Here is a 72,089-nt window from a genome sequence, read left to right on the forward strand (position 1 = left end):
AATGGTTGGGTGAAATCAGCATACCCGAGGACTGGAGGCTCTGTGAGTGCATCGACGAGCTGGTTCAATACTTCTTGGTGGACACTGGTCCATTGTATGGACGTGCGTGGTGCCATGTGGCTTTTTTTTCTTCTTGGTCACCTTTTTGAACTTTTCTGCAGGAGCTGTAGTGGTTTTCTTAGGAGCTGGAGGACTGAGCAGGTTGTACAGCGGGCGGGCCACACGAGAGAAGTTGGGTATGAAGGGCCTGTAATAAGAGAGAAAGCCAAGCATTTGACGTACCTCTCCAACAGTTGCTGGTCTCTTTTCTTTTAGGGCCCTCACTGGCGCCATCTCTGCCGGATCCATGGTATAGTTTCTCCTGTCACCAGCTTTCCCAGAAACTTAACACTACTGTTAAAAAGTTCACATTTCTTTGGTGTCAACTTAACACCATGTTCTTTGTATCGCTCAAGGACAAGACGGATGTGCTCAACGTGGTCTTCAAAGCTGCTGCTATGCACAAGGTTGTCGTCCAGATATGGGAGGAAAATAGTGTCTCTGAGGCCAGCCAAGCAATGCTCCATACTTCTCTGGAACTGCGAGTGTGGAGCTCAGGACAAAGGGAATACGCACCCATCCATAAAATCCCCAAGGTGTGATGAAGGCTGTCAGCGGCCGGCTTTTTTTTTTATCAAGGAAACCCTGGTGGTACGCTTTTCCCTGATCAAAAACTGAAAACCAGGAGCTTCCACCCAGCGTATCCAACATGTCTTGAATCCTTGGTATTGAATGACGGTCTAGAACTGACTTGCGATTAAGCTCTCTGAAATCACAGCAGAAACGGAGGCCCCCATCTTTCTTACGAACACACACGACAGGCGAAGAGTAGGGGGACCGTGAGGGTGTGGTCCAACCTTTATTGAGCAGATCTTGCAAGTACTCTTTGACTTCATTATGAAGGGGTTTTGGGACAGACATGTAGGTCTTTTGCACAGGGCTGGTGTCATTTAGGGTGATGTGCATCTTGAGCGATGGTATGCAGCCTACATCGTCGTCGTCAAATGCAAATGCCTCACATTCCTCCCTCAACATTCTCCTTGCCGCTGCTTGTTGATCCTGTGTTAGGTGTTCGAGGCTCACAAGTGGATCCCACGACTTTGGTCTGTGTGTGTGTGTTGATTCTCGGACTGTTTGTGTGGTTTGGCTTGTTTGTCTTAAACTCGTGTTGTTCTTGTCTTCTTTTGTCAGTTTGTTGACTTTCGTTTGAATGTCTGCAGAATAAACTGTCTTCACTGTTTCAAGACGCCCAATAACTTTACGACTTTGCAGGTAGATGTTGTGGTCTGTGGTATTTGTCACTGGGATGGGCATGAACGGCAATGTTCTGTCTGAGATTTTTACCAGTATCTCGTTGTAGACGATGCCCTCTGGTGGCGGATCAGATGTGTCAGGCGAGAACAACATGTCGTGGCCCCTGACTTGTTGACTAACTTGTGCCCGCATGTGAACTATTGTGACCTGTTTAGCTGGAAATTTCACTGCTTTTACACCAATACACACCACTCCAATGTCTGAATCTTTGTTGCTGTTCCGCACTAGCTTGACTATGTTGTGAGCAGTTCTGAAAGTTATCTCAAAAGCTTTACTTACTCTGTGGGCAAGCTGCTTTCTACCCCCTTTAGTTTTGCCTTCATTATTGTTTACAATGGCCTCAATCACATTGTAGCCAATTATGGGGTCACTGGCCACTGCTGGGTCACTGCAAACTAGTATTGGCATTTGCGACTCACTTTTGGGTGAATCACTGTCGAGCCGAAATCTGACTTCAATCCAGTCAGCGTAGAGAATGGGCATGTCATTAGCAGCATAGATAGCCTCTTGTTTTTTATTTCTTGAACTATTTTCACTTCTGTCCTGTTCTGCACTTTCTTGATTTCTTAATTTAACTGCCTCTGCGTATGTAATATTTTTTTCAACTCTGATTTACTGTACTTCTGTTGCCTGTTTCCTTATGATGCAGCGCCCATACGCTGCGGTGTGATTCCTGCCACAGTTACAACACTTGACCTGTTCATGACTTCTACACTGTCCATACTCATGCTCCCCTCCACACCTTCCACATCTCATTTTAGTATGACACACACTAGCTATCTGCCCATAGCTTTGGCACTTGAAACATCGTACTGGGGGTGGCACGTAAGCTCTAACGTAGAAGCTTAAATACCCAATCATTATTCTTTCTGGGAGGACTTCCTCTGCAAACTATACTAGCACAGATTCGCTCTCAGTCTTTTCACCGTTCCTAAATGCCATCATTCTTTTCATCATTGTGACGGTTCCCCTTTTTATTTCTCCTTTCAAATCATCTAAATTTTCACCTCTTGGGATTCCTGTCACGACTCCTCTTGGCCCCTTTCGTTCTCCCACTTCCATTTTTTCCTTTATTATCTTGTTTCACAGCTTTTGCAACCGCATTGCTTTGTTCCTTTGCTCTCCATTTTTGCAATTAATCAAAGGTCGTCCGTCCCTGACCACCTTCGCTATCTCCACCTGTCCAATGTCCTTCTTTAACCCCTTAACCAGTGTCATCAAACTAAGGTCATTCATATATTGACTTGATTTAAATGTATAAATGATCTTGTAATTATCTACCATAACCTTTTTCCTCTTATCTACCTCTTCATTGTCTTCGTGCACTCTTTTAGCACTCGACTTTCCTTCAATCCCTTTTCTCCCCTTCTTTCCTCTCTCCCCTCTAGTCCTATCCATGTCCATACTTTCCTCATACATCCCGTCACTCTCCCCTTCCATCTCGATCCTGTCACAAAACAGTTCATGCACAACCGCCAAAATCATTTTGACACTCTCACTTATAAGCAACCGCTCCTTGGTTTACTTCCGCTTCTGTCAGTCCCCCCTCCAAAAAAAGCGGTCCGCCTTGATGTGCAAAAAAAAAAGCCCTCTGTGTGTCTTTGGGAGAGTAGGCGTGTTTTAGGGGTAGGCTTGGCTCCAGCTCCTTAGCCTGGCACAGCTGATCCCAGCAACCCATACTTGCCAACCCTCCCGGATTTTCCGGGAGACTCCCGAAATTCAGCGCCTCTCCCGAAAACCTCCCCGGGACAAATTTTCTCCTGAAAATCTCCCGAAATTCAGGCGTAGCTGGAGCCCACGCCCCCTCCAGCTCCAAGCGGACCTGAGTGACGTGTCGACAGTCTGTTTTCACGTCCGCTTTCCCACAGTATAAAGAGCGTGTCTGCCCAATGACGTTATAACTGTAGAATGATCGAGGGCGAGTTCTTGGTTTCTTATGTGGGTTTATGTTATAATGTGTGGTGCATTATAAAGACGACAAGAGTCCTGCTGTGGCTCAGTACCGTGTAATCAGGCTGCGTGTAGGAAGTACAACTGAGGTAAACACACGTGACGCAGTGATATGTTATAGGTGTGGGCACCGTGGCTGCCACAGGGTGGCGCAGTATGTCAATACAATCACCCTGTAACATCTCCCTTCCTTTAGTAAAGTATCCACACTGGAACAATGCTGCCTGTTGTATGCTGCAGACCATTTCTCGTCGGTACAGTGTGTCTGTTTTCCGTGGCGGGGTGGTGGCTCTACTAAGCGTGTCACTTATGTACATTTCAGGGCCTGGCTTGTACACCACCGTAAGGCAGTAATTCTGAAGTGTCAGGAGCATGCTCTCTAGGCGCTTGGGAGCGCTGAGGAGGGGCTTACTGAAGATGGACACTTACGGCCGGTGGTCGGTATCTGCTGTCACATCACCCCATCCATATAGGTCAGGGGTAGGGAACCTATGGCTCTAGAGCCAGATGTGGCTCTTTTGATGACTGCATCTGGCTCTTAGATACATCTTAGCTGGCATTGCTTAACACAATAAGTCTGTGTTTTTCAACATTTTTTGAGCCAAGGCACCTTTTTTTCATTGAAAAAATTTTGAGGCACTCCACCAGCGGAAAACATAAAAAAATGAAACTCAGTAGCCGTTATTGACGATAAAAAGTCTTTCTTGCAATAGCTCTTTGTCTCATTGTAGGTGTACTGTCACAACCTGTCACATCACGCCGTGACTTATTTTGATTTTTTTGGGTGTTTTCCTGTGTGTTTTGCGCTTCTTTTTTTGGTGACGTTTCCTCTTTTGTTGGTATTTTCCTGTCGCAGTTTCATGTCTTCCTTGAATGCTATTCATCGCACCTGCTTTTGTTTTTACAATTAAGACTATTTAAGTTGTGCGGACGCACTTCTTTGTGTGGACATTGTTGATTGTCTTGCCATGTACGGGTGTACTTTGTGGACGCCGTCTACTCTGCACGCTTTAAGTCCAGCGTTTTATTTTTGTTTACTTTACAGGTAGTTCAGTTTTAGTTTAATTTTGCTTCAATGCCTTAACTAAGCGGCACTTGCCTTTTGTTTATTGTTGGTTAAATATAAAACATTCTCATACATTCTAATCCATCCACCCGTTTTCTACCGCACCCGTTCAAGAAGTCGCATCAATGGTAAGAACTATTTTATTCATTATTGGTTAGCTTCAGAATAACAATGTTATTAAAAAGAAGAAGATACTTATTATACATGTATGTTGGTTTTACTTAAAAATGCACACATTTAGTTGTGAAGTGAAGTGAATTATATTTATTTAGCGCTTTTCTCTAGTGACTTAAGTGTTTTTACATAGTGAAACCCAATATCTAAGTTACATTTTTAAACCAATGTGTGTGGCACTGGGAGCAGGTGGGTAAAGTGTCTTGCCTAAGGACACAACATCAGTGACTAGGATGGCAAAAGCGGGGATTGAACCTGCAACCCTCAAGTTGCTGACACGGCCGCTCTACCAACCGAGCTATACCACCCAAGTTGTATTCAGTGTTAAAAAATATTATATGGCTCTCACTGAAATACATAGTAAAATATTTGGCTTTCATGGCTCTCTCAGCCAAAAAGGTTCCCGACCCCTGATATAGGTAGTAGTGGAAGCGTTGACAGGCGAACACGATGCTCAGGCACTCCTTTTCTATCCGTGCATAGTTTTGTTCCGTCTGAGTCAGGGCATGGGAAGCAAAAGTGACAGGCTGCCCTTCCTGTAGCAGACAGCCCAGGCCTGTCTGGCTGGAGTCGCTCTATATGGTGACTGGCTTGATGGCGTCATAATAGTGCAAGACCGGTACTGCTGTGACCAGTGTCTTCATTTCCTTCATGGCAGCATCATGTTTTGGCAGCCAGTGCCACGCCACGTCTTTGTCTAGCAGCCTCCTCAATGGTTCACATACCTCTGACAGGCGGGGCATGAATCTGGAAAGATAGTTCACAAAGCCAAAACACCGCTGGACCCCTTTAGCGTCTATGGGGTTCGGCATGTCCAGAACCGCCCTGATCTTGTCAGGGTCAGCCTTGAGGCCCTCGGCAGACAGTATGTGGCCGTGGAAACGGACGTCCTTCACTCGGAACTGCAAATTTTTCAGGCTCAGCCTGAGCTTAACTTCTCTGCATCTGTCCATTAGGGAAATGAGGTTTGTGTCATGGTCGCGGTTGGCCTCCTCGTCCGTATCCCCGCAGCCAACTATGAGGATATCATCGGCTATGGGCTCAATCCCAGTTAATCCAGCTAGGAGCTCATGTTGCTTTCTGTGGTACAGTTCCGGAGCAACTGACACACCAAAGGGGAGCTTCAGCCACCGTTTTCTGCCCCATGGTGTCCAGAATGTTGTCATCAGGCTGCTCTCCTCATCCAGTCGGCACTGCAGGAATGCATCACGTGCATCCACCAGCGTGAATATACGCGCCTTTGGCAGCTTGTACAACACATCATCTAAAGTGGGCATGAGGTAGTGGGACCGTTTCAGGGCTCGGTTGAGTGGCTTTGGGTCAATGCATAGTCTCAATACAATCACCCTGTAACAGTATATTGTTAGGCAGTTTCATTAAAGTCCTCCCAGCCCGGTAATAAAACACAACAATAGCACTCTTCGTCTACCGTAAAGCAGTTGGTGTGCTGTAAGCTCCAATGTTGTGAACCTGTGACACTCTTAAACAGGACAATACTGCCATCTACTGTACATAAAATAGAATAGAATGTACTTTATTGAATTCAGCACCACAGTTCGCTCACAATAAACAATGATAATATTAAATAATAATATATATATATATATAATATAATATATATATATAATATTAATATATTATATATAATATATATAATATATGAATAATATAAATATATTCTACATATACTTTACATTTAAGTGCAGTCAAGGAACATATGCATTTAACAGTCTGATGGCTGTCGGTATGAAGGACCTCCTGTGTCGTTCCGTGTTACATTTTGGGAGTCTGAGTCTTCCACTGAACGTGCTCATTCTCTCCGCAATGTCCGAGTGTAGTGGGTGGGAGGTATTGTCCATAATGCCCAGGCGTTTTGCTAGATTTCTTCTCTGCCAGAGAGTCTAGCTGTGGTTAGAAAAATAGTGACAGAGAATAGAACAAAGATGGACATTTCAACCCTTAACTCAACAATGAGTAGATGAGTGTTATGTGTGTGTATATGTGTAAATAAATGAACACTGAAATCACGGGACATCATTAATGTCAAGCCCTGCAAGTTACATTTTATTGTTTGCATTATTTGTTTCAGCATTGCACTTTGAAGATGGTCCCTCAGCTCTTTGACAGCTTTGGCTCTTTTTCAGATCAGCAGACGGACTCTAAGTCTTTCTAACAGTATACATAAACGTTCCTCACTTCTATTCAGACTTCCATATATATTTAATTGCCTTAACCGACTGAAATAATAATAATAACAAATAATAATTTCTAAGTCTTTGTTAGCCGTTTGTGAAGTTTTGTACTCGTGCGTTACGTTCGTTCACATCCTGTTCATCTCCTGGGGGCTAAGCCCCCCCTGTCCTTAAAAGCTAGTGACGCCCCTGATTTCTAACAGCAGAAACTTCATGCAATCCTGAATATCAAATGGCAAGACATTGTCACAAATGAGTATGTTCTTCTCCGAGCCAACCTCCCTAGCTTAAAGGCAAAGAAAGCACGACACCACCTCCACTGGACAGGACATATCAGAGAAATGCCCACAACACGACTCCCTTGTCAGAGCCTGTTCTCGCAACTTGTATCCCGAACCCCCAAACGAAGATTCCGCGACAAACTGAAGGCCACTCTCCTGCACTGCAACAGTGACCCTTCCACCTGGGAGAGCCTTGCTGAAGACCGCACTGAGTGGAGGGATACTCATTCAAGGAACACACCGCACGGAAGGTGAACGACGTCGTGTGGCCGAGGCCAAGAGTAACGCAGGCCTGGGCAATTATTTTGACTCGGGGGCCACATTTAGAGAAAAAAAATGTGTCTGGGGGCCGGTATATCTATTTTTAGGGACACTAATATAAAACCTCACAATAATGTCTGATTGAATGCTAAAAATGTTATGACAGATCGCCTTAAAAAAGGTAATGGAATTTAAAAAATTTTTATGAACGATAAAATTCTAAAATTCGCTTCATTCTGAGATCATTATCCATGCGTTTGTTACGTCTCGCCTCGATTACTGTAACGTGTTATTTTCGGGTCTCCCCATGTCTAGCATTAAAAGATTACAGTTGGTACAAAATGCGGCTGCTAGACTTTTGACAAGAACAAGAAAGTTTGATCATATTACGCCTATACTGGCTCACCTGCACTGGCTTCCTGTGCACTTAAGATGTGACTTTAAGGTTTTACTACTTGCGTATAAAATACTACACGGTCTAGCTCCATCCTATCTTGCCGATTGTATTGTACCATATGTCCCGGCAAGAAATCTGCATTCAAAGGACTCAGGCTTATCAGTGATTCCCAAAGCCCCCAAAAAATTCTGCAGGCTATAGAGCGTTTTCATTTCGGGCTCCAGTACTCTGGAATGCCCTCCCGGTAACAGTTCGAGATGCTACCTCAGTAGAAGCATTTAAGTCTCACCTTAAAACTCATTTGTATACTCTAGCCTTTGAATAGACTCCCTTTTTAGACCAGTTGATCTGCCATTTCTTTTCTTTTTCTCTTATGTCCCACTCTCCCTTGTGGAGGGGGTCCGGTCCGATCCGGTGGCCATGGATGACGTACTGGCAGTCCAGAGTCGGGACCCAGGATGGACCGCTCGTCCAGAGTCGGGACCCAGGATGGACCGCTTGCCTGTGTGTCGGCTTGGGACGTCCCTGCGCTGCTGATCCGCCTCCGCTTGGGATGGTTTCCTGCTGGCTCCGCTGTGAACGGGACTCTCGCTGCTGTGTTGGATCCGCTTTGGACTGGACTCTCGCGGCTGTGTTGGATCCATTATGGATTGAAATTTCACAGTATCATGTTAGACTCGCCCGACATCCATTGCTTTCGTCCTTTCCAAGTTTCTCATAGTCATCATTGTCACCGACGTCCCACTGGGTGTGAGTTTTCCTTGCCCTTATGTGGGCCTACGGAGGATGTCGTACTGGTTTGTGTTGTGGTTTGTGCAGCCCTTTGAGACACTAGTGATTTAGGGCTATATAAGTAAACATTGATTGATTGATTGATTGATTGATTGATAAAACACAGAATATTGACAAAATATGAATGTCACTCCTTTTCGATCGACATATTTTACGATCAAGTGAAACGCAACAAAAATGCAACAAACAGTGAAATATGAAGTCGAAGGGTACAAAATAAACACACCTACAATCTGATACATCTGATATTTGATGAATTTCCCCCAGGGATCAAAAAAGTACTTTCTATTTTATTATATTCTATATGTCACTAAGCTTTAGAACTTTGTTGTGGAAATCTCCTTTCGCGTCTGTGGAAACACTTCCCGCCCACACTGCTTGGTGCCTCGTCTGAGCTGCTGTGATGTAGATTACCATAGTAACTAATTAGATTACCATAGTAACTAATTAGATTAATTGAATGACTTTGTATTGTTGAAGACTTATGGTCAGTAGAAAACATGACTGCACATCATAATGGCAGCTACACTTTCCATCTTAAAGATCTAAAAAAAATATTTGGGAATGTCCGGCGGGCCATATTGTAAAAGTTCAACGGGCAGCATGTGGCCCCCGGGCCTTAATTTGACCAGATCTGGACTAACGCAAAGAACGGCTTCTTTTTCCCTGCTCTCTACCCACATTTCCCTGTAATAAGTGTGTCCATCTCTCCTGCTCTGCCTTGGGTTTGAGCAGCCACATCCAGCATCATCAGCCCACAAGCAGCAATAATTGAGACTCAAATAATCTGATAAAAGATTATCATTGTTCGGACACGAGCAATTGTTAAACAATACAACTATTTTTTTCATTTGTTGTTGTTTTCTTTAAATAGGCCATTCTGTAATTTGTTCGTTGAATTGGATTCAAAATTAATATTTTGTTTGCATATTCTATGTTGCAATTTTCTTCAACCAACTCTAGTGAGAGGAGAGAGTGCCCTCTAGTGTTACTATCAATTTGCTCTACATGTTAGTCCAGCAGGGCTTCACGGTGGCAGAGGGGTTAGTGCGTCTGCCTCATAATACGAAGGTCCTGCAGTCCTGGGTTCAAATCCAGGCTCGGGATCTTTCTGTGTGGAGTTTGCATGTTCTCCCCGTGACTGCGTGGGTTCCCTCCGGGTACTCCGGCTTCCTCCCACTTCCAAAGACATTCACCTGGGGATAGGTTGATTGGCAACACTACATTGTCCCTAGTGTGTGAATGTTGTCTGTCTATCTGTGTTGGCCCTGCGATGAGGTGGCGACTTGTCCAGGGTGTACCCCGCCTTCCGCCCGATTGTAGCTGAGATAGGCGCCAGCGCCCCCCGCGACCCCAAAAGGGAACAAGCTGTAGAAAATGGATGGATGGATGTTAGTCCAGCCACATTCATCCATCCATTTTCTACTGCTTGTCCCTTTCGGGGTTACAGGGGGTGTGCTGGAGCCTATCTCCGCTGCATTCAAGTCGCCACGTCATTGCAGGGCCAACATAGATAGACAAACAATCCATCCATCTATCTATCCATTTTCTTACGCTTATCCCTTTCAGGGTCGCGAATGGGCTGGAGCCTATCCCAGCTGCACATGGGCAGAAGGCAAAGTAAAGTCTGGACAAGTCACAGTGGTTATCAAACTTTTTTTTTTAACTAACTGCCACCTCAGGATAAAACATGGCTCTCCAAGTACCACCATAATGATCAACATTGAATACAGTTGCGTAGTAGGCCTGAGTATTCTATAAAAGCAAGGCGGAGGTTTTATTTAACAAGCATATCTATTAATTTGGCTACTACAGCAATACATACGTGTAACTAGAGGAAAAGAAAACATTGTGCAGTTAGCTCCACCGTACCACAAGTGGTACACGTACCACAGTTAGAGAATCACTAACTGTGTTATTCTATTTTAATCTCAAAAGGGGGTACTTAAAGACACTCAATGGGGTAATTGAGATTTATATATATATATATATATATATATATATATATATATATATATATATATATATATATATATATATATATATATATATATATATATATATATTCCCAAAAGGGAATAAGAGGATATATATGGATGGATGGATGGATATATATATATATATATATATATGTAGGTGTGGGAAAAAATCACAAGACTACTTCATCATTGCGCTCTACCACGGTATCGAGCACTATTCTCCGGATAATCCAATCAAGACATATATATATATATATATATATATATATATATATATATATATATATATATATATATATATATATATATATGCTGACGCCTATGCTGCCCTCACCTCCCAGGGGGTGATCAAGGGTGATGGGTCATCCATCCATCCATTTTCTACCGCTCATTCCCTTTTGGGGTCGTGGGGGGCGCTGGCACCTATCTCAGCTACAATCGGGCGGAAGGCGGGGTACACCCTGGACAAGTCGCCACCTCATCGCAGGGCCAACACAGATAGACAGACAACATTCACACTCACATTTACACACTAGGGCCAATTTAGTGTTGCCAATCAACCTATCCCCAGGTGCATGTCTTTGGAAGTGGGAGGAAGCCGGAGTACCCGGAGGGAACCCACGCATTCACGGGGAGAACATGCAAACTCCACACAGAAAGATCCCGAGCCTGGATTTGAACCCAGGACTGCAGGACCTTCGTATTGTGAGGCAGACACACTAACCCCTGGGTCAAATGCAGAGAATAACTTTGCCACACCTACTGTGTGTGTGACAATCATGGGTACTTTAACTTCAACTTATTTTTTTATTTTTTTTATTTGTATCCCAATGGAGGGCCAAATGGGACAAAATCAATTAAATAAATACATATTTAAATAATTACTTTGTTATGTCATCAATTAATTATTATCATAATTAAATACATACATGTGTCATGCAAAATGTAATGTATATATTTAATGTAAATCACATTCATTTATGTAATCATTTGATTAATTATTGATTCCATGATTTCAGTAAATATGTAATGGTTTATCATGACACACAATATTTCTTCATTTACTTAATTTGCCCCCCCGGAGACCTCTGCTGATTTTGTGAGTACATCACCTTGCAAAGATATAAACAGTACAGTATAATCCAGAACCAACACCAAGTCCCCCAAATAAATGAAATGTCATCTTTTACTCGAACATTACTTCCTTGCAAACACGACGCACGGACACGGGAAGCAAGTGATGACTGGTCAGGTGACAGTCACGTGATGCAGTCAGCTGACGCTCAGGCTAATGCTCAGCAGCACGCAGGCAGAGAAAGATCTGACGGCCAGACAGGATGCCTTTCTCCGAGCTTTATTTCAACGTTGATAACGGATACCTTGAGGGGCTGGTCAGAGGATTTAAAGCCGGAATCTTGTCTCAGGCAGATTATTTAAACCTTGTGCAATGTGAGACCCTCGAAGGTGAGTTAGATATGGTAACTAGTCGTTACCCTGCAAGCTAACATATGCTAGCTATCATTTTATGACTCCTACCCACTTTTATGATTAATCCCTTTTATTATTTTGAGGCTGGTAATACATTTCTTGAAGGGCGTCAATGCGGTTTGGTATTTAGACGATGCAAGGGTATTGTTTAAATTCAGTTTTCGAAACATTTTTCAACCGTTTCGAAAACTGAATTTAATCGATACCCTTGTATCGAGCTAGCGCGATGCCAGCTTCAGTATGGACAGGTTTCGATGTAAACTGGCTAAAATGTATTGATTTATTGTTGTGTTGGCTTAGCTGGTCGATGAATGAGAAGACGTTTCTCGTTTTCATGTGGTCTATTAAGTGTTAGCCATTTTTAATTTTGTTAGCGTGGATGGACCGGATGTGACGAGAAGTGCTCTTATTGTGAAAACTGGAAGTTGTTGACTGGTTCGAGAGGAGGGCTCTTGTCAGTGGTTGTGTAAATGGGTTATACCGTATTTCCTTGAATAGCCCATCCATCCATCCATTTCTACCGCTTATTCCCTTGTGGGGTCGCGGGGGGCGCTGGCGCCTATCTCAGCTACAATCGGGCGGAAGGCAGGGTACACCCTGGACAAGTCGCCACCTCATCGCAGGGCCAACACAGATTGACAAACAACATTCACACTCACATTCACACACTAGGGCCAATTTAGTGTTGCCAATCAACCTATCCCCAGGTGCATGTCTTTGGAAGTGGGAGGAAGCCGGAGTACCCGGAGGGAACCCACGCATAGCCGCCGGGCGCTAATTAATTTAAAACCTCTTTTCACTCCTGCGCTTATTCAAGGCATGCGGTAAAAGTAAGCAGGCGCTAATAATTTTAAAACTTCTTCTCACCCCTGCGCTTACCAATGGCATGCAGTATAAAATAGTGTTATAAAAAATAATAATAATTAAAAATTCTTCTGCGGCCGCGGCCTGGTGGTTGGGGACCACTGCTTTACAACATGTCATTGCGCCCACCTTTACACCATGCAATTTGCGTGCCGGTAGGATGCATGCATTTCGTTGCTTCTCATATGAGATTGCACTGGTCAACAGCCATACTGTTTACACTGATGGTTGTGATATAAACAACTTTAAAACTCTTACTAATATGCGCCACACTCTGTGAACCCTAACCAAACACATTTCTGGAGAACATTGGCTCTTTAACACATTATAAATGCAACATAAGAATTACCCAGAATTCCAATGCATCCATGACTCTTGGCTATACTATACACGCGCCCCCAACCCCTCCCACCTCAATCGACGCACATAGGGGGGTGCTAGCAGGTGTATGATATAGCCAAGAGTCATGGAGGCATTGGAATTCTGGGTAATTCTTATGTTGCGTTTATAATGTGTTAAAGAGCCGATGTTCTCCAGAAATGTGTTTGTTATTCTTGTTTGGTTAGAGTTCACAGAGTGTGGCGCATATTAGTAAGAGTGTTAAAATTGTTTTATATCACAACCATTGGTGTGATCTGTATGGCTGTGGAACAATACCCCTGGTTTACACAAAGTAAAACAAAAATAAAAACAAAAGAACTTCTCCACCATTTTGAAAATGACGGCAGGGGAAACGACACTTGTGATGTCACGAATTTGATTCGGCGGCAAAAGTAAGCATGTGATAATAAATCTGGGGAGCGAGTTTTACCCGGCAGCAGGCGCATATTACATGCCCGGCAGTTATTACAGTGAAATACGGTACTTGTATAGTGCTTTTCTACCTTCAAGGTACTCAAAGCGCTTTGACACTATTACGACATCCACTTTAGGGCTGGGCGATATGGCCTTTTTTTAATATCAATATTTTTAGGCCTTATCGCGATACATAAGATATTTCTTGATTAGGGCTGGGCGATATACTCAATATATCTGGGGTTTGTCTCTGTGCGATATAAAAAAATGACTATATATCGTGATATTTGAGTATACGTTCTCACACACTTGCCACTTACTCAGTGGCTTAGTGCAGTGGTTCTCACCCTTTTTTCAGTGATGTACCCCCTGTGAACATTTTTTTATTTCAAGTACCCCCTAATCAGAGCAAAGCATTTTTGGTTGAAAAAAAGAGATAAAGAAGTAAAATACAGCACTATTTCATCAGTTTCTGATTTATGAAATTATATAACAGTGCAAAGTATTGCTCATTTGTAGTGGTCTTTCTTGAACTATTTGGAAAAAAAGATTAAAAAAATAAACTAAAAACTAACGTTAGCTCTTGGCAAGAGCGTGTGACGCTACATGCGCGACAGTATGTGACGTATGTAAGAAGGCGGGCTTATTTTACGTCTCTGTGAGAAGGACAGACGAGAAGAGTGAGACGCGCCAGTAATGTAATGCACGCAGCTTAAAGCAACGGTGTGAAAACATATAATCGAATATTACGATGTAGTCATTTTCTATATCGCACAGGGACAAACCTGCTATATATCGATATATCGCCCAGCCCTAATTTGCAGTAATGCTACTTTTTGTAGCAAAGCTTTTTCCCCACACTTGACAGATTACGGTTGTCTGTGTGATATATTCCCTCTTGAACCCAAACCACCGCCAGACGATGGACCCCGTGCTGTTTTTCTTGGAAATTAATTCTTCCTTCATTTGTTACCAGATTCGCACCTTCTTTCTTTTGTATTACCACTAACACCACAGCTAACGTTACCCATGCTGCTACCTCTCTGCTCCGCAAGTGCGTATACGTTTGTGACGTATGTAAGAAGGTGCGCTTGCTGTCTGTGAGAATGAGATACAAGAAAGAGTGGGAATAGGCTGTAGTGTAATGCCAGCAGCTAAGAGCAACTGCGTGAGAACGTACTGTATACTTGAATATCACGATATTGTCATTTTCTATATCGCACAGAAACCAACCCGCGATATATCGAGTGTATCGATATATTGCCCAGCCGTAATTCACCCCTTCACACACACATTCACACTCTGATGGCGGGAGCTGCCATGCAAGGCCCTAACCACGACCCATCAGGAGCAAGGGTGAAGTGTCTTGCTCAAGGACACAACGAACGTGACGTGGTTGGTAGAAGGTGGAAATCAAACCAGGAACTCCCAGGTTGCTGGCACGGCCACTCTCCCAACCGCGCCACGTGTGTTATGAAGACAGAAGAGTTTCTGAAAATAAAGAAGTGCCTCTGGACTTCCTTCTTGCACTACATTTGACCAGACCCTCGGTAACATTGGTGTCAGCAGTGGATCTCAACAGACACTTCTTTATTTTCAGCCCACTTTCCAGCCTTCACAATAATAGTGTAATGTGTCAAATCCAAACGGAATTAAAAAAATAGCATCCTAAAGAGGTTTTTAAGTTGGGTTTAAATGGCTCAAAAAAGACAAACTCACACACGGTAAAGTAGCTTGTTGCATGGTTATGTATGGAGACTTTTTTCATTTAGTATGATTTTATAGTTTGGCTTTTAGTATCTTGTAATTGCAGGTAAGAATGCTTAACTTATTCTTACCATCATTAAGCTACACTCAATTCTCTGCTCATCAAAGTAATGTACTTGCACTTAAATTTGCTTATAATGTTAAAAACGTTGTTGCATTATTAGAATGAGGTTCAGTTGCTCTCTCCTTTCTTCTTCCAGACCTGAAGCTGCACCTGCAGAGCACAGACTATGGCAGCTTCCTGGCCAACGAGGCATCACCTCTCACTGTGTCCGTTATTGACGACAAGCTAAAGGAGAAGATGGTAGTGGAGTTTTGCCACATGAGGAACCAGTCATATGAGCCACTGGCCAGCTTCATGGATTTCATCACGTGAGAAAATGTGTCTGTAGGAAGATGTTACACATCACAGCATTCTCTTTATTCACTGAATAGCTTCTGTATTATGGCCTCTAATGATGGAACCTGAACTCTTTGGCCCCCAAACAATTAATTTTGTCTCATAAATCGCCTTATATTTTAGCCCTCAGTAGGGCTGGGCGATATGTTAAAAAATGTTAACGATATTTTTATGTCAGCTACTCTCATTTGATATCACAATTTTGTACATTGTTTTTAATCAGCCAGTTTTAAAGCTTACTTACTAAGAACTATATAAAACTAGATATTAGTTCAACAATTTAGTAATATACTGAGTACATGACAAAGCAAATTAATAAGGTGAATATTTAAAGTAGGGATGTAACAATTTGAAAATGCCGTGTACTGGTTCCCAGGGGGTGATCAAGGGGATGGGTCAAATGCAGAGAACAAATTTCACCACACCTAGTGTGGGAGTGTGACAATCATTGGTACTTTAACTTTAACTTTATTGTGACCGAAGCTATCACGATTAACTTATCGTTTTTGTCACAGTTTTGTGGAAAGTGCTAATGAAGTACTTATATACACAAACAATGACATGTTTTAAAGGGGCCCTATTATGCAAAGCTAACCTTTCGTACTTGTTGATACCTGTTTTTGTGTATCTGGAATCCCCGTAGGTCTAGAAAATGTGAAATCAAACCACGGAGGCATGGCGAAGAGATATTTAGATATTTTTTGAGCAGTGTGGAATTAAAGACTTTAGTGACGTACATTGCCTTAGTTACATCAGCCTAAGGCTGGACCATATTGCGGAAGACTGTATTATGTGTTTTTGTATCGATCAACATCGATAATTGTTACCGTATTTTTCGGATTATAAATCGCTTCGGAGTATACGTCGCACCGGCCAAAAATGCATTGTAAAGAAGGAAAAAAACATCTATATGTTGCACTGGAGTATAAGTCACATTTTTGGGGGAAATTAATTTGATAAAATCCAACACCAAGAATAGACATTTGAAAGGCAATTCTAAATAAATAAAGAATAGCAAACCAAAAGGCTGAATAAGTGTACGTTATATGACGCATATATAACCAACTGAGAACGCGCCTATATGTTAATATAACATATTATGGTAAGTGTCATTCAAATAACTATAACATATAGAACATGCTATGCGTTTACCAAAAAATCTGTCACTCCTAATCGATAAATCCAATGAAATATTTTTCCTCAATGTCGCTTCTAAACAACTCTGCCAACTACAAAGGTATGCGCCGCTTCCTCTTGTTGTTTTCTGCTGCATATTTCACTACGTCCAGCTTGTAATCTGTAGTACATTATTTCCTTTTCGGTGCCATTTTTGTTCAGCGCTTCCCAGTTTTTATAATTTACCGCCATGACCCACAATGCACCTCTGCCATGACCCGCCCCCGCCAAATTCTTATTGGTTGACGTGTGTGTGACAATTGCTGACATTTTCTCTGTCTCTTCCGCGAATGAGATTAATAATATTATTTGATATTTTACGAAGACCTTTATGAAGAAGACAAAACATGGATCCAAATTTCCCTTGCCTGGACGCGGGTCACCGGGGCCCCCCTCTGGAGCCAGGCCCGGAGGTGGGGCACGATAGCAAGCGCCTGGTGGCCCGGCCTGTTCCCATGGGGCCCGGCCGGGCACAGCCCGAAGAGGCAATGTGGGTCACCCCTCCAATGGGCTCACCACCCAAAGCAGGGGCCATAAAGGTCGGGTGCAATGTGATCTGGGCGGCAGTCGAAGGCAGGGCACTTGGCGGTCCGATCCTCGGCTACAGAAGCTAGCTCTTGGGACGTGGAACGTCACCTCACTGGGGGGGAAAGAGCCTTAGTTAGTGCGCGAAGTGGAGAAGTTCCGGCTGGATATAGTCGGACTCACTTCGACGCACAGCAAGGGCTCTGGAACCACTTCTCTTGAGTGGGACTGGACCTTCTTCCACTCTGGCGTTGCCTGCAGTTAGAGGCGACGGGCTGGGGTGGCAATTCTGGTTTCCCCCCGGCTCAAAGCCTGCACGTTGGAGTTCAACCCGGTGGACGAAAGGGTAGCATCCCTCCGCCTTCGGGTGGGGGGACGGGTCCTGACTGTTGTTTGTGCTTACGCACCAAACAGCAGTTCAGATTTCAGAGTTCACCCTTTTTGGGTACACTCGAGGGAGTACTGGAAAGTGCTCCCCCGGGTGATTCCCTTGTCCTACTGCGGGACTTCAACGCTCATGTTGGCAACGACAGTGAAACATGGAGAGGCGTGATTGGGAAGAATGGCCGCCCGGATCTGAACCCGAGTGGTGTTTTGGTATTGGACTTTTGTGCTTGTCACAATTTGTCCATAACAAACACCATGTTTAAACATAAGGGTGTCCATATGTGCACTTGGCACCAGGACACCCTAGGCCGCAGTTCCATGATCGACTTTGTAGTTGTGTCATCGGATATGCGGCCTTATGTTTTGGACACTCGGGTAAAGAGAGGGGCGGAGCTTTCTACCGATCACCACCTGGTGGTCAGTTGGCTGCGATGGTGGGGGAGGATGCCGGACAGACCTGGCAGGCCCAAACGCATTGTGAAGGTCTGCTGGGAACGTCTGGCAGAGTCTCCTGTCAGAGAAAGTTTCAATTCCCACCTCTGGAAGAACTTCGAACATGTCACGAGGGAGGTGCTGGACATTGAGTCCGAGTGGACCATGTTCCGCACCTCTATTGTCGAGGCGGTTGACCGGAGCTGTGGCCGCAAGGTAGTTGGTGCCTGTCGTGGCGGCAATCCTAAAACCCCTTGGTGGACACCAGCGGTGAGGGATGCCGTCAGGCTGAAGAAGGAGTCCTATCGGGTCCTTTTGGCTCATAGGACTCCGGAGGCAGTGGACAGGTACCGACAGGCCAAGGGGTGTGCAGCTTCAGCGTTCGTGGAGGAAAAAACTCGGACATGGGAGGAGTTCGGGGAATCCATGGAAAACGACTTCCGGACGGCTTCGAAGTGATTCTGGACCACCGTCCGCCGCCTCTGGAAGGGGAAGCAGTGCACTATCAACACCGTGTATGGTGCGGATGGTGTTCTGCTGACCTCAACTGCGGATGTTGTGGATAGGTGGAAGGAATACTTCGAAGACCTCCTCAATCCCACCAACACGTCTTCCTATGAGGAAGCAGTGCCTGGGAAATCTGTGGTGGACCTTCCTATTTCTGGGGCTGAGGTCGCTGAGGTAGTTAAAAAGTTCCTCGGTGGCAAGGCCCCGGGGGTGGATGTTATCCGCCCGGAGTTCCTTAAGGCTCTGGATGCTGTGGGGCTGTCTTGGTTGACAAGACTCTGCAGCATCACGTGGACATCGGGGGCGGTACCTCTGGATTGGCAGAACGGAGTGGTGGTTCCTCTCTTTAAGAAGGGGGACCGGAGGGTGTGTTCCAACTATCGTGGGATCACACTCCTCAGCCTTCCCGGTAAAATTTATTCAGGTGTACTGGCGAGGAGGCTACGCCGGATAGTCGAACCTCGGATCCAGGAGGAACAGTGTGGTTTTCGTCCCGGTCGTGGAACTGTGGACCAGCTCTATACTCTCGGCAGGGTTCTTGAGGGTGCATGGGAGTTTGCCCAACCAGTCTACATGTGCTTTGTGGACTTGGAGAAGGCATTCGACTGTGTCCCTCGGGACGTCCTGTGGGGAGTGCTCAGAGAGTATGGGGTGCCGGACTGTCTTATTGTGGCGGTCCGCTCCCTGTACGATCAGTGCCAGAGCTTGGTCCGCATTGCCGGCAGTAAGTCGAACACATTTCCAGTGAGGGTTGGACTCCACTAAGGCTGTCCTTTTTCACCGATTCTGTTCATAACTTTTATGGACAGAATTTCTAGGCGCAGTCAAGGTGTTGAGGCGTTCCGGTTTGGTGACCGCAGAATTAGGTCTCTGCTTTTTGCAGATGATGTGGTCTGATGGCTTCATCTGACCGGGATCTTCAGCTCTCACTGGATCGGTTTACAGCCGAGTGTGAAGCGACCGGAATGAGAATTAGCACCTCCAAGTCCGAGTCCATGGTTCTCGCCCGGAAAAGGGTGGAATGCCATCTCCGGGTTGGGGAGGAGACCCTGCCCCAAGTGGAGGAGTTCAAGTACCTCGGAGTCTTGTTCACGAGTGAGGGAAGAGTGGATCGTGAGTTCGACAGGCGGATCGGTGCGGCGTCTTCAGTAATGCGGACGTTGTACCGATCCGTTGTGGTAAAGAAGGAGCTGAGCCGGAAGGAAAAGCTCTCAATTTACCGGTCGATCTACGTTCCCATCCTAACCTATGGTCATGAGCTTTGGGTCATGACCGAAAGGATAAGATCTCGGGTACAAGCGGCCAAAATGAGTTTCCTCCGCCGTGTGGTGGGGCTCTCCCTTAGAGATAGGGTGAGAAGCTCTGCCCTCCGGGAGGAGCTCAAAGTAAAGCCGCTGCTCCTTCACATCGAGAGGAGCCAGATGAGGTGGTTCGGGCATCTGGTAAGGATGCCACCCGAACGCCTCCCTAGGGAGGTGTTTAGGGCACGTCCAACCGGTAGGAGGCCACGCGGAAGACCCAGGACACGTTGGGAAGACTATGTCTCCCGGCTAGCCTGGGAATGCCTCGGGATCCCCCGGGAAGAGCTAGACGAAGTGGCTGGGGAAAGGGAAGTCTGGGTTTCCCTGCTTAGGCTGTTGCCCCCGCGACCCGACCTCGGATAAGCAGAAGAAGATGGATGGATGGATGGATGGATGATGTTTTACGGTAATGTGTTAATAACTTCACACATAAGTCGCTCCCCCGGCCAAACTCTGAAAAAAGTACTGCGACTTATAATCCAAAAAATACGGTAATATTTTTTATGCCCTATCAAAAATGAGCACCAAAAGAAAAAAATATTAAATGTAATCATTTTGCAAAAAAAATAACCATCATCTATTCAGAATTCCATTAGCCATCAAGGCAGAAAGAAAAGGAAATGTCAACGCAACCATGAAAATCACCTACCGTACTATTTACAAAATTCTAAAATCATACTAAACACTTAACAATAGCCCCTTAGAATAAAAGTGGAAACATAAGAAAGATGTAAGAAATGCTTAATAAATTGTAACAAAATAGTGTGGGAAAATGTAAACCGAGAGAAACCTGAGTAGAACTACTTTCTGCAGGTTAACTGCTCAAGGGTGAGCGCGGCTAAGATGGTGTTGTCTTACTCATTACAAGCGCCTTTTTCTGACTACGTTCCATTTGTAAAATAAATAAACTGCACTACTATCAAGGAGACTTTTCCAGTTTTATCGACAATTTCTTTGCTCTCTGCAGTACTTATTTTAGTTACTTTTCTTACTCAAAAATCAACCAGGAGACAATGTCGTAACCAAAGCTGATAGTTGATAGTGTTACCTGATTGGACGCTAGTGTGTCACACCCACTGAACAGTAATCACTTACTTACGTTTCTTCCAACGTTTGGAAAGAAAATATACCAAACGTTTTATTGAACACATTTTTTTAAATATCAATTACGTGTCTATCACGATATATTTGGTTATTGTTTAATAGCCCAGCCCTACATCAGCTGATATCTCCATATATGGCAGAGGTTTGCTCGAAGAGCTTTGCTCTGTCACCGAAACTTGTCGTCACTATGTCCCTTCTTTTTTCTCTATTTTTTTGTTGTGGGGCAGATTGGCCAGTACATATACATGCATGCATGCCAAAATCCTGCGCTGTTGCCATTTTTAATAAAAAGTATCCTATAGTTCTAACTTACATCTGTCAGTAGATTCGAAATGGAAGTGATAAAAACTACAACATGGCTGACTGGAGAAGATACAGTTGAAGTGGAGACATATAAATAAGACCGCTCACAAAACGGTGCATCCTGAAAGGACGGTCATAAAAAGGCTTAAAGATTATCTGTAAAACATGTTACATGTTGTATAAACCACAAGGACGTTTTTCAAATGTAGAATAAATCATAATATGACCCCTAAAACCTTTTTGTTAATTCAATAGGAAAAATATACTCACAATATACTTTCTTGGTTTGCCTATTCCAGCTGACATCGGAGCAAGTAATATGAGTTAACCAAGACTAGGCGGCCAAGTGTGCCACACTAGATTTGAGCGTTAACAAAATATTCCTGATTACTTTTTTCACTTTGTTACCCTAGGTACAGTTATATGATTGATAACGTCATCCTGCTTATAACGGGAACCCTTCACCAGCGGGCCATTGCCGAGCTGGTGCCAAAGTGTCACCCACTGGGCAGCTTTGAGCAGATGGAGGCGGTGAACATCGCTCAGACTCCAGCTGAGCTGTACAACGCCATCCTGGTGGACACACCCCTCGGTAATTATCCACATAGCAGTCAAGCGTACACTATATCGGATTTTCTAGAACAGAAGGTATTGATACATTTATAAAAACAACATACAACTTTTTTTTTTGCTTTCAGCTGCATTTTTCCAAGACTGTATATCTGAACAGGACTTGGATGAAATGAACATCGAAATCATCCGTAACACACTCTACAAGGTAAAAGATTGTCCGTGCGATGTTGGTAATGTACTTGCCCTAGACATAATTCATCAAATAAATAAAGGCTTGGACTCAAACAGTAAGATAAAATATGTCGTAGGGATGGGCCATATGGCTTAAAATCGATATTGGGATATACAGTATGTTGCAGCCTCTTGTGGTAACATTATTAATCAGGATATATTATTTAGCATATTAAAGGCCTACTGAAACCCACTACTACCGACCACGTAGTCTGATAGTTTATATATCAATGATTAAATATTAACATTGCAACACGTGCCAATTCAGCCAGTTTAGTTTACTAAATTGCAATTTTAAATTTCCCGCGGAGTTTCTTGTTGAAAACGTCGCAGAAGCGCAGCACCACTTACAGCTAAAAGTCGTCTCTTTTCATCGCGCAATTACACAGTATTCTGGACATCTGTGTTGCTGAATCTTTTGCAAATTATAATTATATAATTGTTTGTTCTCTCTTTTGATCTTCTCAGGCTTATCTAGAAGCATTCTATAAATTCTGTTCCAACCTGGGAGGAACCACAGCTGATACCATGTGTCCCATCTTAGAAGTAAGTGTACTTTTGACATTTAAACTCGTTCTTTTTTAATTCGTTCATTTACAATCTAATGTAAACTGCTTGTTTGATTATATGGCATAGATGAGAAGTTATTTTCATGGAGAAGCAAAACATCAGCAAACAAAACAGAAAAAAGTTGTACTTGGTTTGATGAAATAAGTGTTTGATGCGCTCCTAATTGTCTGAATCGTGACCTTGACAGGCTGGTTCACTGAATTAACTTTAATCCAAATTCAACCTTTTTATTCTGGATTTTTGTTGGTTTTTCATCCTTGTGGAAAAAACCTACCAGACCCATGTAAGCATGTATTTATGTATTTATACAGCGCTTTTGGAATGTGTTGATGTGATTTATTAGTAGTTTTTTTTTTTTAATACATTTACAAATATAACCCCCAAAAAACCTAATCACATTATAGGGTGTTGTGTGTAAAATGTTGAGGACATAAATGAATTTCCATTTTGGAATAAGGCTATAAAATAACAAAATGTGGAAAAAGTGAAGCACTGTGAATACTTTCCGGATTAATTGAAAGGATGTAAGATTACTATTTACCACATTGTAGAGCCTGTAAGCCATTACACCAACCTTAAATGTAATTATTTGACTGAAGGTGGCCTTCTCCCACAATGTTAATGTCAAATATTAATCGTAACACAAACCCATCAATCTTTGCTGCAGTTTGAGGCTGACAGAAGAGCCTTCATCATCACCATCAACTCGTTTGGCACCGAGTTGTCTAAGGAGGACCGTGCTAAACTCTTCCCTCACTGTGGGAAGCTTTACCCAGAAGGCCTTGCTCAGTTGGCTCGGGCAGACGACTACGAGCAGGTCAAGGCTGTGGCGGACTATTATCCTGTAAGTGCTAAAACATGTTATGCGTTTTCTTTGCACTTTGGGCCTTCTTTCTGTTTTGTTAGCATCCAATTGTGCAACAAGACACATTTGCTTATGACCCCTTCAGGAGTACAAGTTACTTTTTGAGGGTGCTGGCAGCAACCCAGGTGACAAAACGCTGGAGGATCGCTTCTTTGAACATGAGGTGACAAACGCACACAAGCAAATGTAACACCTGCTTGTTTATGGCCTTTGTTTAGCTTTTTCTTTGTATCAATAGCAAATATATGCATAGGCTACTTTCTGGAAACACTATACAAGGAATACAAGAACAGAACCATAGAACTGATTAATTTAAAACACAAGTCTATTGAAAGGATAATCAAGAAAAGCACTTGAATTCTTGAATCAAAATGGAATTAAGTGATCTTGTCCAACTTTTGATATTTCCTAAAAGTTTGTTCAATATCCAGCCATTATTTTTTAGCGATGTTGTTAACTATCAAACAGACCAGAGCGAATCCATAACCTCCCAGCGGAGTTGATCAATGGAGAGATGAATGAAATTGGCTTTTCCGTGCAGGTTTATTTTGTTTGATTGTTGCTTCCAAACGGGCTGCAAGAGGGTAATATACTCTGCATCATTCTCAGCAGCTGGGCGTCTTTGCTCCTTTTTAGGAGTAAAGCCTCTCGTCGGTCATCCACTTGTCTGTGTCTGTGGGTGGAAGCGACGCAGTTAACGCTTGTAACAAAAACGTGTCAAAACGAAGTAGAATGATCCGTAAATGTTATCACGTGTTGTTTATCCAAACGTTTATATTTCCTGAAAGTTTAATCAAAATCCGCCCATGTATTTTTAAGTTTTGTTGCTAATTAATTAAACAAACAAACGGATATGAAAACCGGTTCTCCCGATGCTTCGATGAGAAAAGAACTGATTCCATTGATTTGAATCCCTTTTTGAGAACCGGTTCCCGTTATCGAATCCACTATACCATATTTTCACAACCACAGGGTGCACCATATTAAAAAGCGCCGTGTCAGTTACGGGTGCTATTTCTGTATTTAACGCATAAATAGGGCGCAGCATATTTTTGGGCGCAGGCATAATTAAACATACGCTAGCATCCATGGACGCTGTTTTAAAAAGGCAGTAGGAGCAAAGCTGAGTTCGGTTGTACTTTATTGAAGTATTTATCAATGTACTCACATTATTTTTTGATCAACCCTCACTAACAAATCGCTCAAAGTCCTCATCTTCTGTGTCCGAAATAAACAGCTGGGCACGTTCTCCATCAAACACTCCAGACTCCCTCTCGTCATTTTCACAGTCAGTCTCGTTGCCTTGGGGCTCGTCGGAAAAGATGCCGACTTTTGCGAAAGCTCAAACAACAGTGCAAGCAGACACGTTAGCTCAAGCATCCACGATCCATTCACAAATTGTGGCGTAACTCGCCTGACACTGCACCCCAGTTTTCGTGAAGCTGTGTTCGTCTGTCATCCATCGCTCCCATGACGCTCACAACTTCCCTTTGAACGTCCTGTTTACACCCATGTTCAGCAGTTCGTCGTGCCTTAATGATGACTCCAGGTGGAAACTTTTCTTTCAGCAGCGTCTTCCCCTAGAAAATCACCATAGGTGGCAGTTTCTGTTCATTAGAATAGCAAGCTAGCACAACAGTAAAAGCCGACCTCTCTTGCCCCATTGTGCTTATCGATTCACGACAGTGCTGGTCCCCTTATTCTTCACAGTGTGCTTCACCGGGTTGTCGAAAGTGAGTTCCACCTCGTCCATGTTGGTGATGTGTTTGTCGGCAATTTTTTTTAATTTACAATGCACATAGCAGCACTATGTGCTCACTGGGGTCGTGCCTTTAGCGTCCTCTTTCACCTAAACCTTCACTCTTTAACGTCTGCCTTTCCTCCATATAAACCGCGTGCCGGCCTAGTCATATAACATCTACTGCTTTTGGAACTCAGTGCACAAACAAGGTGCACACACAACAACCTATCTGGATTCGATAAGGAATCTCTGTTCGATAAGAGGATTCGAAAATGGCATTGACATCGATCATTTCTTTACAAACATCATCCCGATTGGTTTGTGTTTCCACCGCATTTAATAGTTCAGGGTAGTTTTTACAAATCAGGCTGAATAAATGGAGAAGTGGTTTAGTATATTTCTACAATGATGCCATGTAAATAAACAGACAATATAAGGTCACAGTTCTTCCACTAAAATGTAAGAAAATTAAATACAAAGTAATAATATACAAAATGATGTAATTAAAAATAAAAATAAAAAGTGTACCAAATTGTTTAAAAAAAAAAGTCTGACTTTTGTCCACAGTGTCTAACGGTCAGAAAGTCGTTCTCTTGGTTAATGACTTCATGACGGACAGGCGCTTCCTTTAGTTCCATTTCAACTGTAAATGACAATATATAAATAATAATTTATCTCACGCAAATAACACGGACACATCGGCTTTAGCGTTAGCTTTTCAGTTTAAGCATAGGGTTCACTCGGGTTGAGGCTAATATCTAGTAAGTCTAGTAAGCACCTGAGGTCTTTGCTTCCAGTTTGGCATCATAGTCTTCTGTAAAAATAAAATACATTTAAAAGAGTCTCTCAACTTCTCATTGTGTTTCGTATCAAAAGGAAGTTTATAAAAACTAATAAACAATATACAACTGCATGTAGTTTAAAGACTACGGCTGAGTAAAAACACTGCAAGATAGTTCCAGCATTCTTCAGCACAAAGATGCCCCACAAAAGTTCCTGCAAGTCAAAAGTTCCTTTTGTTCAGTTTTCTTTCCATTGCCAGGCTTGTTGTAATAGAAATACACAACGAATGGGAAATAAACACATCGTCTAGCGCCTGTGTTCGTAAAATACGTTTTAGGAACACCCCAATCTGTATTCAACCAATCAGCGGTCGACAGCAGAGCCCGTCCCTGATAAAGTTTCGAGAAACTTCCAAAAGTCCCACCTAGCTGGTAGGAACACTGAAAAGTTCCAGAATAACTAAATCTACCCCGGGGGTTTTTGGTGGAAACACAGGGCGAACTTCATTTACCTTGATAAAAGGGAAAGTTCCTGGTCAAATTTCCTGTGGTGGAAAAGGGCCTATGAGCAAAAAAATGGCAGTGGACAAAGATTCAGGGCAGTAAGTATAATTAAATGATGCGCCTAATGACATCATTGGCTAATTTGCATAATTGTCCATGACACAAAACATACGGTTTGTGTGTGGAAAGTTCAAATGGAGTTCTTTTTGTCATGGGCAACCATCTCATTTTCGTAAACCTTACAGTATATAACAAGAGAAAATTACGTTAATGACATATCGTTTACCGTAATTTACGGACTATAAGCTGCTACTTTTTTCCCTCGTTCTGGTCCCTGCGGTTTATACAACGGTGCGGCTTACGGTAACCAGGGGCGCGCAATACCGAGGATGCGCGAGACCGAAGCAGACATCTGGCGCCAGGTAACGAGAGCAAAACAAAGAGTAGGAGAGCGTCAGCGACAGTTTGCGCGAAGGAAGTGTTCATGCAAACACCCTCAATATGGAAAACAAACGGAGAAGTGCCTATGATGCTGCTTTTAAGTTAAAGGCAATCGATCTGGCTGTCAAATAAGGAAATAGAGCTTCTGCACGTACCCTTGACATCAATGAATCAATGGTGAGACGTTGGAGACGGCAGCATGAAGACTGCACTTTTACTGCCGTGTTACAGGCGAGCACTTTGTATTACTTTGCACCGTTGTATTATTTGTACTCTGCACGAATACTGTTCGCCATGTCAAAGATGTGAAAGTTTGATTGAAAGATTTATTGTTAATAAATGGGACGCTACGCGGTCCCAAACAGTCATCTCTGTCCCGACAATCCCCTCCGTGGTAGCAGGAACCCCTATGTACTACGGTAATTACACATCAGAACGGCTGCGGCTTATAGTCGGGTGCGGCTTATATATGGAGCAGTCTGTATTTTCCCCTGAATTTAGCTGGTGCGGCTTATAGTCAGGTGCGTCTTTATAGTCCGGAAATTACGGTAATTTCATTCTGTAGTCGACGCTTGTGCATGAGTCATTTAACACATATTTAAACATTACATTTAAAACATTTATGATGTTTCTTGGGATCCATGTAAGGTTGCACATTTGTTTAATATAATACACACGTCATTGTTGGTCTATGTATTACATTAATGGACAGATGTGTTATAATGCATGATCAAGTCAGCTTTGGTAGGTGCGTATGAGGTATGCTAAAAGACAGATTTATGATGCCATCTACTGTACGACAAGCTCCACAATCCGTCCCATTAGAATGTGTGAGCGATGGCTACCATGTCAAATCCAACTACAACAAAAGAAAAATGGACCCCAACCTAGGGCTGCTCGATTTTGAGAAAAAAACGTAATTGGGATTTTTTTTCTCAACAATTGCGATTGCGATTCTACTTGCAATTTTTATGTTGTATACATATAAATGGATAAAATAGCCAAAATAATGAGTGAGGGCAGACATGTTACTTTTAGACTGTCAATCTACATATTCTTGTCTCAAGGTGCCACACATTAGAACAATATGCAAAAAATTACTTTCAAAATGTGGCTTTATGCTGACAGGACTCAGAGCTTTTGTCTACATCATTATATTAAACTGAAAAACTAATCGATAAAAACTATACTGGGATTATAATGTAATGTAATCATATTATATAATATTAATTCAAGTAATCATTTAAAGGGACACACTGGTATTTTTGCAATCATTGTACAATAGTTTACCATTTTTCTGTAACTGAATGATAAATAAACAAACAAAAAAATTAAATGGACGTATTTCTGTAAGCAGAAATTCAACCCAAATACTGAACATCTTAAAGTGCATGTGTTTTTCACGGGACACATTTCTGATCTGATCTATATGATTTGAAAGATGACGGGGAGAAGACGCTGCTGAAGGTGAGCCACGTGAATAAGACCGTCCACAAAACGCCACATCTGGAAGTGACTGTCAGTAAGCGGCTAGAAGATGATCTGTAAAAGATAATCCATGCAACATTTTGACCAAAGAACCACCATTACATGTTATGTAGACCACAAAGAAGTGTTTTCAATTGACTAAAAAAACTAATAATAGGACTCCATTATTGCGCCCTATAATCCGGTGCCCCTTGTATATGAACAAAGGTTGAAAATAGACCGTTCATCGGCAGTGCGCTTTATAATTCTGTGCGCCCTATTGCCTGGAAAATATGGTAATCGTGCAGCCCTAACCCAAACTTTCGGTGACGGTCAAAATGTAATTGTAGCGAGCTGCCACGTATACTGTATGGTACATAGTGACTTTACTTTATATAGCATTCTCCAGCAGTTTTTGCAGAACATGATGCCCCCGGAACAAGTGAAATGTCTTCTTTGAATGATTTCTGCCAATTCTCTTGGATTGTCATGCTAGCGCAGGGGTCGTGAACCTTTTTGGCTGAGAGAGCCAAAAAGCCAAATATTTTAAAATGTATTTCCGTAAGAGCCTTATAATATTTTTTTTAACACCGAACACAACTAAACACGTGCATTTTTAAGTAAGACCAACATTTATAGAGTATAGTAGGTCTCTTATTCTTTGTAATAACATTGTTATTCTGGAGGGGGCGTGGCCCGCCGGCCTGTAGCGAACTGGGATGTGCAGCGAGAGCTGCGTAGATGGCCCACCTGAGCCTTGTTATCTAATCACCTGTCGCTCTGTTATAAGCAGCAGCCAGGAGGAGAGACGGGGTTGGGGCTGGAGCCAGAGCGCGAGCGAAAACGAAAGAGGAAAATACAACTGCTGGAAAGCAACTGAGAGACTTATTGAAAAATAAAACAGTAGTGTAGTGAAACGGGCTCTCATGTCGGTGCTTGGTGGTCTGAAGAACCTCCAGGAGGACAAGCCCCACACTAACCAATAATAAATAAATAACTTCTAAACGCAACTTCTTGAAGAGGTGCGGTAGTAAACGGATGGATGGACTAAAAATGCATACGAATGTTTTATGTTTTCAACATTATTTTTTAACACTTATTACAGGTGGAATTATTCATTACTTCTCATGTTAAGCAATGTCAGCTCAGATTTATCCGAGAGCCAGATGCAGTTATCAAAAGAGCCACATCTGGCTCGCGAGCCATAGGTTCCCTACCCCTGTGCTAGCGCCTCTTCCTTAATTATTCTTCATTTTTCTTCCTTAATTATTCTTCATTTTTCCTGCAGGTGAAACTGAACAAACTGGCTTTCCTCAATCAGTTCCATTTCAGTGTTTTCTATGCCTACGTCAAACTCAAGGAGCAGGAGTGCAGGAACATTGTCTGGATCGCCGAGTGCATTGCCCAGCGGCACCGTGCCAAGATTGACAACTACATTCCTATCTTTTAAATCCCCTCTTACACTTTTTTTTTCTTCCTCCCACCTCCATGTCATTCAGTCCTTCTGATTTAGTCTGTCCACTCCCGCCTTGGTGTTAAATTATCTCATGTCCCCATGCTAAGCAGTCTCCATTTTTAATGTGTAAGTGTGAGTTGACCCTCAATAGACCTTTTACAACAATCAATATACATTGGTTATGGTGTCAACTGCTTATAATCTATTCATCTGTTTTATATCAGTTCAATGCAGGCAATATCACCTTTTTTCAGGATTCCAGGTTGTGAAAAATCATCAACAATTTCCCTGAATAATGATCTGCAGCACATGTATATCAGAGGATTGAAAAACTACAAAAATTGGTTTGTTTCAATTATTTTTCAAATCCCCGGCGGGTAAATGCACGTAACACCAATCAAAAGTTGACAACTTGGTATGCTTGTGTGTTGTAAGGTGATGAACATTATTTTGTTAAACTCCTCATTTGAATTTGTCATTTAGACTTAATGGAGAAAAAAAAATGGAATATCAAAGAAAGGGATTCCTCAGATCAACTTGCTATATAAAGCCTACCGTCTTGTTTCTCAGAAACTATTGTGTAAAATGTAAGTCCCTATCCTCTGCAAACTAGAGTGTTGTCAGATGTAAGATGCAAAAGTTTGCATTTTGCATCAGAGCTGTTGTATTATTGAATACTACAATGAGGCATGTTGTGTGTCAGTGTAAAAAATGGCTATTTAAAGATTAGATTATGAAGATTGATTGTGGTTTCATTCATGCTGTACAAATTGCTTCATAGCTGTTTGATGTCTTTCCTGTGAAATGTGTTGTAAATGTGACAAAAATAAAGAAGACTATGTGCACACTGCATGCCTAGGTGACATTATTTAGTCATGTATGTGTTGATTTGTAGATCTTTTATTAATTAATTAATTTCTTCTAAGGCAATGATTCTCAAATATGGTATGCCAAAAAAAAAAAAATATTTAAACATAGTGTTACAGTTGTCAAAAATATTAAACATACTTGTTCAATAAAACTTTTACCTTTTTTTAATGAATATTCGGGCCTTCAAGGCTATTCTATTTGAATGGTGGTACTTGGAGACCCAAGTGTTTTAAGAGATGGTACTTAGTGAAAAATGTTTGAGAACCACTGTTCTAAAGCACAGGTCCTTGATTACATTTGTCCAAGAGCTGGATTTTTTTCTCTGCAAAAACTGTGAAGGCCAATTGGTGGGTGAGGAAGATGCTGTCATTCAATTTTCATAATTGGTCATTCTGCATGTAAATGTGATTTTTTTTAAAGTCTGAAACAACATACAGTTAGACATGTATGGTCAGTAGTATCTTTTTTTCATTACAATATTCAACTTTTCTCTACTTTTTTTTTTTTTGCTGTTTTTATGGAATGTTCACCCGCCACATTTTCAACACTGTGCAATTACGTATTTTATCGTGAAAGCGAAGTTTTTGTAATTATATGAGTGTTGACTGGCGGGTCAAAGGCTGGGCTGCACGCTTATGAAGGTCTTCTGCCCATTTCCACACCTTACTTTTCACTGTGACAGCATTAATTCTGTGATTCCCAAACTGTGGTAGTGGATACAAATGTTTAATCACTTGTTAAAACCTCTTCTTTGTTTTTTATGAACACTTGGGCCTACTACACTACTGGATTTTAATGTTGGTTATTATGGTGGCACTTGGTGAAATATGTTTGAGACCACTGGTATAGTGCAAACTCCTCAGGCTTGTGGAGGTGTCCTGCGTGTCTGCATCTCCTCTCCTTCGCCTTTTGTGACTTGCTTGTGTTTGATTACTGCAGGTAAGTGCAAGCAATATTTCCTGCCTGCAGCTGAGATCCCCCGCGACCCCGAAATAAAATAGATGGATGGATAGATGGACTTTTTATTGTTTTATGCTTACCGCATTGTAATATGGAGTGGAGTTACGATGCAAACCAATCTGAATTATTTGTAGCAGTTCAAATTTATTTCAATTTTTTTTTTTTTTAGCCTTTGTCAGCATTAACACACCTGTTAATGTACAGCTGCAAGTCCAGAGTCTTGCGTAGATCTAAATCAGGCCTGGGCCATTATTTTGACTCGGGGGCCAAATTTAGAGAAAAAAATGTCTCTGGTGACCGGTATATCTATTTTTAGGAAGACTAATACAAAACCTCACAAAGTCAGATCGAATGCTAAAAATGTTAAGACAGACCAAGACTACGATCCATCCAGACCCACACCACCCGCCACCTGAACAGTTTTTTTCCCCTCAGCCATCAGACAAATGAACAAGAACAAGATCTGATAGCTCACTTACAGCTCATCTTATTACCTATTCTGTCTTATATTTCTTCTATGTTGCACGATTGCACCAAAAGAATTCCTAGTTTGTGAACCCGTTCTCAAACAATGGCAATAAAAACGATGCTGATTCTGATTAAAAAACGGAATGCAATTTAAAAAAAATTTTGCTGAATGAGAATGAAACACCCCGAATGTACTTGAAAATAAAGAATGTGGGATTTACAATATTAACTATGACGGATAAAACACTGAATATTGACAACATATGAATGTCACCCCCATTCCATCCACATATTTTACAATCAAGCAAAACACAACAAAATGCAACAAACAGCGAAATATGAACAGAAATGGTAAAAAAAAAAAAACACCTAAAATCTAATATATATGAATATATTGTAAAAAAAAATCTCCTTCCAGGTCAGTCCCTGATCCCCGCATTTCAGGCTCTGGAAACACTGTGGAAACGCTCCCCACCCACACTGCTTGATTGATTGATTGAAACTTTTATTAGTAGATTGCACAGTATAGTACATATTTTGTACAATTGACCACTGAATGGTAACACCCGAATAAGTTTTTCAACTTGTTTAAAGGGGAACATTATCACAATTTCAAAAGGGTTAAAAACAATAAAAATCAGTTCCCAGTGGCTTGTTGTATTTTTTGAAGTTTTTTTCAAAATTTTACCGGTCTCCGAATATCCCTAAAAAAACCTTTAAAGTGCTTGATTTTCGCTATTTGCGATGCGACTATCCATTTCCCTGTGACGTCATACAGTGCTGCCAATGTAAACAAACAATGGCGAATAGCACAGCAAGATATAGCGACATTAGCTCGGATTCAGACTCGGATTTCAGCGGTTTAAGCGATTCAACAGATTACGCATGTATTGAAACGGATGGTTGGAGTATGAAAGTATTGAAGAAGAAACTGAAGCTATTGAGCGAATAGCTATTGACGCTATTCATAGCCATAGCATGGCCGAATAGCTGCGTTAGCATCGCCGGTAAAATGTGCGGATCAAACGATCAGGACTTTCGCATCTTGTGACACTGGAGTAACTTAAATCCGTCGATTGGTAAGTGTTTTTTTCGCATTAAATGTGGGTGGAAGGAAACGTAATATAGTTGCAAATGCATCTGCAGGTTATCCATACATCTCTGTGCCATGTCTGCTTTAGCACCGCCGGTAAATAGCATGTTAGCATCGATTAGCTGGCAGTCACGCCGTGACCAAATATGTCTGATCAGCACATAAGTCAACATCAACAAAACTCACCTTTGTGATTTTGTTGACTTTATCATTGCAAATGCATCTGCAGGTTATCCATACATCTCTGTGCCATGTCTGTCATCGCCGGTAAAATGTGGAGACACTCTGGCACATTCAATGGGGGTCTGGCGGCAGACATTTCCGCATCTTCGGGCCAGTGGTGCAACTTGAGTCCCTCCCTGTTAGTGTTGTTACACCCTCCGACAACACACCGACGAGGCATGATGTCTCCAAGGTTCCAAAAAATAGTCGAAAAAACGGAAAATAACAGAGCTGAGACCCAATGTTTACAATGTGTTGAAAATGAAAATGGCGGCTGTATTACCTCGGCGACGTCACATTCTGACGTCATCCCCTCCAGAGCGATAAACAGAAAGGCGTTTAATTCGCCAAAATTGACCCATTTAGAGTTCGGAAATCGGTTAAAAAAATATATGGTCTTTTTTCTGCACCATCAAGGTATATATTGACGCTTACATAGGTCTGGTGATAATGTTCCCATTTAATTCGGGGTCCACATTAATCAGTTCATGCTTAGTGCCTCGTCTGAGCTGCTGTGACTTAGATGACCAAAGTAATTAGTTAGATTACGTGTACAAGGATATTTCACATGTCTTTACTGTTTATATAATTGAACAGTATTTATGTTGTGTAGAATGTTTATTTTTAATATGTTGTGAAAAGGAAATTTAATTTTTTTTTTTGAGCTCATCTTGTACTTGACTTTGTTTATAGGGTTAGGCGCAATAAGTGTTCAACTTCAGCCTAAACCAGAGGTGTTAAACGTACGGGCAGCGGGCCGGATCAGGCCCTCGTAAAGGTTTTATCCGGCCCGCGGGATAAATTTGCTAAGTATAAAAATGAGCCGGAATTTTTTAATGAAAGAAACTGCTGTTCTAAATGTGTCCACTAGATGTCACAATAGCAAGTCTTTGTATTTTTGTCGATTATTCTAAATATGTAAAAAAACAACAACAAAAAAACACATGATGTTAGTGCACCAGTCGAGGAAAATAATCCAACTACATAAATACCATCCTGTTATTTGGTTTTGATATTAATATTTTTTTATCTTGATAGATTGAAAATTAACACCAATGAGTTGACTGATGTACATTATCACATAATTTAATCAGAAATTGTAAATAACGACAAAAAAAGATAGAATATTACTGAACGCAACATGTAAGTGTAAAAAATAATAGCAACAACATTATGATTTGTACATTTTCTTGTTCTATTTTTAAACAAAGAAAACAATCACAAGTTGTCTTTATTTTTAAGTTATCGTGCCGTTATTTGGGTGTATGTTTTTCTCCACGTTGCCCCCCATCTAAAATGAGTTTGACACCCCTGGCCTAAACCCTTTCGGTCTGCAACATTTTTTCTTTTTTTTAATTTATGAATGTACAACTATTTGTTTATGAATGTGCATCTGTTTGTTTATGTAAAAATGTTTGTTTATATTGTTGACCATTGACCGAATAAATAATAAACTAACTAACTAACTAAGATTACCATAGTAACTAATTATATTACCATAGTAACTAGTATATCATGCAAGAGTACATATTTCAACCATTGAAATACTTAATATAGTTCAAGACTTACGATCATTATAAAACATGAAGTGAATTATATTTATATAGCACTTTTTCTCTAGTGATTCAAAGCACTTTACATAGTGAAACCCAATATCTAAGTTACATTTAAACCAGTGTGTATGGCACTGGGTGCAGGTGGGTAAAGTGTCTTGCCCAAGGACACAACGGCAGTGACTAGGATGGCAGAAGCGGGGATCGAACCTGGAACCATCAAGTTGCTGGCACAGCCACTTTACCAACCGGGCTATACCGCCACTGAGTGCACATCATAATGGCAGCTACACTTTCCATCTTAGAGATCTAAAAAAAATTATTTGGAAATGTCCGGCGGGCCAGATTGGAAACCTTAACAGGCCGCATGTGGCCCCCGGGCCTTAATTTGCCCGGGTCTGGTCTAAATCTAAAAATCCAGAACTCCGCAGAGTGGGGGGTTGGACTGCTTTGAAGTTGTTGATGTTTTGTCTGAAAGTAATTTTGTTAAAAAAAAATAAAAATACATCGGCTTGTCAGAAGTTGCCTATTTTGTAATACCCATTTTTTTTTTCTTTTCATGGTTTATTTCGAACATGAGCACATTTACAACACAATAGATCACACAGTTTCATATCACCTCACATCGCATCATGTCCGAAAAGGAGTAGGAAGAAGCAAAGCTTATTTAATCCTACCCCTTTCCCACATCAGAGCACCCACAAATATATACATTCATCTACTGACTCTCCATCCATTTTCTACCGCTTATTCCCTTTTGGGGTTGCGGAGGGCGCTGGCGCCTATCTCAGCTACAGTCAAAATCAAAATAATGTAATTAACAAATTGTTGTTGGCTAACGTTACCTACCTCACGCAGTGATTCTCATCCTCTCTCTCTCTCTCTCTCTCTCTCTCTCTCAACTGAAGTCTCATCCACACGTGAATAAATTACCATATTAATTTGCCATGTCCTCATTGTTACGTGGAGTGAATACAGTAGCAATCAATTACCATACTAAGTAGTATGTGCGCTGTTGTCTATGCTATGTAGACTTAAAACTCTGAAGCGTTTTTTTCTATTGGTGAATTTTTTACTGGGGCACTGCAGATCAACAGTGGGGCACGTGCCCCAGTGAAATCTGTCTGGCAACGCCCCTGTTTTGTGCACCAGTAAAAAAAAATCATCGTAACACTTTAGTATGAGGAACATAGTCACCATTAATAAGTGGATTTTTCACATGCAAATTAGTAAAATATTGGCTCTTAACTAGTCATTAAGTTCTTATTAATGCCTTATTCGGCATGGCCTTGTTATAACCCTAACCCTCTAACCCTGACCCTAACCCTTACCAAATAACTTTAAATTAAGTCTTTGTTACTTACATTATGTCCCCCATACTAAAGTGTTACCAAAAACATATAACTTTGTCTTGAATTTTTAAAAAAATAACATTTTATTTTTCACCAAAGAAGGGTTCGGTGAATGAGCATATGAAACTGCTGGGGTTCGGTACGTCCAACGAAGTTAAGAACCACTGTTCTGAACTTATTCACAAAAAAATCAATCTTCAACTTCAATATTTATGGAACATGTCCACAAAAAATCTAGCTGTCAACACTGAATATTGCATTGTTGCATTTCTTTTCACAGTTTATGAACTTACATTCATATTTTGTTGAAGTATTATTCAATAAATATATTTATAAAGGATTTTTGAATTGTTTTTAGAATATTTTTTTTTAAATCTCACATACCCCTTGGCATACCTTCAAGTACCCCCATTTGAGAACCACTGTGCTAAAGGTTTTAAGTGTTTTACATGCATACAAAAGTTTTAAATTAGATTTTCCTCTAAGGTTATATTTCTCCTCTTTGGTTGAGAAGAATTGTTGTACATTCTTGGTTAGCAGGTTATAATTTGCTTTGTACTTTGCTTGGTTTTTCAGTGGTTTATTTTTTCAACAGTCGATTGCGCAACAGTATTTTAGTATTTAAATGCAAGTGGTCTTCTTCTGATGTTAACCCAAAAATATGTAAAACTATTGACAAAATACTGGTTGACTTTATTTGGAAAAACAAAATTCATTATATTAAGAAATCTGTTATTACGAACAATTACAATAAGAGTGGTCAAAACTTTCTTGATTTCACTACACTAAACAACACCTTTAAAATTCATTGGATAAGACACTACTTGAAAGACCCTACCTCAATTTGGAACTTTATTTCTCATCATGTATTCCAGGGGTAGGGAACCTATGGCTCTAGAGCCAGATGTGGCTCTTTTGATGACTTTATCTGGCTCTCAGATAAATCTTAGCTGACATTGTTTAACACAGGGCTATCCAAAGTGCGGCCCGCGGGTCATTTTTTAACAGCCCCGGCAAATTTTTAGAATACAATTTAAAAAAATTAAAAACATAAAAAGTGGTATAAAAGAGCAAACGGGTAAAATGTAACAAGAAATTGATGCAATGCTTACTCTTATAACATAAAGCTGCCATGCAGGCTGTTTCTTTCTTTAAAAAATAATAATGAATCAAAATCAATGTCATTTTGAATTATTGACCTATTCAAGACTTCGAATACATCACATTAAATATTCCACTTAGAGATATTTTTAGGCGAAAATGTTGCATATTCTGTGTTTTACCATTTAAAAAACTGAGCTGTTTTTTTGTTTTTTTTTAAGAAGGCCTAAAACAAACAAACAAAACATAAACAACAATGAAACTTAAAATTGACGGAAGTTGATCTCGAGATTATTGTGCTAAAATTAAACGGTAAATAAAATGTATAATTTATTTTTTAACACTTTAATAAGTAGAACACTTTTGGATCCCCAATTATCTTAGTATGATTTGTTTTTAAGTGTCATTGCTCCAAAAATAATAATGAATCAAAATCCAAAATTAAGACTCCAATTATTATATAATGTCAAATATTCCACCTAAAAAAGTTATTGGGTGATAATATTGCATATATTTTTTTAAACATATATCGTATTGGTTTTTAAAATAAAAATTATGAAAATGGCCCCCGCTTGCTCTGATTTTTAAGTGTGCGGCCCTCAGTGGAAAAAGTTTGGACACCCCGGGCTTAACACGATAATTATGAATAATTCCGCTAGTAATCACAGTGCTAAAAATACCGTTCAAAATATAAAACATTCTCATGCATTTTATCCATCCATCCGTTTTCTACCAGACTTGTTCAAGAAGTCGCATTAATGTTAAGAAGTATTTGATTTATAATTGGATAACTTCAGAATAAGAATGTTATTAAAAAGAATAGGAGATGTATTATTCTCTAAACATGTTGGTCTTACTTAAAAATGCACACATTTAGTTGTATTCAGTGTTAAAAAATATTACATGGCTCTCACGGAAATACATTTTAAAATATTTGGCTTTCATGGCTCTCTCAGGCTAAAAGGTTCCCGACCCCTGATGTATTCTCTAACCTTGGAGGACTAAAATGTTTGCTATTGTGTAATTATAACATTGATAGAATTCCTGTTGCACTTTGAAACTTCCACAAACAAGCCCTTGTAGCATGGTCTTTTATAAACAAGCACAATTTTTCACCTACCAAATATTTCATCTGGAACAATAAAGACATATGTTACAAAAGGAAATCTCGTTTCCTCAACAATTGGTTTAACAATGACATTATTTTAGTGAGTCAGCTTTTCAATAAGGAAGGTCAACTTTTTAATTACCAAGAATTTCTCAACCATTTTAAGATCCCTGTGACTCCCAAACAATTTGCCATTGTATTTGATGCCATTCCAACAGGTGTTATTATGTTGTATGGGGCTTATACACCTCCTCTTTCTGCTGTAAAAATTGTGAATGATCCACTTGACACTCCTGTGGGGAAACTTTGTTTGATCAAAAAAATAACAGAAAAATCCGCAGATTATTCCAAAATGATTGTGTGTCCGTCTCCTATGTAATTTCCCTCTGGAATACTGTTGTAAATGACATCTGTTGGGTCAAAACGTGATCCCTTCCTAACAGGTATTTACTTACCAACAAAGTCAAAGAGATATCATTTAAAATCATTCCTGGTTATTACCCTGTAAAGACTGTAATGGTTAAATACAAGAAGGACATTGATGTTACCTGCACCTTTTGCAACATGCACCCAGAGACTGTCAACCACTTGTTTTGGACTTGTGAAAACACGCCATCACTATGGCAGGGCATCTGTCGCTTCATCCTGGACAATATTTATGACAAATTTGTGCTTTGCTTTAAAGATGTGATTTTTGGTTTTACACTGTATGAACAAAAATTTGAAAAGGAATTCTACATTTTGCAACCTCATTATTTTATTGGCTAAGTTTTATATTCATAAATGTAAGTTTCTTAAAACCCGACCTATCTTTTGTGCCTTTAAAAAAGATTTTGAACTTTACATTAAAACACGCTCTAACGCTAACAACCAAAAAGCTGTGAAAATGATGATGCTGTGTTCTAAATTTAAGTTGTTTAATGAATCTGAATGAGCCTATGGCTTTGCACTTTGTTTATTATATATATATATATATATATATATATATATATATATATATATATATATATATATATTTTTTTTTTTTTTTTTGTATTCTATTTTTGTTATTTTGAATTTAGTGAAGTGAATTATATTTTATATAGCGCTTTTTCTCTAGTGAGTCAAAGCGCTTTACTTAGTGAAAATCAAATTTTTACATTTAAACCAATGTGGGTGGCACTGGGAGCAGGTGGGTAAAGTGTCTTGCCCAAGGACAGAATGGCAGTGACTAGGATGGCGGAAGCGGGGATCGAACCTGCAACCGTCAAGTTGCTGGCACGGCCACTCTACCAACCGAGCTATACCGCCCCAATTTACAACCCCCTGGTGCTGTTTTGTACTGTTTTCATAATGTTTTATAATGTTTTATATTGTTGTTTGACTTACTGTTTGTAATTGTTGAAATTTACAAATAAACATAAAAAAAAAAAAAATTGGTCTTCTCTACTGCTGCTTCTTGTGACGCTTACACCTCGCTGCTGCCCCCGCCGAGCTAAAGAAGTACTGCACGAATGAACACTCCCCCAGGGCGCGGTTTTCTTAGGTGAGTGATGATAGCGACGGACAATTAAAAAACTTTTTTTGTTCTAAGCTCTGAATTATTTTCCGAATTCCTTACTCGTTGATTTGAAGTTTAACATCTGTTTTTTAACAGCAAGCTGTGGGACACAAGCAGTTATAAGAGCAGGCCTCAGTCGTGGCTGGTTTAATTAGACTCAATCATCTTCACCTGCGGCATAAAAGCCTCCATGAAAGCAGGAAAGTGGCAAACAAAAGTGAAACTCGATGTCCAAGTATGACTCTAAAGCTTCGGACCGACCCTCGACTCTTTGACCTGCACTGCTCTGTAGGTTTAACGGACTGGGACATGGACAAAGAGTTAAAACTGGCGACAACAACTGATCAGTTTTACGATGGTGAGTATGTAATTAGCTCCGTGGGGTTCATGGTAGGCCTTGAGAGCTGTCTCTAATCATATTTGCAACTTGTCAGCTGCAAAATAAAAAAAAAGTAAGACTTACCATGACTTGATTAACGTGGACCCCGACTTAAACAAGTTGAAAAACTTATTCGGGTGTTAGCATTTTGTGCAGTGGTTCTCAACCTTTTTTCAGTGATGTACCCCCTGTGAAAAATGTTTTTAATTTCAAGTACCCCCTAATCAGAGCAAAGCATTTTTGGTTGAAAAAAATAGATAAAGAAGTAAAATACAGCACTATGTCAACAGTTTCTGATTTATTTAATTGTATAACAGTGCAGAATATTGCTTATTTGTAGTGCTCTTTCTTGAACTATTTTGAAAAATAGATATAAAAATAACAAAAAAATGTGGAAAAATTTAAACAAGTGATTCAATTATAAATAAAGATTTCTACACAAAGAAGTAATCATCAACTTAAAGTGTCCTCTTTGGGGATTGTAATAGAGATCTATCTGGATTCATGAACTTAATTTTAAACATTTCTTCACATAAAAATAAATCTGTAACATCAATATTTATGGAACATGTCCACAAAAAAATGTAACTGTCAACACTGACTTGTATTTTTTTCACAGTTTATGAACTTACATTCATATTTTTGTTGAAGTATTATTCAATAAATATATTTACAAAGGCTTTTTGAATTGTTGCTATTTTTAGAATGTTTAAAAAAAATCTCACATACCCCTTGGCATACCTTCAAGTACCCCCAGGGGTACGCGTACCCACATTTGAGAGTCATTGATTTAGTGGTCAATTGTACAGAATATGTATACTGAACTGTGCAATCTACTAACATTTTCTATCAATCAATGCTCTTGCTTGTAGTATTGCAGTTTATCATATTTATTTTGGACATATTTAATTACGTAACAAGATGATGAAAAAAATAGAACCAAAAGTAATGGAAATATAATATAGTGATGTTTTCAACATTTATACAGCAGTAATGTCTACAGCAAATATTTAATGCATTGGTCCCCAAACTACGGCCTGCGGGAAGTCTCAAGTTTTTTTTATTTTATTTATTTATTTATTTTTATTTTTTTAAATTCGTCCTTTCGTCTCTGTTTTCTATCCTGTTATTCTCGGTGTCTCCTAGCCGCTCGGGCAAATCATATTGTCTAAAAATGTTTTTTCCTATCGATGACGTGACATTGCGCTCGTGCCGCAGGGTCGGTCGGTCGGTCGAGCATGCGCGTGTGTGTGTGTGTGTGTGTGTGTGATGTATGTATGTGAGTATATATTAAGGCTGCGAATCTTTGGGTGTCCCACGATTCGATTCAATAACAATTCATGGGGTGGCGATTCGATTATATATCGATTTGTTCGATTCAACGTGATTCTTAATTCAAAAACGATATTTTTCCGATTCAAAACGATTCTGTATTCATTCAATACATAGGATTTCAGCAGGATCTACCCCTGTCTGCTGACATGATTGCAGAGTAGTAGATTTTTTTTAAAAAGCTTTTATAATTGTAAAGGACAATGTTTTATCAACTGGTTGCAATAATGTAAATTTGTTTTAACTATTAAACGAACCAAAAATATGACTTATTTTATCTTTGTGAAAACATTGGACAAAGTGTGTTGTCAAGCTTATGATATGCGATGCAAGTGTAAGACATTGTTCTTTTTTCATTTTTATAAATGTCTAATGATAATGTCAATGAGGGATTTTAAATCACTGCTATGCTGAAATTATAACTAATATTGATTCTGTTGTTGATAATGTTCATTTTCGTTTCACTCCTTTTGGTTTGTTCTGTGGTGTTTGTCTTCTCTTAATTACTCTGTTTTTTGCAGTTCTGAGTGTTGCTGGGTCAACTTTGGTTTTGGAATTGGATTACATTGTTATGGTATTGCTGTTTTGTCGGATTGATTTAAAAAAAAAAAAAAAAAAAGATAAAAGAAAAAAATGAGAATCGATTCTGAATCGCACAACGTGAGAATTGCGATTCGTATTCGAATCGTGTTTTTCCCCCACATTCCTATATATATATATATATATATATACGCGCACACGTGCGTGATGTGTGTGTATATACACACACACTTGCCGCACGCTCATTATTATTATTATTAATAATAATACATACACACAGCCCGGCCCCCGGCCAGATTTTTTTAACCCAATGCACCCCCCTAGCCAAAAAGTTTGGGGACCCCTGATTTACAGTTTCACATTCTAACATGTCCAAAAAGGATTAGAAAGAAGCAGATTTTATTTAATCCAGCCCTTTTTCTGTCTACAAATTTCCCCCCAAAAATGTAAGTTTTCAAACATTGTGATATGGATCTGTACATAACTGTTATTGGTAGTTTTTTTTTAATGAATTGTGAATTTTTATTTTTATTTTTTTAATTTTTTTTGAACAAAAGTTATTCTAACAGTCTTTTGTATTTTGTGTTCTTCCTCGCTGACAGATGATAACCTTGGCGATCAATATGTTGTTCAGAGACCATCGGCAAGAGCCTGCAGAAGAAAGGATGAGTTCATCTGGTATGATAAAACATCAGGTGAGTGAAACTGAAGGATCTACCACAGAACTAGAAAAAGACTAAATAAGCAACGAAAATGTTGTTTTTTGCTATTTTATTTTTATTTTTACCCCCACTGTTAATGAATCTGGCTATCATTTCCAATAATAATTAGTATTTGAGTGATCGGTAGATAACCGTACTTGGAAACCCCCTTTTCATTGCCAAACTTGGTTTGCTGCTCCAGCTTGTGAGACTATCAACAGAACTGGAGCCCATGTCCCTGTATAGACAGTCTTGAAGGCATGTTCAACTATTATTTTGATATTTTGTTGCCCTGGACTGTCATTTCAAAATTGATCTTATTCCTGCAAAAAAAGAAATATAAATGTGATAACATAATTTATGTAGACAAGACACCAAAACATGTCTGCCTGTCATGGGTATTTTCTTAAACTTATGACGTTTGTTTGCTTTTTACAAAAAAACCTTGCATGCCCCTCCTCGTGTGTTTCCCACTCTTGTAAAGCTGATGGAAATATGACTTTCTCTTCAAGACAAAGTATCTACATTTTCTTTCAGTGTTTTATCAATCACATCTCAACTCAAAGTACAATGCCAAAAATAAAACTTTAGTGGAAGAGGAAAAAATATATAATAGTTGCGGCCGACATGCTTTTTTCTTTTTTCCTCGTGACTTTTCTCTGCTCTTCGGTGGAGCTTGTCCCTTGCTGTGAGCGTGCAGTGGACTACACGTTTGTGTTTCCGAAATTAATATTGTTTAGCTCCATAATAAGTTAAAGTACCACTGATAGTCACACACACACTAGGTGTGGTGAAATTACTCTCTGCATTTGACCCAACCCCTTGTTCCACCCTGGCATGGCACCCACATAACAGTCAGTCTACCCCAGGAGCAGCCGTTTTTACTACAATATTTACCAAAGTTACCGCCACCAAGTATGGAGTGAATCTTATTGAAAGGCAATTGCTGACATTAAACAATATTGCAAAGCATTGGGCTATTACAGTACGTCAGACAACTTGCATCAGTTGGCGCAAAATACAAAAAGTGTCAAATTTCTTCTTCAGAGTACAATTGTAACATTCATAGATATTTTATTTAAATTCAAACCGCTTAGGTCCTCCACTCTTTACATTGCTAACAACTTAATTCAAAATATTTCGCAGTGTGCCTTTTTAGAGTATTTGCACAAAAAACAAATGACCTGGACTGAATAAAACTAGAATCACGGTGTAATAGTAAAAGATGGTGGGACTGAGATGATGTTCAAAACAGATGAATGCGCCTGTTCTTGTGTTGGCAGGAAAACATTTTAAACACACTTGTGTAAAAATGTATATACCGTATTTTTCGGACTATAAGTTGCAGTTTTTTTCATAATTTGGCCGGGGGTGCGACTTATACTCAGGAGCTACTTATGTGTGAAATTATTAACACATTCCGTAAAATATTATTTCGCTCATTCACGTAAGAGACTAGACGTATAAGATTCCATCGGATTTAGCGATTAGGAGTGACAGATTGTTTGGTAAATGTATAGCATGTTCCATATGTTATAGTTATTTGAATGACTCTTACCATAATATGTTACGTTAACATGCCAGGCACCTTCTCAGTTGGTTATTTATGCCTCATATAACGTACACTTATTCAGCCTGTTGTTCACTATTCTTTATTATAGATTGCCTTTCAAATGTCTATTCTTGGTGTTGGGTTTTATCAAATATATTTCCTTAAAAAATGTGACTTATACTCCAGTGCGACTTATGTTTTGTTTTGTTTTTTTCCTTCTTTATAATGGATTTTCGGCAGGTGCGACTTATACTCCGAAAAATATGGTACTAACCAAAATGACTTATAGGTTTAGTGAAGGACCACAGACGCCTCTCTAGCAACTGAAGATGTGTTAAAACATGTTCCAGTCTGTAGTGTTTTTCATAAAACCCGTCAGTAAATGGGTTGAAAGTGTATTTTCGACTTGTGTGTTGTACTATTAGACATGTTTTATAATTTCCACATAGTTCAGTGGGCAAGTAGTTTTTCTATCAAATGTTTTAACAATCTGTTGGTTTTAGGTTAATGATGTGGAAATGTTGTCCAAATTAATACCCATGTATTGAGTCTGTGAATAACACAATCTTGTAATGTCTGTGGACAACAATATTCTCTCCCAATATTTCTTATGTTTTAAAAATAAACTTAAGACTCGGGACCTCTGAATTAAGCAATTACTCAGGTGTACCACTTGATGGCGCTCGAGTGGTATGCATCACACGGTTAGAAAAACACTGCTTCAAATCATTCCACGAGGGCAGTGGTTCTCAATCTTTTTTCTGTGATGTACCCCCTGTGAAATTTTTTTTAAATTCAAGTACCCCCTAAACAGAGCAAATCATTTTTGGGTTGAAAAAAAGAGATAAAGAAGTAAAATACAGCACTATGTCATCAGTTTCTGATGTATTAAATTGTCTAACAGTGCAAAATATTGCTCATTTGTAGTGTTTTTTTCTATTTGGAAAAAAAAGATATAACGGCTTGTTGAAAAATAAACAAGTGATTCAACTATAAAGATTTCTACACAGAAGTAATCATCAACTTAAAGTGCCCTCTTTGGGGATTGTAATAGAGATCCATCTGGATTCATGAACTTATCTCTAAACATTTCTCCACAAAAAAAATGTTTAATATCTATATTTATGGAACATGTCCACAAATAATCTAGCTGTCAACACTGAATATTGCATTGTTGTATTTTTTTTCAGTTTATGAACTTACATTCATATTTTGTTGAAGTATTATTCAATAAATATATTTATAAAGGATTTTTGAATTGTTGCTATTTTTAGAATAGTTAAAAAAAAAAAAAAATTCATGTACCCCCATTTGAGAACCACTAATATAAAACAATAACGTATGTTTTTTTTTTGTTTTCTTTTGTCAGACACCTTTGTGAAACCGAACCCATGGCTGCTAGTCAATCCTAACATCGCCTGCCCTTTATTCTACGGAGAACCTGCAAAAGATCCGAAGCCGATCCAAGACTTGCCAGAGCCAATTCAAAAACCGACTGGGGGTTCGCCAGCCGAAAACGTGCACATGTTGTCTTCCCAAGACGAAATGTTGCATGTTGGCTCCCCCTCCACGGTATACAATCATGGGATGCCGAATACAAAAATTTAATCACTTTCTTTAGATGACATATTTTAAATATTTGGCGATCCTTCCTCACGTTTGGCTCATTCATACACGTTGAATCTAAATGTCATCTGCTAAACAGCATGGAAGTCAGATATGTAGGCGTGTCTTCGCATGTTGAGAGGAATGGGAACAACTGAATATTTGTATGTTTTCTATATATTTAGGTTCAAAATGGCAAAACGTTTAGTGTTAATTGTTTAGATTTATCATTTAGATTTCAATTGGATTTAGATTTAACTTTTAGATTTGACACCTAAGTTTAATGTTTAAAAAATGAACATCAAATCAGCTGGGATAGGATGCGACCCTGAGAGGGACAAGCGGTAGAAAATGGATGTTTAAAATTTGTATTTTTAAAGTTTGGTCTTAACAGTTCGTTAAATATATTTTTCAAGCTGGATATATTGGATGTATTTAACTTGATATTTAGATTAAACATTTTGATATTTAACATTACATTTAAAATTCAACATCTACTTTTAACAAATCTATATTGGGCATGTTCAATATTTTTAACATCCATCCATTTCTACCGCTTGTCCTTTTCGGAGTCGCGGGGGTTGTGGGAGCTTTTGATTTTTAAATTTACAACTTACAATTCATTTATATTTAACATCTAGCTTCAACATTTAGATTTAGCATCCATATTTAACATTGAATGTATTTTTAACATTTAGGATAAACATCTGTATTTAATATTTAGATTTAGCATCGATAGCGTTCATAATTTGGATTTAACATTTAATTTCTACCTCAAATGTGAAGCTAAATATTAAATATATCAGCTCAAAATTGATTACATTTTTACATTCAGCACCCCATATACATTTGCAGATACATGTAGATATTTGTGTGTGTGTGTATATAGAGAGATATCTATCTCTCTATATACACACAATGTGTATGTTTTTGACTTGCTCTAACAATATACATGTTATATGCAGCGTTTGGTTAATGGTTGCTGTCCAATAAGCATCAACCCCAAACGCTCCAACGCACAAATGATCTAAAAACAGTTTAAAAAAAACTGGGTTAATGTTGAAAATGCCAAATCACAAATATCTAAAATTGCATGGGAGAAATGCTGCTACCAGGGGTGCCAGACATGTGGGATCTGTTTGTAAAATTTAGTAAACTGTAGTAAAAATTGGTTCTCAAATATTGTATAAATTACATTATGTCTATCACCCAGGTTTGGGCACCCCAGGTAGCCGGGTTAATTTGTTTTGTTCTGTAAACTTGCAGCATTTCTCCTGTTTTTGTGGTTTGTGTACATGTTTTAGGCATTTGCAGCTTTTTTTTGTGTCTGCATTTTTTTTTTAAGTCTGCAGCATTTGATTGAAGCATTTCCACAATTTCTAATTAAATTTTTACACCGTTCGTGTGTTTTGGGTTGTCGTTACCCCTGTCAATTACATCCATCCATTTTCTACCGCTTTATCCCCTTCGGGGCTGTGGGGGGGCAGTGTAGTATATTTGTGCATGGTAACCCTCTGGGGACATTACATTTTTGATCTCATCAAAGCCAAATACAGTAAGTCCTTCAAGTTTTTGAAGTTTGTAACACTTTGGCTTCATATTTTTTAGTTATTTGTAAACATTTCTGAATCTTCAATCCTAAACAAAAATATCAAACTTTTGGGGGGGGTAGAACCTCTTAAAGGCCTTTTAAAGCAGATGTTGCTGGTTTAAATGATTAATTGAATGAAAGTGTATGCAAATTGAAAACTGACTTTTGATCAAAATGCCTTCAAAGAGTGAAGATAATATATATGGAAAAAAACATGCATATTTAGTATTTTGTTATGGGCTGAACTTCATTGAGACTAAAACAAAAAAAGGAAAATGTTTTTATGACAATTTTAAAGAAGGACTCAATGTTTGGCTTTAGGGTAGTTTCAATAACTGTTAGTGAATTATTTGGATATTGGGATTTTAAAATTTAACATAAAAACATCCTTGGGAAAAATCATGTATAATGGATTAAAAAGAAAAAAATATATAACCAAAAAATAGCAACAATGTTTAAACATAACAAATGTCCCCAGAGGTTTAAATATAATTACAGTGCATATGGAAAGAATTCACAGCATTTCACTCTTTTCATATTTTATGTCCTGAAAATACCCCTCAATTTCTTTTTTTTAACTTTTTTTTATTAAAAACAAACCCAAAAAATTGACGTGTAAATATGTAGTTTACAGCCTTTAGTCAATACCTTCATGCAAATTTGGCAGAAATTACCCACTCAATTCCTTTTGAATACGATGCCACAAGCTTGGCACACTTATCTTTTTAGCACGCCTATCTTTGGGCAGTTTTGCCAATTCCCCTTTGGCCATTCTTCGCTGCTGCACCTCATGCTCCATCAGTTGGGAAATGTTGGTTTTCATTCAGGATGTCTCTGTACATTGCAGCATTCATCTTAGTCTAGTCAGGGAGGTGACCAAGAACCTGATGCTCACTCTGTCAGTAATACAGCATTCCTCTATGGAGAAATATTAGTACCTTCCAGGAGCGCAACAATCCAATCAATCAGGCCTGTGTGGTATGAGCAGCCAGACAGAAGAAATTTCTTAGTAAAAAAAAGTTGCCAAAATGCACTAGAAAGACTCTGATCTTAAAATCAAGTGTCTGGTCAGATGAGACAAATCTTGAACTCTTTGGTGTGAATGCCAGGCGTCAGGTTTCGAGGATACCAGGCACAACTCATCACCAGGCCAATACCGTCCCCACAGCCAGAGACCTGTAAGGATAGAGGGCAAGATGAATGCAGCAATGTACGAGACATTCTGAATGACAACCAATGCTCACCAACCTGATGGAGCTTGAGAGATGCTGCAAAGAGGATTGGGCAAAATTTGCTAAAAGATGGGTGTGCCAAGCTTGTAGCATTGCTGCCAAGGGTACATCAACAAAATATTGAGCAAAGGCTGTGAAGTTTAATAAATTTGGAAAAAAAAAAAAAAACTTTCCGTGTGCACTGTACTTCCTTATAATAAAGGAGAGCAATATAACACAATATTAGTGCGCGTGTGTGTGGACACACCTTCTCATTCAATGCATTGTCTTTATTTTCAAGACTATCTACGTTGTACAAACCCCGTTTCCATATGAGTTGGGAAATTGTGTTAGATGTAAATATAAACGGAATACAATTATTTGCAAATTCTTTTCAACTCATATTCAGTTGAATGCACTACAAAGACAAGATATTTGATGTTCAAACTCATACACTTTATTTTTTGTGTGCAAATAAACTTGGAATTTCATGGCTGCAACACGTGCCAAAGTAGTTGGGAAAGGGCATGTTCACCACTGTGTTACATCATTTTCTTTTAACACTCAATGAACCTTTGGTAACTAAGGAAACTGTTTGTTGAAGCTTTGAAAGTGGAATTCTTTGCCATTCTTGCTTGATGTACAGCTTAATTTGTTCAACAGTCCGGAGTCTTGTCGTATTTTACGCTTCATAATGCGCCACACGTTTCCGATGGGACACGTCTGGACTGCAGGCGGGCCAGGAAAGTACCCGCACTCTTTTACTACAAAGCCACGCTTTTGTAACACGTGGCTTAGCATTATTTTGCTGAAATAAGCGGGTGTGTCCATGACAATGTTGCTTGGATGACAACATATATTGCTCCAAAACCTGTATGGACCATTTAGCATTAATGGTGCCTTCACAAATGGGTAAGTTACCCATGCCATGGGCAAAAATGCACCCCCCCTACCATCACAGATGCTGGCTTTTGAACTTTGCGCCTATAAAAATCCGGATGGTTATTTTCCTCTTTGTTCCGGAGGACACCACGTCCACAGTTTCCACATATAATTTGAAATGTGGACTCCGCAGGCCACAGAACACTTTTCCACTGTGCATCAGTCCATCTTAGATGAGCTACGGCTCAGTGAACGGCGTTCCGTTTGTGTTGTTGATAAATGGCTTTCGCTTTGCATAGTGGAGTTTTAACTTGCACTTACAGATGTAGCGATCAACTGTAGTTACTGACAGTGGTTTTATGAAGTGTTCCTGAGCCCATGTGGTGATATCCTTTACACACTGATGTCTGTTTTTGATGCTTTACCGCCTGAGGGATCAAAGGTCCGTAATATCGCTTACGTGCAGGGATTTCTCCAGATTCTCTGAACCTTTTGATTTTACGGGCCGTATATGGTAAAATCCCTAAATTCCTCGCAATAGCTCATTGAGAAATGTTGTTCTAAAACTTTTTGACAATTTGCTTACAAAGTGGTGACCCTCACCCCATCCTTGTTTGTGAATTACTTAGCATTTCATGGAAGCTCTTTTATATCCAATCATGGCACCCACCTGTTCCCAGTTAGCCTGCACACGTGGGATGTTCCATATAAGTGTATGATGAGCATTCCTCAACTTTATCAGTATTTATTGCCACCTTTCCCAACTTTTTTGTCACGTGTTGCTGGCATCAAATTCTAAAGGTAATGAGTATTTGCAAAAAAAAAGTATTTGTAGCATATTCAACTGAATATGGGTTGAAAATGATTTGCAAATCATTGTATTCCATTTGTATTTACATCTAACACAATTTTCCAACTCATATGGAAACTGGTTTGTAGATTCCCACTGAAGAAATCAAAACTATGAATGAACACGTGGAATTATGTACTTAACAAAAAAAGGTGAAATAACAAAACATTTTCATGTTGCAGTTTCTTTAAAATAGCCACCCTTTGCTCTGATTAATGCTTTGCAGACACTTTGCATTCTCTTCAAGCACATCTGTGAAGTGAAACCCATTTCAAGACTGTGCGAAAAAGTAATTAGAGCAAAGGGCGGCTATTTTGAAGAAACTACAATATAAAACATGTTTCCAGTTATTTCACCTTTTTTGTTAAGTGCATAACTCCACATGTTTTCATTCATAGTTGTGATGCCTTCAGTGACAATGTAAATAGTCATGAAAATAAAGAAAAAACATTGAATGAGGTGTGCTCAAAATTTTGGCCTGTACTGTGTGCATATCTTTTATGTATATATACAAACCCCCAAAACCAGTGAAGTTGGCACGTTGTGTAAATTAAAACAGAATACAATGACTTGCAAATCCTATTCAACCTGTAGTCAATTGAATAGACTGCAAAGACAAGATACTTAACATTCGCCCTGGAAAAAAATGTTTTTCAAATTGTGACATTTGGAATTGGATGCATGCAACATGTTTAAAAAAAACTAGCACATGTGGCAAAAAAAGACTGAGCAAGTTGAGGAATGCTCATCAAACACTTATTTGGAAAATCCCACAGGTGTATAGGTTTTTAATTGGGAACAGGTGGATGCCATGATTTGGTATAAAAGCAGCTTCCATGAAATGCTCAGTCATTCACAAACAAGGATGGGGCGAGGGTCACCACTTTCAACGAATGCTTGAGCAAATTGTCCAACTGTTTGAGCACAACGTTTCTCAACGAGCAAAGAATTGAAGGATTTCACCATCTATCTGTAATATCAAAAAGTTCAGAGAATCTGGAGAAATCACTGCATGTAAGCAATATTACAGACATTCGATCCCTCAGGGTGTACTGAATCAAAAGCAACATCTGTATGTCAAGTATATTGCCACTTGGGCTCAGGAACATTTATAAATATAAACAAAACACGTAAATGTTGTGGGCAGGATTTAAGTTATAATCCGATCTTTATAGCTGTCCTTGAAATCTGGGGTGTGTGAACACCTCACTTTGGTCGTTACATCTGTTAGTGCAAGTTAAAACTATTTTATGAAAAGCGAAAGACGTGTATCAACAACACCCAGAAACGCCGCTGGCTTCGCTGTGCCCAAGCTCATCTAAGATAGACTTATGCAAAGTAGTAAAGTGGTCTGAAGAGTCCACATTTCAAATTGTATTGTTTTTGGAAAATGTGGACGTCGTGTCTTTCAGAACAAAGAGGAAAATAACCGTCCGGATTGTTATAGTTTCATAAGCCAGCATCTGTGATGGAATGGGGGTGTATAGTGCCCAAGGCATAGGTAATTTACACATCTATGAAGGGAACATTAATGCTGAAAGGTCAATTGCCTAACTCATGGAAATGGGGTTTGTATATATATATATATATATATATATATATATATATATATATATATATGCACAAATATGTGTGTGCATACATTTGTACGCGTGTGTGTATGTATGTATGTATATATATATATATGCACGAGTATGTATGTGTGCATACATTTGTACGTGTGTGTGTGTATTTATATATATATATATATATATATATATGCACGCATATGTTTGTGTGTGTGTATATGTTTGTATACATATATGTGTGTATATATATGCACAAATATTTTTATATATATGTATGCACAAATGTGTATATATGTACGCATATGCGCGTGTGTGTGTATATATATATATATATATATATATATATATATATATATATATATATATATATATATATGCAAGCAGATACGTGTGCATATACTGTATGCATTAATATAATGATTGAATTCTTTATTTCAACTGACTTAAAGGATGAAGCTGCCTCTTATCAGACTACACACAGCAGACTCGGTGTGGGAAGAGCGAAAGCGAGGGTGAGTGAATGCATAGGCACTAGGGGTGTAACGGTACACAAAAATTCCGGTTCGGTACGTACCTCGGTTTAGAAGTCACGGTTCGGTCCACAGTAAGAAAACAACAAAGTAATTTTTTGGGTTATTTATTTACCAAATTTGTAAACAATGGCATACATATACACACAGGGTCCGTTGCCAAGTTTAATGTGGTCAACGTATTTGAAATAAAAACTAAAGATAAGGCTCAGAATAGTTTCTTAACAAAACCTTTCTACAGCTTGGCTAACTTGGCAGTAAGAGGATATATGGGCTAATTGTTCTTCCACCATAAAAGTGGGTCAAAATCTAGTTTTTAATGCAATATAGAAACCGCGTGCCACCTCAAATGGGACAAGCGGTAGAAAATAGATGGATGGATGGTCTTAAATCTGCTGCTATAAAAACATTTATTGCTTCAGCCCTGCCTGACTCGCCGAGGAGAGGCTGCTTGAACACGGTGGTAACGCTTTGAAGGGGTTAGCATGTTTGACGTGTTGGCAGAAGCGTACCCTACTGCTGCTGAGCAATGTCGGCAAACCTGCGTCCTCCATTGTTGTATCGCACCGCGCAGCCAAATTGTTCCCAAACGAGAGATCTTAACGAGGCAGGAGGGTCTTCCAGCTCTGGCTTTTGCATGTTGTCCTCGCCTGGTCGCTACTAGCCTGTCGTGTGTTGTGCTTGCTCTGCATTGTTTTCAAAACCTGCGGTGCGCTACTTAATATGTCCGTGTGGAAACTCGTTTGGTACACAACTGAACCGAAACCCCCATACCGAAACGGTTCAATACAAATACAGGTACCGTTACACCCCTAATAGGCACTCAACAAATCTTTGTGAGAATTTATAATCTTAACAGATCTGTGATATTCGGGATTAGATTCAGAATGGAATGTACTTCTTTTCAGGACAATAAGCCCTTGAAGGTGGGAGGTTGGCCTCGTCCGCCAGTAAATTATTGCATCCTCATCGCTCTGGCGCTTAAGAGCAGCCACACAGGGTGCCTCAAAGTGCAGCAGATTTACAACTTTACCAGGTCAGGAAATAACTGCAAAGCAAGTGTTGGATATATTTAACGACATGAAATAAAACACATTGCTACACTCTTACTACAACACCACAGTGAATTGATATGGTCAGTCAAGATGTGCATGGTATCTGCGGATCCTTAAAAAGTCTTAAATTCATGTATCTAAAATTAAGGCCTTAAAAAGTATTAAATTTATTAGAAATTCCTAAAATGGCCTTAAATTCAGTACTCAATGGTCTTAAATTGTCGGGCCATTTTTTTTTTTTTTTTCACGGCACGTCTGAGTAAAAGTTACGGCACGTCTTTGAGTAAAAGTGAGTGATTTCAGCTCACTCATTTTTTCTTTGTATCTCTTCAAGAGATACAAAGAAATAATGAGTGAGCTGAAAAAAATAGAGGCAGAACTGGTGAATGAGAACAGCCAGCTGAAGCTCAACTGAGGCTCATTTGAGTGTGTGTTCAGTGTTTTGTTGTCGTTATAATACTGTTTTGCACTATTATTGCACTATCCTTGACCAAATATAATTTATTTTTACCGTCACCTCGGTTATTATGTTTTTACTGGTGTTAGTGTTGGTTTGTTTGTTTTGGATGTCAAAGTTTTTGGATCACTCAAGATTTTTGATAAGCTGTTTGGCAGAGTGGTGCTTATCAGTTTGTTTATTAATAAACATACAAAAAGTAAACTTGACTGATTGTCATCGAGGTTGTAGAACAGTGGGATCCCCAACCATCGCTTATTTATAGATTTTCTTATTTTTTTCGGTCTTAAATTTCATTCAAGGTGTCATTAAAAAGGTTTTGAAAAGTCTTAAATTTGACTTGCTGAAACCTGCAGATACCCTGGATGTGATTTAAGTGAGTATGTTTCCCACACACATACATACGCACAGACAAGAACTTCTACAATTAAAAAATGACTGCTTTTTTACCGACTAGTTATTTGTCATCTGATTAATCACATAGCAACGGTGGGTTAACTTAGATCAAAATAGTATGAATTTATCTGAGAGATCCTCTTGTCTACGTACAATTTAATATGTATTTTTTTCATATGGTTTTGATCAGGAAATGTTTGCCTCTGCATTTTGATGGTGTGTGCGATGGCACCGAATGGAGATGTTGACATGCGAAGTAAGCACTCTTCATTCTCTAGCAAGTGACTTTTCAAATGATGCTACATATTAGCAGTAATGCTACTTTTGGTAGCAACGCTTGTGCCCCACACATGAAAAATTAAAGTTGTCTGACATATTCCCGCTTGAAGCCAAACCACCACCAGACGATGGACCCCCTGCTGTTTTTCTTGGGAATGAATCCTTCCTTCGTTTGTTACCAGATTCGCACCTTCTTTCTTTTGTATTACCACTCGCACGGCTCCGCTAGGATCACAGCTAACGTTACCATGCTGCTACCTCTCTGCTCCGCGAGGGCGTATACGTTTGTGACGTACAGTATGTAATAAGGTGCGCTTGCTGTCTGTGAGAAGGAGAGTGAAGGCGTGTTAAGAGCCTGTAGTGTAATGCCCGCAGCTAAAAAAAAAAACAACTGCGTGAGAATTTATACTCGAATTTCACGATAGTCATTTTCTATATCGCACAAAGACAAACCCACGATATGTCACGTATATCGATATATCGCCCAGCCCTACTCGTAACATACTTTTTAAAATGATGTTGCTAACATTGCATAACCTGGCGGAGGTAATAGTATGGTGTATGTTCTATGTTCTCTCTATAAGTTAATCAAGTTCTTTTGGAATATGGGTTGTGTAATTGTTGCTCCCCGTCTTTCCCCAGAGAGCATTTCCCTTTCTTTCAGACCGCTCCTGACGGATGGAAGAACACAATTCGACACAATCTCTGCTTCAACAGCAGCTTCTGCAAAACCTGCAATCAGATGTCCAAAGATGGCAAAAGAAAGTCCTGCTTCTGGCACCTGACTCGAGATGGGCAGCGCCGACTGAAAGATGAGTTCAGCATGTTGACGAAGAATTCTCTCAAGCAGTTGGAGAGGAGCATGTCTTGCCCAGGTAATAGCATGACCATCGCTTGTCAACCACAACCTACTACTAAGCTTTCTAACAAAATACTACAACATAAGTTCTTCCTTGAACACATTTTTTAAGTATTTGAGTGGTGAGCTGTGTTTGGCCCCATTTAAAAGGATTCGATGACACAGGTTTCAGTGTGAAAATGTGTTCTACCTCTTTTCCGTTTTCTTTTCAGATATAATCGGACAACTGCTGGCAATGTGATTTTCCAGTTGCCAAAAGGACTTGAAGAATAAACAAATGCATCTCCAACTTTAATATATGCATTTCGCCCTACGTTATGATAAATTATTTGATAAGATTTCTTTGATTTCACATTTGATGGCTTTTGGAAGAAAATGTTGGATTTGTTTGTTTAAAAAGGCCAGCCACAGTGGCAATATATGGTAAAGAAATTATTTCAAATAAAATGATGCAGTTAAGTGTCATGGTCTGCCAACCCTATTGTGTTGTTGGGGAGTTCAATGTTGCACTTTTTTTTAAAGCCCGTTCAGGTTGCTATGACTTTGGGACCACAGACCCCTTACAGCAGGGGTCTCAAACTCCATTTACTTGAGAGCCACTGGATGCAGAGTCTGGGTGATGCTGGGCCGCAAGAAAAGATTTATTGAAAAAATATTTTTAAATGTCTATTTTTAAAAATAAATTAGTATATAAATGAACAAAATAAGAATTAAGTAAATAAATCACGGTGGAAGAGGGGCTAGTGTGTCTGCTTCACAATACAAATGTCCTGCAGTCCTGGGTTCAATCCCAGGCTCGGGATATTTCTGTGTGGAGTTTGCATGTTCTCCCTGTGAATGCGTGGGTTCCCTCCAGGTACTCCGCCTTCCTCCCACCTCCAAAGACATGCACCTGGGGATAGGTTGATTTGCAACACTAAATTGGCTCTAGTGTGTGAATGTGAGTGTGAATGTTGTCTGTCTATCTGTCTTGGCCCTGCGATGAGGTGGTGACTTGTCCAGGGTGTACCCCACCTTCCGCCCGATTGTAGCCGAGATAGGCGCCAGCACCCTCCGTGACCCCAAAAGGGAATAAGCGTAGGAGATGGATGGATGGATAAATAAATCAGTCATAGGTAGTTCCCCTTTAATACACACATCTGTCTTTCCTCATCTACTGTTGTATCCATCCATCCATATTCTACAGTTTGTCCCTTAAGGGGTCGCAGCGGGTGCTATTGTCACTTATCCTTGCCTCCTCAGTTTTTCTAATTCTTGTCAAAACGGTATCATGTCTCTATCGTGGTCTCTGAACTCCACCCAGTGCCCCTTTAAATTTGGTCTACTGGCTTGAACGCTCATCCTGTTAATTAGTTGTAGCTCTGCCGCCACCTACCTGGAGGCCTGTGTATTTTTCAAGCATTAAAAAAAATATAGTTTAACGTTTATTATTAAAATATTTTAGTCTACTGCAGTGGTTCTCAAATGGGCATAGGTGTACACCTGGGGGTACTTGAAAGTATGCCAAAAAGTATGTGATATTTTTTTTAAATATTCTGAAAATAGCAACAATTCAAAAGTCCTTTTATAAATATATTTATTAATAATACTTCAGCAAAATATGGATGTAAGTTCATAAACTGTGAAAATAAATGCAGCAATACAATATTCAGTGTTGACAGCTAGATTTTTTTGTGAACATGTTCCATAAATATTGATGTTAAAAATTATTTTTTTGATGAAAAAAATTTAGAATGAAGTTCATGAATCCAGATGGATCTCTATTAGAGTCTCCAAAGAGGGCACTTTAAGTTGATGATTACTTCTATGTGTAGAAATCTTTATTTATAATTGAATCACTTGTTTATTTTTCAACAACTTTTTAGTTATTTTAATATATATTTTTAATCCTCCAAATACATGAATAGTAAACTAAATGCGGGCCCCTAATCCTCACTGGGAACCTCCCTGCTCTTGATTCAGAGATTCTCAAACTGTAGTGGTACACCAAATAATCAAATATATTAAAGTAATTTTTTATCTAATCTGTAAAATCTTTATTTTGATCATTATTTTAGTACAATGTTTATTAACTTACTGCGATGAGGTGGCGACTTGTCCAGGGTGTACATCCCCTTTCGCCCGATTGTAGCTGAAATGGGCACCGTTGCCCCCGACCCCAAAGGGAATAAGCGGTATAAAATGGATGGATGGATGGATGTTTAACTTAATTTTGATTAAGTATACAGTATTTTTTTTCTTATTTCCAAACATGGTGATACTGTTCAATCTATGAAATGCTACAGTGGCCAAAAATATTAAATAATCTTGGTAAATAAAACCCGTGCCTTGTTTTTAATGAATACTTAGGCCTACTACGCTACTATATTTAAATGTTGGTCATTATCGAGGTACTTGGAGAGCCAAGTGTTTTCTGAGGTGGTTTGAGAGCCAATGCAGTAAACAATCCGTGACTCTCATGCCAAAAAAAGTATTTTAACGACCTGCTGAGGTTGATGTGTTCTTGAGTGAGATTTAGAATTCCCATTGTTGTGAACGTAGCACGCCTGTAAGGTGATTGGCAAAGGGGGGAGGTGTTGTTGCGGAAATGAGGAATGAGGATAGACGTGCATGTGGAAGGAACGAGATAAGTTGAGCTGTATTAGTACAGTTTGCTCAATAAAACTTTAAAAAGAGCGTCAGATTTTGTGTGCACTTTGTGTGACGCTACAGTATATACTGTAACGGACAGGACCCGACACCTGACTTTAAAGGCCTACTGAAATGAGATTTTCTTATTTAAACGGGGATAGCAGGTCCATTCTATGTGTCATACTTGATCATTTCGCGATATTGCCATATTTTTGCTGAAAGGATTTAGTAGAGAACATCCACGATAAAGTTTGCAACTTTTGGTCGCTAATAAAAAGCCTTGCCTGTACCGGAAGTTGCAGACGATGAGGTCACACGTGTGGGGGCTCCTAACATCCTCACATTGTTTTTAATGGGAGCCTCCGACAAAAAGTGCTATTCGGACCGAGAAAACGACAATGTCCCCATTAATTTGAGCGAGGATGAAAGATTTGTGTTTGAGGATATTGATAGCGACGGACTAGAAAAAAAAATGCTATAAAAAAATGTTTAAAAAAAAAACGTGATTGCATTGGGATGTATTCCGATGTTTTTAGAGACATTTACTAGGATAATTCTGGGAAATCCCTTACCTTTCTATTGTGTTGCTAGTGTTTTAGTGAGCTAAATAGTACCTGATAGTCGGAGGTGTACGTCCACGGGTGTCTTGACGGCAGCTTTATGGACGGCACAAGCTCAGTTTTTCTCCGGTAGGAAGCGACTTTTTACCACAATTTTTACCACACCTGCTGGTTGACATGTAGTCGGGATCCATGTTAAGGTTCACCTCTAGGAATTTTAAACAATGAATCACCGTGTGTTTGTGTGGCTAAAGGCTAAAACTTCCCAACTCCATCTTTCTACTGTGACTTCTCCAATATTAATTGAACAGATTGCAAAAGATTCAGCAACACTGATGTCCAAAATACTGTGTAATTATGCCGTTAAAGCAGACGACTTTTAGCTGTGTGTGTGTGCAGCGCTCATATTTCCTTAAAACCTGAGACGTCTTGCATACACGTCATTACACGACGTTTTCAAGACGAAACTCCCGGGAAATTTAAAATTGCAATTTAGTAAACTAAAAAGGCCGTATTGGCATGTGTTGCAATGTTAATATTTCATCATTGATATATAAACTATCAGACTGCGTGGTGGGTAGTAGTGGGTTTCAGTAGGCCTTTAATGGTTTTAACATTTTTGCCTTCTTTAATTATTAGTCAAGGGAGCAGCTCTGTGCTCAAACATTCATATTGAGCTGTTCCACAGTCAAATTGTGTTCATGGCAATCGCTCGGTGGAATGCAATGAAGTGTTTCTAGCTCCTCTGGGACTTTGGCAGGCGGGCAGGCAAGCAGGAAAAAGTGCACGTATGAGCGTAAATCAGCGTTGGCTCCAGACATTAGGGTGACCTAATCCACATATGTGTGTGCTGGTGAAAACTTCCACTTCTATCTCAGAGCTGCTGCCAGAGATCAGGGGAGGACATACTGAACACGGTAATGAGTGCTGCAATGCAGACACTGTTGTGTCACATTCTGGTATTTCAAAACCCAAAACCAGTGAAGTTGGCACGTAATGTAAATCGTAAATAAAAACAGAATACAATAATTTGCAAATCCTTTTCAACTTATATTCAATTGAATAGACTGCAAAGACAAGATATTTAAAGGCCTACTGAAACCCACTACTACCGACCACACAGGCCGATAGTTTATATATCAATGATGAAATATTAACATTGCAACACATGCCAATACGGCCTTTTTAGTTTACTAAATTGCAATTTTAAATTTCCCGCAAAGTGTCGTGTTGAAAACGTTGCGGTATGATGACGCGTGCGTTTGACTTCACCGGTTGTAGCAAACATTATTTTCCAGCCCGGTCCAAGCTATAAGTCGTCTGCTTTAATCGCATAATTACACAGTATTCTGGACATCTGTGTTGCTGAATCTTTTGCAATTTGTTCAATTAATAATGGAGAAGTCAAAGTAGAAAGATGGAGGTGGGAAACTTTTAGCCTTTAGCCACAAAAACACAACCGGTGTTTCCTTTTTTTAAATTCCCGAAGATGAAGCTTTACTATCGATCAGAGCGGTCAAGCGAACATGGATCCCGACTACATGTCAACCATCAGTTTTCGGTGAGAAAATTTTGGTAATAAGTCACCTCTTACCGGAGACATCAGTGGAGCCTCCGTCCTGCTGCAGCTGCCGTGACTTCCCTCAGAGACTCTGGCGTCAACATACCCGTGGCCACACCCCTCTGACTTTCAGATACTATTTTATCTCACTAAAACACTAGCAAAACAATAGGCAGATAAGGGATTTCCCAGAATTATCCTAGTAAATGTGTCTAGTAACATCTGAATTGCTCCCACTGCAATCGCCTTTTTTTTTTCTAGTCCTTAACTCTAAATTTCCTCATCCACGAATCTTTCATCCTCGCTCAAATTAATTGGGAAATTGTCGCTTTCTCGGTCCGAATCGCTCTAGCTGCTGCTGGCTATGATTGTAAACAATGTGAGGATGTAAGGAGCTCTACCACCAGTGGCGTCAAGCGCACATTGTTTTCTACTTCCGGTACAGGCAAGGCTTTTTTATCAGCGACCAAAAGTTGCGAACTTTATTGTTGATGTTCTCTACTAAATCCTTTCAGCAAAATATGGTAAAATCGCAAAATGATCAAGTATGACACATAGAATGGACCTGCTATCCCCCGTTTAAATAAGAAAATCTCATTTCAGTAGGCCTTTAATATTCAAACTAAGAAACATTTTTTTTTTTTGCAAATCATTAACTTAGAATTTAATGGCAGAAACACATTGTAAAAAAGTTGACACGGGGGCATTTTTACCACTGTGTTACATCACCTTTTCGGGTGGAATTCTTTTCCATTTTTGCTTGTAAATCTTAAGTTGTTCAACAGGCCGGGGTCTCCGTTTTGGTATTTTAGGCTCAATAACGCGAGATCTGGCTACAGGCAGGCCAGTCTAGTACCCGCACTCTTTTACTATGAAGCCAGGTTGTTGTAACATGTAGCTTTGCATTGTCTTGCTGAAATAAGCAGGGGCGTCCATGATAACGTTGCTAGGATGGCAACATGTGTTCCTCCAAAACCTGTATGTACCTTTCAGAATTAATGGTGCCTTCACAGATGTGTAAGTTACCCATGCCTTGGGCAGTAATACACCCCCATACTATCACAGATAATGGCTTTTGAATGTTGTGCCTATAACAATGGTCATTTTTGGCTTTGTTCCGGGGGACATGACGTCCACAGTTTCCAAAAACAATTTGAAATGTGGACTCGTCAGACCACAGAACACTTTTTCACTTTGCATCAGTCCATCTTACATTAGCTCGGGCCCAGCGAAGCGTTTCTGGGTGTTGTTGATAAATGCCTTTCGCTTGGTATAGTAGAGTTTAACTCACACTTACAGATGTAACGACCAACCGTGGTTACTGACAGTGGTTTTCTAAAGTGTTCCTCATACACCCCCAGATTTGAAAGATAGCTGTAAAGATCGGATTACAACCTAAATCCTGCCCACAACAACATTTACTCTATCTAGCTAGCTGAAGATGTTTGATACAGGACACGGTGAGAAGCAGGACTTGCTCCAAAAAAATAGTCGATGACATGAAAAATGCAAGATTAAATCACAAAGGGCCCTGCAATGAGGTGGCGACTTGTCCAGGGTGTACACCTCCTTCTGCCCTATTGTAGCTGAGATATGCACCAGCGCCCCCCGTGACTCCAAAAGGGAATAAGCGGTAGAAAATGGATGGATGGATAAATCTCAAAGCAGGCCTGGAAAGATCAGAGAAAAGCACCATCAGAATTCAAAGAAGATCTGAGAAGTTTGCTGGAAAAAATAGAAAGTCTGCAAACTCAGAATAATAATATGAAAAGGGATTTTCAGGAAATGCGTTGTGAAGTGAAGATTCTGCTAAAGGAAATTATTACAGTAAAACAAGACATCATGCTGAGGCATATCATAAATGAAATTGATCAGGATAAACGAGTGAATGATATCATCGTGACAGGACAGAGAAGTAAACTAAGACCCTGAGCAAAAGCTGTGAATAATGGAGAACCAGATGAAATGGATGTTGCCTCACCAGACAAACAAGTGGTCAACTTTCTGCAATCAATCCATCCATCCATCATCTTCCGCTTATCCGAGGTCGGGTCGCGGGGGCAGCAGCCTAAGCAGGGAAGCCCAGACTTCCCTATCTCCAGCCACTTCGTCTAGCTCTTCCCGGGGGATCCCGAGGCGTTCCCAGGCCAGCCGGGAGACATAGTCTTCCCAACGTGTCCTGGGTCTTCCCCGTGGCCTCTTACCAGCTGGACGTGCCCTAAACACATCCCTAGGGAGGCGTTCGGGTGGCATCCTGACCAGATGCCCGAACCACTTCATCTGGCTCCTCTCGATGTGAAGGAGCAGCGGCTTTACGTTGAGCTCCTCCCGGATGGCAGAGCTTCTCACCCTATCTCTAAGGGAGAGCCCCGCCACCCGGCGGAGGAAACTCATTTCGGCCGCTTGTACCCGTGATCTTATCCTTTCGGTCATGACCCAAAGCTCATGACCATAGGTGAGGATGGGAACGTAGATCGACCGGTAAATTGAGAGCTTTGCCTTCCGGCTCAGCTCCTTCTTCACCACAACGGATCGATACAACGTCCGCATTACTGAAGACGCCGCACCGATCCGCCTGTCGATCTCACGATCCACTCTTCCCCCACTCGTGAACAAGACTCCTAGGTACTTGAACTCCTCCACTTGGGGCAGGGTCTCCTCCCCAACCCGGAGATGGCACTCCACCCTTTTCCGGGCGAGAACCATGGACTCGGACTTGGAGGTGCTGATTCTCATTCCGGTCGCTTCACACTCGGCTGCGAACCGATCCAGTGAGAGCTGAAGATCCCGGCCAGATGAAGCCATCAGGACTACATCATCTGCAAAAAGCAGAGACCTAATCCCGTGGCCACCAAACCGGAACCCCTCAACGCCTTGGCTGCGCCTAGAAATTCTGTCCATAAAAGTTATGAACAGAATCGGTGACAAAGGACAGCCTTGGCGGAGTCCAACCCTCACTGGAAACGTGTCCGACTTACTGCCAGCAATGCGGACCAAGCTCTGGCACTGATCATACAGGGAACGGACCGCCACAATAAGACATTCCGATACCCCATACTCTCTGAGCACTCCCCACAGGACTTCCCGAGGGACACGGTCGAATGCCTTCTCCAAGTCCACAAAGCACATGTAGACTGGTTGGGTAAACTCCCATACACCCTCAAGAACCCTGCCGAGAGTATAGAGCTGGTCCACAGTTCCACGACCAGGACGAAAACCACACTGTTCCTCCTGAATCCGAGGTTCGACTATCCGGCGAAGCCTTCTCTCCAGTACACCTGAATAAACCTTACCGGGAAGGCTGAGGTGTGTGATCCCACGATAGTTGGAACACACCCTCCGGTCCCCCTTCTTAAAGAGAGGGACCACCACCCCGGTCTGCCAATCCAGAGGTACCGCCCCCGATGTCCACGCGATGCTGCAGAGTCTTGTCAACCAAGACAGCCCCACAGCATCCAGAGCCTTAAGGAACTCTGGGCGGATCTCATCCACCCCCGGGGCCTTGACGCCGAGGAGCTTTTTAACTACCTCAGCGACCTCAGCCCCAGAAATAGGAGAGTCCACTACAGATTCCCCAGGCACCGCTTCCTCAAAGAAAGACGTGTTGGTGGGATTGAGGAGGTCTTCGAAGTATTCCCTCCACCGATCCACAACATCCGCAGTCGAAGTCAGCAGAACACCATCCGCACCATACACGGTGTTGATAGTGCACTGCTTCCCCTTCCTGAGGCGCCGTATGGTGGTCCAGAATCGCTTCGAAGCCGTCCGGAAGTCGTTTTCCATGGCTTCCCCGAACTCTTCCCATGTCCGAGTTTTTGCCTCCGCGACCGCTAAAGCTGCACACCGCTTGGCCCGTCGGTACCCGTCCACTGCCTCCGGAGTCCTATGAGCCAAAAGAACCCGATAGGACTCCTTCTTCAGCTTGACGGCATCCCTCACTGCTGGTGTCCACCAACGGATTCTGGGATTACCGCCACGACAGGCACCAACAACCTTGCGGCCACAGCTCCAATCAGCCGCCTCGACAATAGAGGTTCGGAACATGGTCCACTCGGACTCAATGTCCCGCACTTCCCTCGTGACATGTTCAAAGTTCTCCCAGAGGTGTGAATTGAAACTCTTTCTGACAGGAGACTCTGCCAGACGTTCCCAGCAGACCCTCACAATGCGCTTGGGCCTGCCAGGTCTGTCCGGCATCCTCCCCCACCATCGCAGCCAACTCACCACCAGGTGGTGATCGGTAGAAAGCTCCGCCCCTCTCTTCACCCGAGTGTCCAAAACATAAGGCCGCAAATCCGATGACACAACTACAAAGTCGATCATGGAACTGCGGCCTAGGGTGTCCTGGTGCCAAGTGCACATGTGGACACCCTTATGTTTGAACATGGTGTTTGTTATGGACAATCCGTGACGAGCACAAAAGTCCAATAACAAAACACCACTCGGGTTTAGATCCGGGCGACCATTCTTCCCAATCACGCCTCTCCAGGTTTCACTGTCGTTGCCAACATTAGCGTTGAAGTCTCCCAGTAGGACAAGGGAATCACCCGGAGGAGCACTCTCCAGTACTCCCTCGAGTGCTCCCAAAAAGGGTGGGTATTCTGAACTGCTGTTTGGTGCGTAAGCACAAACAACAGTCAGGACCCGTCCCCCCACCCGAAGGCGAAGGGAAGCTACCCTCTCGTCCACTGGGTTGAACTCCAACGTGCAGGCTTTGAGCCGGGGGGCAACGAGAATTGCCACCCCAGCCCGTCGCCTCTCACTGCCGGCAACGCCAGAGTGGAAGAGGGTCCAGTCCCTCTCGAGAGAACTGGTTCCAGAGCCCTTGCTGTGCGTCGAGGTGAGTCCGACTATATCCAGCCGGAACTTCTCCACCTCGCGCACTAGCTCAGGCTCCTTCCCCCCCAGTGAGGTGACGTTCCACGTCCCAAGAGCTAGCTTCTGTAGCCGAGGATCGGACCGCCAAGTGCCCTGCCTTCGGCTGCCGCCCAGCTCACAATGCACCCGACCTCTATGGCCCCTCCTATGAGTGGTGAGCCCATTGGAGGGATGACCCACGTTGCCTCTTCGGGCTGTGCCCGGCCGGGCCCCATGGGGACAGGCCCGACCACCAGGCGCTCGCCATCGTGCCCCAACTCCGGGCCTGGCTCCAGAGCGGGGCCCCGGTGACCCACGTCCGGGCGAGGGAAATCTGGGTTCATTTTGTTGTAATTCCATAGAAGTCTTTGAGCTGCTCTTTGTCTGATCACTCACCAGGACCTGTTTGTCTTGGGAGACCCTACCAGGGGGCATGAAAACCCCCAGACAACATAGCTCCTAGGATCATTGGGACACGCAAACTCCTCTACCACGGTAAGGTAGCAGCTCAGAGAGGAGTCTGCAATCAAAGGAAATTGAAATCGATATTAATAACTCGAAACATGCATCCCACTGAATGGAAGAAACAACACAACTCCAGTCATCCTCGTGAAACTTGTTAATAGAAAATCTAAAATGGCACTGCTGAAACAGGGAAAGAAGCTGAAGGGAACAAATGTGAATGAATGAGCATCATACAAAACGTAATGCTGATATCGCCAAGAAAGCACACGACTTGGGAAAGCAGGAAACAATTCACGGAACTTCTAGCGCCAGCTGTTAAATCTACATCAAGCTGAATGAAGGTCCAGAAGCAAGAGTACTTGTTGTCAATGACATCAAGGACCTGGACAAATATCAATGTTGACACTGCTCCACAACGACGATGATAATGGAGACTGACGGAAAACAAACGCCAACAATAAAATGGTACAAGAGACCACTAAACAAGAAGACCTGGATTCAGGAGCACATCCACCTACACTCATAGATATTATTGAGACAACATCCAAAAAATTATTGAACAAGAAAGTATGGAACTGAAAAACTTCTGCAACAAAGACCACAAACATCTAAATTTGGAAAATATTGTTTCTCTAACATCAGTAATAATTGTTTTTTATTATACAGATGCTGCGATAAGGTGGCGACTTGTCCAGGGTGTACCCTGCCTTCCGCCCGATTGTAGCTCAGATAGGCACCAGCGCCACCCGCGACCCCAATGGGAATAAGTGGTAGAAAAATGGATGGATGGACTATACAGATGAACAATATAATAGCATCAGTTAATGTGAGAAATTTGTTTTAACAGTAGATGTCGTGACGAGGGGTGGTGGTCGCATCTTGGTGCTGGGTTCGTTCTCCCGAAATGCAGACGGACCACTCCAGACATGGCGTGCAGGTTGGAACAATTTTTATTCCACAAAATATCAAAGTCTACAAAAAAAAAGGAAAACAAGTCGCACTCGAAGCTAATGCTACTATTAGCATGGACTAAGGACAAGAAATAAACATGTAACTTTGGCATGAAAAAAACAACTTACAAAGCAGGGTTGCATGAAGCAAAAGAACTCAGGTGGACTCAGCATGAAGGGAACAAACAGCTTAAACTATTGCAGTGCCTGAAACAATGACGCCAGGCCGACTGACCGGCAATGGCAGGCTTAAATAATGCCTCTGATTAGTGCTCGGGTAGCAGGTGAGCAGCCGAACACTAATCAGAGACAGGTGAACATTATTAGCAACCATGGCAACCGAAACAAACTCAGGGAGGTGCACAAACAGGAACTAAAGGAGTCCAGAAGTAACAGAACATAACTAAACAAAACATGATCTAGACCACAGATCATGACAATAGAAGCTTCTATGCAAATTACAACAACAAACCTTTTGAAGTGATCACTTTCACAGAAAGTTGGTTTGATAATTTAAAAAAAAGCATACATATCGACCAGGAAGGATATGAGCTAAATTATCCGTGTTACACAAAAAAATTACATAAAATATTACATATTGGATACAAACAACACATAAACCCTTTTATTTATTGAATCGAAAATATTGAAATTCTACGATATAGTGAATTTGCAAACAGCTAAAATGATGCACAAAGCAAACTATAACCTGCTACCCGAGAGGGGACAAAAATTCTCGGGGAAAAAAAGGACAAATATTACCTTGAATAAAAATGTAACCCAAAACATTTGTATACACGTACAACACTTTAAACCTTTTAGTATATCAGTGTGTGGAATTGAACTATGGAATGGATTAAGTGAACAAATCAAACAATACTAAGAAGCATTTATGTCCCATCTTAAAACTAATTTGTATACTTTAACCTTTAAATAGACTCCCTTTTCAGACCAGTTGATCTGCCGTTTCTTTTCATCTCTGCCCCCCCTCTCCCTCGTGGAGGGGGGGCACAAGTCTCGTGGCCATGGATGAAGTGCTGGCTGTCCAGAGTTGGTACACGGGGTGGACCGCTTGCCTCTGCATCGGTAGGGGACATCTCTGCGCTGTTGACCCGTCTTCGCTTGGGATGGTCTCCTGCTGGCTCCACTATGGACTGGACTCTCACTATTATGTTAGATCCACTATGGACTGGACTCTCACTACTATGTTGGATCCACTATGGACTGGACTTTCACTATTATGTTAGATCCACTATGGACTGGACTCTCACTATTATGTTAGAGCCACTATGGACTGGACTTTCACAATATTATGTAAGACCCACTCGACGTCCATTGCTTTCGGTCTCCCCTAGAAGGGGGAGGGGGGGGGGGATTTGCCCACATATGCGGCCCTCTCCAAAGGTTTCTTATAGTCATTCACATTGACGTCCCACTGGGGAGAGTTTTTCCTTGCCCGTATGTGGGCTCTGTTCCACAGATATCGTTGTGGCTTGTGCAGCCCTTTGAGACACTTGTGATTTAGGGCTATATAAATAAACATTGATTGATTGATTGATTGAATTGAAGAAACTGTTCAAACTCCAAGTGTTTACAAAGTACAAAGAACAATGTGAAATATATTTATATAACGCTTTTCTCTAGTGACTCAAAGCACTTTACATTGTGAAACCCAATATCTAAGTTACATTTAAACCATGTGGGTGGCACTGGGAGCAGGTGGGTAAAGTGTCTTGCCCAAGGACACAACGGCAATGACTAAGATGGCGGAAGCGGGAATCGAACCTGCAACCCTCAAGTTGCTGGCTCGGCCACCCTACCAACCAAGCTATGCCGCCCAATGATTATAAACCTTTTAAACTTATATGTGAATAAATTGAGAACAGGAAGTGAACAAAGGTTTTTAGCAATTCCAGTCATCCTTGTGAAACTTGTTTATAGAAAATCTAAAATGGCACTGCTGAAACAGGGAAAGAAGCTGAAGGGAACAAATGTGTACATGAATGAGCATCTCACAAAATGTAATGCTGAAATCGCCAAAAAAGCACTGTTCAAACTCCAAGTGTTTACAAACTCCAAGTGTTTACAAAGTAAAAAGAAGAATGATTATAAACCTTTTTAACCTTTATGTGAATAAATCGAGAACAGGAAGCGAACAAAAGTTTTAGCAATTCCAGTCATCCTTGTGAAACTTGTTAATAGAAAATCTAAAATGGCACTGCTGAAACAATACAAATTGCTGTGTAATGGAAAAGGGGTAGAATTAAATAAGGACTGCTTCTTCTTACTCCTTTTCGAACATGTCGAAAAGAGAAACTGGAAATAGTGATGCATCATGTTGTATCCATGCATGTTCGAAATGAACTCAAACCGTAAACCAAAAGGTTGCTCAGTCCATCACTCATGCCACATACACAAAACCCCTCATCCCCCGTAATGAGATCATTGTATATATCCTCTGGGGAGAGTCACATGATCGCTGCTATTAAGGGAGGCTGGGCCTGACACTCTCCGATGAAAACCTCATGGAGGGAGGGTTGTGTCATGCAGAAAGACCAGCTGCAAACACACAACTGCACAAAGTAGGTAGCAACTGTCGAAAGTACCACAGACCCTGACCCAGGGAAACACGACCGGAGGCGACAATAATATCAAAGCCCAAGAAAAAGGAGCAGATCTGTTCATCATGTCCGAGTCCATCAGGAGAAGCTCCAGCAGGCAGCTTCTGGAGAACCTCATCCAGTGAGTTTCTTTCTGTGCATTTAAAATGAAATTGTAACGGAGCTAAGACATTATCAAAATTACCAAAAAATATTTATTGCATTAGTGCAGCCGAGCAAGCAAGCGTGTTATTGTAAAAATGGTAACTTGTCATTCACTTATTTCTCCCGTCCAAAGGCAAAACCTAGTAACTCACTTCTAGCTGATTTTGAGAAAACAAAGGAAAACCAATCCATCCTGATGCTGTCTTACAAAGATCTACAAAGTCATCAAACGTATAGATGTTTTCTTGAGCTTTCATTTTCTTGCCGATTGAGCCATGGATTGAATCTGCTCTCATGAACGCGTGCCCTTACTCCATATATTTTATCACAATCACAGCGTCCAGTTTTTATTTTGACCTCCACAGTTATCTGCCCAAAAGAGTATGCAAGGGGAAGAATCAAGAACAATACATTTAATGAAGGTGCTTGCAACGTCCTGGGCCAATCTTCCAAATATCCCCTCGTGCCACAATATCACATAATCAGGTTGACCGTCGGCCCCCATTTGTGCAAATGTCTCATTAAAGACAATAAAGCGACTGACAAAGAAGCTCCGATTGGTCCCTTGAGATACTAGGTTTTTATGTTGTATCCCCGCGGTTATGTGGTAGTTGCTAGGTCCTGCCATGCGCGTAACAGCTTACTTACGGAACTAATTACAATATCGCATACACTAATGTAAAGCATATCACCTAGGAACTCCAAAATTATTATCAGCTCCGTTTTGACCAAAATTGAGTTACTGGCTTTTGCCTTTGGACGGGAGATTTATTGGAGACGTGTAAATATACAGTTATAATGTAAATACATGTAAATCATTTATACAGTACATGTATAAAATACTACTTTGATTGATATTAAATCAATCATAGTTGCATTTTAATGACAAACATTACTGTTTTGGGTTTGACTGAGAGCATGTGATGTCACATGATCAACCATATTTATTACCCTTTTTTTTAATATTGCACCCCTTGCCGAGTCATACCAAAGACTATAAAAATGGGATCCCCTTACCTCCCTGCTTGGCACTCAGCATCAAGGGTTGGAATTGGGGGTTGAATCACCAAAAAGGATTCCCGAGCGTGGCCGCCGCTGCTGCTGCTCACTGCTCCTGCTCACTGCTCCCCTCACCTGCCAGAGGGTGAACAAGGGGATGGGTCAAATGCAGAGGACACATTTCACCACACCTAGTGTGAGTGTGACAATCATTGGTACTTTAACTTTAACTTTGATGCGGTGGTGTGCCGTCAGGGCCGGCAAGGCCTTCTCTGCTGGCCTAACATAACCAGAAATCATGATCATATCTCATCATCATTTATTTGTATTCCTTTCATGAAAATGCATATTTACAAGCCATGTACAATTGACACTTTCATTGTTTTTTTGTTTTTGTTCTTTCTTATACATTTTCATGATCAGAAAGGAGCAGATGGAAGAATAATTTTCTTATATTTATCTGCCCCCTTTTTAAGACAATTTATAATATTTTAGATGACTTTATAACAGTTCCCTCCACCAACACCCAAACTCCAACATACTTTTCCATTTTCCTTTAAAGGGGAACATTATCACGATTTCAAAAGGGTTAAAAACAATAAAAATCAGTTCCCAGTGGCTTGTTGTATTTTTTGAAGTTTTTTTCAAAATTTTACCGGTCCCCGAATATCCCTAAAAAAAGCTTTAAAGTGCTTGATTTTCGCTATTTGCGATGCGACTATTTATTTCCCTGTGACATCATACAGTGCTGCCAATGTAAACAAACAATGGCGAATACCACAGCAAGATAAAGCGACATTAGCTCGGATTCAGACTCGGATTTCAGCGACTTAAGCGATTCAACAGATTACGCATGTATTGAAACGGAGGGTTGGAGTATGAAAGTATTGAAGAAGAAACTGAAGCTATTGAGCGAATAGCTATTGGCGCTATTCATAGCCATAGCATGGCCGAATAGCTGCGTTAGCATCGCCGGTAAAATGTGCGGACCAAACGATCAGGACTTTCGCGTCTTGTGACACTGGAGCAACTTAAATCCTTCAAATGGTAAGTGTTTTTTTCGCATTAAATGTGGGTGGAAGTAAACGTAATATAGTTGCAAATGCATCTGCAGGTTATCCAT

At 40.6% G+C, this 72,089-nt stretch overlaps 3 protein-coding genes across 5 annotated transcripts in view; all 3 read left to right on the forward strand.

Annotated features, from left to right (window-relative positions):
* Window positions 1-11,690: 11,690 nt before the first annotated feature.
* atp6v0d1 (ATPase H+ transporting V0 subunit d1) lies at window positions 11,691-30,976 on the forward strand. Its single transcript, XM_061886957.1, has 8 exons — window positions 11,691-11,909; window positions 15,560-15,731; window positions 21,908-22,086; window positions 22,193-22,272; window positions 22,767-22,844; window positions 23,536-23,712; window positions 23,819-23,896; window positions 29,957-30,976. The coding sequence occupies exons 1-8, from the start codon at window positions 11,783-11,785 to the stop codon at window positions 30,116-30,118; spliced, it is 1,053 nt and encodes a 350-aa protein (XP_061742941.1). The 5' UTR covers window positions 11,691-11,782; the 3' UTR covers window positions 30,119-30,976.
* A 9,337-nt stretch (window positions 30,977-40,313) lies between these two features.
* foxr1 (forkhead box R1) lies at window positions 40,314-56,637 on the forward strand. The gene is made up of 8 exons (XM_061886962.1): window positions 40,314-40,376; window positions 40,488-40,749; window positions 43,245-43,337; window positions 46,265-46,467; window positions 53,052-53,114; window positions 54,041-54,168; window positions 55,962-56,194; window positions 56,391-56,637. Exons 2-8 carry the CDS (start codon window positions 40,629-40,631, stop codon window positions 56,417-56,419), a joined length of 870 nt encoding a protein of 289 aa, XP_061742946.1. The 5' UTR covers window positions 40,314-40,376; window positions 40,488-40,628; the 3' UTR covers window positions 56,420-56,637.
* Window positions 56,638-69,691: 13,054 nt separating this feature from the next.
* Window positions 69,692-72,089, forward strand: part of LOC133542789 (lymphocyte-specific protein 1-like) — an 80,993-nt gene continuing 78,595 nt past the window's right edge. For 2 of the 3 annotated variants that reach the window (XM_061886953.1, XM_061886955.1), the window contains exon 1: window positions 69,699-69,944. In XM_061886953.1, coding sequence (XP_061742937.1) covers window positions 69,889-69,944 — 56 coding nt within the window. In that variant the 5' untranslated portion in view covers window positions 69,699-69,888. Of the gene's footprint in view, window positions 69,945-72,089 lie in introns of all 3 variants that reach the window. The other variant, XM_061886956.1, reaches the window with a different exon arrangement.

The sequence above is a fragment of the Nerophis ophidion genome, linkage group LG25, assembly GCF_033978795.1.
Source record: "Nerophis ophidion isolate RoL-2023_Sa linkage group LG25, RoL_Noph_v1.0, whole genome shotgun sequence".
NCBI classification, from domain to species: domain Eukaryota; kingdom Metazoa; phylum Chordata; class Actinopteri; order Syngnathiformes; family Syngnathidae; genus Nerophis; species Nerophis ophidion.

Bases quoted from the DNA above. Each gene is read 5' to 3' on its own strand.
- atp6v0d1 (XM_061886957.1), top strand. From the start codon at position 11,783: ATGCCTTTCTCCGAGCTTTATTTCAACGTTGATAACGGATACCTTGAG. The intron at 15,732-21,907 runs GTGAGAAAATGT...TTGTTACCCTAG, and splicing joins AGCTTCATGGATTTCATCAC to GTACAGTTATATGATTGATA. The intron at 22,087-22,192 runs GTAATTATCCAC...TTTTGCTTTCAG, and splicing joins CCTGGTGGACACACCCCTCG to CTGCATTTTTCCAAGACTGT.
- foxr1 (XM_061886962.1), top strand. From the start codon at position 40,629: ATGACTCTAAAGCTTCGGACCGACCCTCGACTCTTTGACCTGCACTGC. The intron at 46,468-53,051 runs GTATACAATCAT...ACTGACTTAAAG, and splicing joins ATGTTGGCTCCCCCTCCACG to GATGAAGCTGCCTCTTATCA. The intron at 54,169-55,961 runs GTCAGGAAATAA...GTCTTTCCCCAG, and splicing joins CAGATTTACAACTTTACCAG to AGAGCATTTCCCTTTCTTTC.